This window comes from Carya illinoinensis, chromosome 1 (genome assembly GCF_018687715.1).
Source record: "Carya illinoinensis cultivar Pawnee chromosome 1, C.illinoinensisPawnee_v1, whole genome shotgun sequence".
Classification (NCBI taxonomy): Eukaryota; Viridiplantae; Streptophyta; class Magnoliopsida; order Fagales; family Juglandaceae; genus Carya; species Carya illinoinensis.
Window position 1 is genome coordinate 16,191,730 of NC_056752.1, and position 72,089 is coordinate 16,263,818.

At 35.4% G+C, this 72,089-nt stretch overlaps 3 protein-coding genes and 1 long non-coding RNA gene across 8 annotated transcripts; 3 read left to right on the top strand and 1 right to left on the bottom strand.

The window, feature by feature from the left end:
* The first annotated feature begins 6,253 nt into the window (after nt 1-6,253).
* LOC122311913 (RNA-binding protein 24-like) lies at nt 6,254-9,670 on the top strand. 3 transcript variants are annotated; one of them, XM_043126704.1, is made up of 7 exons: nt 6,254-6,676; nt 7,283-7,475; nt 7,591-7,723; nt 8,130-8,238; nt 8,393-8,429; nt 8,521-8,767; nt 8,892-9,670. In XM_043126704.1, exons 2-7 carry the CDS (start codon nt 7,293-7,295, stop codon nt 8,981-8,983), a joined length of 801 nt encoding a protein of 266 aa, XP_042982638.1. In that variant the 5' UTR covers nt 6,254-6,676; nt 7,283-7,292; the 3' UTR covers nt 8,984-9,670. The 3 variants fall into 3 exon arrangements, with proteins under 3 accessions (XP_042982638.1, XP_042982631.1, XP_042982622.1); XM_043126697.1 differs by having other exon boundaries at nt 6,255-6,676; nt 7,293-7,475; XM_043126688.1 differs by lacking the exon at nt 6,254-6,676 and having other exon boundaries at nt 6,725-7,475.
* A 2,846-nt stretch (nt 9,671-12,516) lies between these two features.
* Nucleotides 12,517-16,683, top strand: LOC122302013. Its single transcript, XR_006240268.1, has 5 exons — nt 12,517-12,709; nt 12,927-13,009; nt 13,094-13,166; nt 13,259-13,335; nt 16,460-16,683. It is a non-coding gene; the product is annotated as an uncharacterized LOC122302013 (long non-coding RNA).
* Nucleotides 16,684-29,410: 12,727 nt separating this feature from the next.
* Nucleotides 29,411-30,549, top strand: LOC122311447. The gene is made up of 3 exons (XM_043126035.1): nt 29,411-29,842; nt 29,983-30,158; nt 30,312-30,549. The coding sequence occupies exons 1-3, from the start codon at nt 29,411-29,413 to the stop codon at nt 30,547-30,549; spliced, it is 846 nt and encodes a 281-aa protein (XP_042981969.1).
* Nucleotides 30,550-34,853: 4,304 nt separating this feature from the next.
* Nucleotides 34,854-44,385, bottom strand: LOC122311931 (granule-bound starch synthase 1, chloroplastic/amyloplastic-like). 3 transcript variants are annotated; one of them, XR_006242912.1, is made up of 15 exons: nt 44,042-44,385; nt 43,025-43,393; nt 42,822-42,902; nt 42,602-42,700; nt 42,436-42,525; nt 41,847-41,910; nt 41,654-41,754; nt 41,449-41,558; nt 41,130-41,373; nt 40,863-41,039; nt 40,555-40,746; nt 40,335-40,421; nt 39,930-40,058; nt 39,652-39,822; nt 34,854-35,155 (listed from the first exon to the last, which is right to left on the bottom strand). XR_006242912.1 is itself a non-coding variant. In XM_043126719.1 (14 exons), the coding sequence occupies exons 2-14, from the start codon at nt 43,376-43,378 to the stop codon at nt 39,706-39,708; spliced, it is 1,845 nt and encodes a 614-aa protein (XP_042982653.1). In that variant the 5' UTR covers nt 43,379-43,393; nt 44,042-44,384; the 3' UTR covers nt 39,488-39,705. The 3 variants fall into 3 exon arrangements, 1 of the variants encoding a protein (XP_042982653.1); XR_006242911.1 differs by having other exon boundaries at nt 34,854-35,146; nt 44,042-44,384; XM_043126719.1 differs by lacking the exon at nt 34,854-35,155 and having other exon boundaries at nt 39,488-39,822; nt 44,042-44,384.
* Nucleotides 44,386-72,089: the final 27,704 nt, after the last annotated feature.

The following is a 72,089-nucleotide window of genomic DNA, read 5'->3' on the forward strand; positions in this document are numbered from 1 at the left end:
GGGAATAGTGACTTCAACAATAGCGCTAAATGAGTGTTTTCAAAATCACAATACGGAATATCCAAATTATGTTAGAAAAATTTCATTTGGACACTTGGCAAGATGTTAGTCACACTTGGTAAATAGTATTGGGCACTTGGTACCAAGAGGAATTATGAGATGGAAATGTGAAAGAAATTAAGGTGTGAGATCATACCATATAAGCAAAATACTATTTTATCCAATCATCCATTTTGTAACAAATCAAAGAGGTTTCAACTCTAGTAAAACCCTAAATACTTATAATCAAATTGAAACCCCGAAAAGCTTGGAGGAAATTGAAACCCTAAACGGTTATTCCAAACCCCAAACTTGATTTCAAAACCTTAATAGATTCTATCTTTAGCATTGTGTTTAATCACTTGATTAAATCACTTCCATATGATATTAATCCCTCTAATTTATGTTATGACATCATTATTCAACCCTTTAAACCTTGAAAATTTGATTAGGTTAAGAAAATTTAGATTTAGACTTAATAGCATCAATCTAAAGTTGTTTTAACCATGGAAAGGACTATCTGGATGATAAACTGGATAGTATGTTGTATTTTGAAATTTTGACCAGACAAACCTATCTTTGTGAGCTGATGAGCTACATTATTCCCCATTGTATGTATATGCTAAAGTGTCCACCCACTTCTAAACTACATAGCTTTTTTGAAACTTGATAGTATGTTGTATCTTGGTGTTTTGACTAGACAGACCTATCTTTACGAGTTGATGAGCTACATTATTTCCCACTCTATGTGTATGCTGAATTGTCCACCCACTTCTACACTGCATAGCTTTTTGGACATCTTCAACCAATTGTCCATACCAAGTCTAGCAATCCTCAACCTTGCTTATTATCTTAGTGACCTCTAGAACATCTCCTTCAAAAGTATTAGTAGAAAAATTGAGTTCTACGCATAACTTCAGAGCTCTCCATAACGCCAAAGTTTCTACTATCATTGGGTGTGCTACACCTTGTTTATTCATGCACATAGACACTGGAATCTCTCCTTGAGCATCCCTTATTACAATCCTTGTACCCATTCTCTTGGTTTTCAAATCGTATGCAACATCCCAATTCACCTTAACTCTATTGCCTTTTAGAGGCTTTCATCTCACCCACCTTCTTTCTGTAGATGCATCGGTTTTAAGCCCCATTAAGCTGCTTTGTGCTTGCTGAAATTGCTCAAGACTATCCCTTGCTTGTTTCACCACCACTTGCGAGCTATAGAAAGTCTTTTCAAAGATAAATTTGTTTCTTCTAATCCATAACCCCTTCATAATGGGTGTCACAATTTCTGATTCGTCTTGCTGTAAGTTCTGAGATAGTTTCTCCCAACTCTTCAAAAAATCACCTTCTAAACTGGCCCATTTTTAAACAGGATTCATGGAGTTAGCCCAAACATCAGATGTAGAAGCACAACTCCACAAGGTATGGCATATTGAATCCTCCTCTCTTTCACAAATAGGGCACAAGGGGTTCTCAATAACTCTCCTATTAGTCAAGTTCACTCTCATGGGTAAACAACCATTGATAGCTTTCCACTTAAAAGTCTTCACCACAATTGGGGAATTCATACTCCATATTACTCTCCAGCAAGTGTCCCTTACTAGGCAACTAGAAACTTCACCCTTCCCTTTTCTTCTTCAACCCATTTCTAAGTGTTATGCACTTTTTACATTAAACTATCCATTCTTTGTGTACCCCCATATTAGCATGTCCCTTTGCCCATACAAACTAAAGGCTATACTACATACTAACTCAACTTGTGCTTCCCCCTACGTGTCTTTGATAACTTCAGCTTTCCAACATCCCATCTCAGCATCTATAAGCTTCTGATCAACTCTAGAGTTACTCTCAAAATTCTTCAGAGGTGGTTGCAAGCAAAAATTAAATAGCTTTGGGATTCATTTATCGACTGTGTGAGTTTATGATCACTTGATTACCATTGGCAAGCATTTTCAAAAGCATATCTATTAAAAATTTTACGTGCAATGATGATAAAATTATAGACATCCTATTTTTCTATTTCGTTTTATCTTAGTTTAGATACCAAAACCACATCATCTCATTATTATAATTTTCCTAAATTCTCACATAAAATACAATAAATAATTCAAAATTTTCAAATTTCAAAACAATAATAATATTAAAAAAAGTATTCTAAAAATATTTTATTCAACTCTCAACTTCTATTTAAAATCATCTCACTATCCAAACTCTACCTAAGACATCCTATGTTTCTATTGAAACGAGTTAAAAATGTTTCGCCTAATGATTCTACCTGTACAGATGAACAACATATTTATCTATCATGGGTTAATAAACAGGGAGGAATCGAGGCGTGAAGGGAGAACTTGCTTTCCGCACGTGAATAAGCATGCAAAGTAAGATTTACTTTTAAGTTCGATGATTTAGTCCAACGTTAATTCATCAACTTGTCTCCCTCTCCTCAAGGACTTTAGTGGAAGGAAACATCATAATCGATTTAAGAAATCATCAATACAGCCTTAAGTACTGATCAACCTAAGATTCCCAAAACACCAAAACGTAAAACATAAGATTGGCTTTTGACACTCTTCCAGCATCTTAATTTTTCTAGCTTAATTATAATTAGGATGTGTGTTCTTGTAACTTTGTATGAATGTATAGAACTATGCCCAATTTTAAAATAAAAAAATAAATAAATATAGAAGAAGAACTATGCCCAATTCTAGCCCATAGTTGGCACGTTACGACCCAAGTAGGTCTAATTTCAGGCCTACTACTTCTACAGGCCCATTCTCTTGTCTATATGTGAACCTCTTCGATTTGGTCTATTGTTCAAAGGGCCAACCCATCTTTAGGACCATAGTTTTGTCTATTTTCTCAGTTTGACCTATCGTTAGAAGGTCAAACTAACCTTTGATTGGTTCATACAAGGATCGATTAGTTATATGGTATATACATTAAGGGAAGAGACCTACTTTATCAAGTTTGAAATGGCCATCCATCATTTTCTTTTCTAATGGGGTACCTTTAGGACTTTGGGAATGGTCTTTTTTAAGTGGTAAGGACAAACCGACAAAGAATGATTATTTTTCATTATTTTTTTTTTTTTGAGTTGGAAAAGAAATACACTAGTTAAAATAAATTTATAAATTAACGTGATTTGATGTGATATATTATATTATAAATTTATTTTTATTATAAAATAGATCTAACAAATTACATAAAATTAATTCAATTTATAAATCTATTTTTATATAATTTTTTTATAATAGTAGAACTTCTCTTATTAAAATATGCTGGTTACATTTCTAAGAAAATATAGGCATGATTTCAAACAAAAGAGGAAAGAGGGTTACAAAGTGTCCATAAATGTGAGAATCATAAATAAATAAATAAAATAAAAAATGGACAAAATCAAATAATATAGGGGTATGGTAAGGTTCCTCATAGATAAGATTCGAGATCAGCTGTCATTATCAGCTCTTTTAGAAAAGGTCAAAGTGAGGCCACATTTTCACACAACCATCCACCACCCAAGCACAGCTCTGTGCTAGTGTTTGTAGCATTGGCAATAGCAGACAAAAATAGAAAAAATAAAATAAATTTTATACATCACACTTTGGTTCTATTTACCTTTCATTCTACGTATCTTATTAGTAAAATATAATAAAAAGTATTTAATAAATAATTATTTAATAGTAATAAATATGTTACATTTTACTTTTAATGTGATGATGGTATAATATATAGAATTTTTTTTAAAAAGAATAATGTTACATACAGTCGTAGAGTATGTAGATACCGTGTAATCGTTTTAAAAAATAGTGAAGTCAACGATTAAAAAATTAATAATTTTTTATGTTGATGTCTTTTTAATTTATTTTTTTTTAAGAAATTATACGATATTTATACAATCATGAATGTAAATATTATTTCTTTTTAAAAAAAATAATAACTAAAAAAGTATTACAGATTTTCTATCCTTTTATAATAATAATAATATGAAGAAGAAGAAGTAGAGAAGAAGAAGAACAAGAAGGAAAGGAAATATAACGATGATTCAAAATAAAAGAAGTTTGACCGATCTCTTCCGTTGTGTGGTGGTGACAGTCATGATTCCGTTAGTGTTTTAATATATTTATTCTCTCTCTCCTCTTCTTTCCTTTTGAGTTTGACCCTCATAGATGCTGATTGCCATGCTTTCCGCTTGTTTTTATTTATTTATTTGCAGTTGGATCAACAAATATTGCACTGATTTCGAACTTATAATAATCAGAAAACATGGTATCAGATGCGAGTTCTAAGATTTATAATAAAATAGAAAAAATTAATTAATTCATGTTACAATTTATTAACTATTGATATTATCCAGAAATAATAGATATTCTAAGATTTATTTTACATGTCTACTTTTTTTTAGACAAACATTCTAATTAATTGTAATCTTGTAAATGATTTTTGTCATTAAGATCTTTCAAAAATAAGATTATGAGACTGTTTGGATAGTGAGATAAAATGAGATTGTTTTATATAAAAGTTGAATAAATTATTATTAAAATATTATTTTTTAATATTATTATTATTTTAGAATTTGAAAAAAAAATGAATTATTTATAATATTTTGTGTAAAAATTTATAAAAATCGTGATAATGAAATGAGATGAGATGAGATGATTTCTAAATCTAAACAATCCCTATATGTGGCTTGTACAGGAAAGTAGATTTTTAGGATAAATGGATCTGATTAGCAGTTCATTTACAGTCCTAGATACGTTGTATGCTTTTATTCAAATGTTCATCGTCTTAAAAAAGACCCATGATGATCAATATACTATATTTGTTTATGAATTATGCTTTTAAGTTCGAGTAATAATATTCATAAAAAATTTGCTTAATTTAGTTACTTTTTTAAGAGACAAAAAATAAATAATCGTTTATATTAATCACTTAAATAATCTTTATTTAAAATATGCAAAGATAATAGGTTTGAGTATTCTCATTGGATTGATTAAATACATCTTCAAAATTTAGTCATTTTCAAATGTCATTTGATGCTAATAACAAAAAATATTTGATTAAATACATCTAAATTTCTAAATTAGTAACCAAATAGTATTTTTGCTTGGAGTGAGAAATTAATATTTTAATATTTAATGAACCAACAGTGATCTTCTATCTTTGGCTAAGTACTGTAGTTGAAATCTAAATTATTTTAAATATGCCCAACTCAATGTGGGGTCTTTTTGGTATAGATTATTCAAATTTTGGGCATCCTTCTTAGAACAACCACGTTGGTTTTATCAAAACTATCTTCAAATTTTGATAAAAAGTACATATTTTTTATAAATCCAAAACCTCTATATCTATTACTCTATATTAAATTAGAAATTAGATTCATCAAAATAATAATATAATATTATTTTTTTAATAATAATAATTTTAATATTTTATTATTGAGAGAGGGAAATGAAAACTTATCACTCATGCATACCCGGGCTCGCAACAATGCTTGCATCCTCTAACTGTTAGGGGAATAAATGAGAATAAAAAACACATTTAATTAGTGAGTAGTAACATTGCAAATTTAAAGAAATCTATAAATTTATTGTAACTTAAAACTTTCATCTCATTTTATTAACTAATTCAATGCAGTTATATTTTGATAAAATTTATCATATTTTACATTTAATTAAATTTTGCCAAATCAATAAAGATGTCAGAGATTATTGAATATAAAATCTAAAAAATATAAATCAAAATATAAAAACTCTTAAATTATATTAAAAAAAAAAAAAAAAAAAAAGACACCTCTACTGAGATGTATTGGCCCCATCAACTTGGTTTTTAATCCATAATAAATACAAGGTCAGACGTTGATGACCTATACCATGCTAGTGTAGTGCCTGGAAAGTAACGTCGGGGGTAAGATTATTAAAAGAGATTCCAAACAATGCATTGACTGTTTTGACAAAAATCTTGAAAGCCAGAAGAATCGAATCGATGATGTACTACAGTGCAGTGAATGTCCTATCCACGTTGGCGTTGAAGGGCAGTACAGTACTCGTAGAAGCAGTGATGGGTAACACTTTGAACAAAAAGGGCAATTTCGGGTATTCAGAAGGAAGCCCTAAATCGGAGGTTGACCTTTGGCTTCATTATCAAAACCAGGGGTGCTCCCAGAATTGCTCTCCTCCAGCCTCCTCCTCCATTATTTTACTCCCTATTTCTTTTATTTTATTTTTTCGAGGTTCGTGCCAGAAAGTTTTAAGGGAATTGTTGAAGCCGTAGAGAGGCCGTGAAAGAAAACCCAAACACAGATAAAAGATACAGAGATAGAAAGAGACTCGCTTCGCTGAAACGGTTTGGTTTTTGAGAGAGAGAGAGAGAGAGAGAGAGAGAGAGAGAGAACGCGCGCGAGTGTGTATGAAAGGGTATGATAATCTCAGAAAGCCCCACCAAATGCCATAACCAGAAGGGGCAGGCAATATCAATTATCATTTATAACAAAAAAGTGGGGTAGGAGAAAGTAAAAAATAGAAGGTTGAATACAGAGAAGCAGAGGTTCCATGGATGCAGCAGACCCACCTTCCACAATATATTATTAACATGAATAATTTACTCAGGGAGAGAAAGTGGTGATACAGCAAAAAAGGTTAGCCTTTTGGTCTTTAATACAGATATCTCATTGGACAACCTCTCCATGTCTACCATTGTCGTGGGCGCCCACTAGCATCTCTTTTGTCTCTCCTTTTCCTCTCTCCCCCTCTCTCTCTCTCTCTCTCTCTCTCTCTCTACAATATTAATCCTTCCTTTGTGTATTAATATTTTCTCAGGAAGTTTTTATTTATTTTTTCTTTCTCATCCTCCCTTTCCATCCTCATCAATAATGATTTTCTCGTTAGAGGTATCGTTTTTGAGGAATCTGAGGAGTTGTTGACGCTTTGGAAAAAGTGGCTGCTTAGCCCCTAAAAAACATGACGTTAAAAGAAGAAGAAAAACAACAAGCTGAATCACAAGTGCACGAGTGTCTGTGATTATGTTGATGTGATCTCTGAAAAATAAATCAGCTCTTTTCTGGCCTTTATTTCCAAAATCTCCATTTTTTTCCCTCTCTCTATCTTTGGGTTGTGGGGGTTATTTGGGATTCATGTTCTTGGGAGTTTCCGTCTAATTCCTTTTTCTTGATTTTATTTGGAGGTTTTGCACTTTTGCTTTCCTTCGAATCTCCCTTTGTGATATTTCTCATGTCTCAACAAAGGCAATTTCAGATGGTGGGTGGTAACAATCCCGGGCAGTACAATGACACAACTTTTACCAAAATCTTCGTTGGAGGGTTGGCTTGGGAGACTCAAAGGGATACAATGAGGAGATATTTTGAGCAATTCGGAGAGATCCTCGAGGCTGTTGTTATCACAGATAAAAACACTGGGAGATCCAAGGGCTACGGTTTTGTAAGCCCATTTCTTTTTCTTTCAATCCTTTAGCTTTCGAATGTTAGTTTTCTATGCTTCCTTTCATTTATTTATATGATTTGGAAAAAGCAAGTCTATTCCCTTGTTTTCTTAGGTTACGTTTAAGGATCCAGAGTCAGCCGCAAGAGCGTGTCAAAATCCATCTCCTGTCATTGATGGAAGAAGAGCAAACTGCAATCTGGCATCTCTTGGTGCACAGAAGACTCGTCCACCAACTCCTCAACAAGGTCTCCGTCTTCTTCATTTCTTTTTCCCTTTTTTGTTATGTCTCAAGATTTTGGTATATAGACAGTTAGGCGTTTCAATATGTACTTGCTTTACAAAGGTTAATGATCCTCAAGTATTCTTCTGATATGGAATCATGAAACAATGTGATACGAGCATGGTTTGGATTACAGGGTATTCAACCCTCAACATGCTTTTTCCATTTTCACAATGGGATTTCTTTCCATCCAGCTCTCTATTTTTCATTCTGCCATCCATTTCAAACTGGGAAAGTTTTCTATTTTATTATTTATCTAGCTTTAAGAAAATAATTTCACTGAATATTTATTTGATGCTAAAATGAAATATATGGGGATCTGAAGGCCCTAGTCTACAGAAATTAATTTTGTTTTGAACCTAAATTTTCAGGTTCAGGGCGGTTTGGACGAGCAGCTGGCGTAGTTACCCCACCTGCTTATCAGGGCACATATTACCATCAACCTACGGGTCAATACACTTATCCTTATTCGGCTTATGGGTAAGCAAGAAAGATCAAAGAGGAAAATCTGTCTAATGTTTTGTTCTCGGTTTTGTTTTGTTTTCGGTTTTGTTTTGTTTTGTCTTTTGTTTTTTTTTTTTTTTTTTATAATTTTATTTAAAAAAAAAAAAAAACCTTTTTGGTCAACTCTCAGGTACACTGGATATTCCCATGATGCGATGTATCCCACGGTTAGTACATAATGTGTATTCATATCTTACAAATGGTAGATACCAATTTCATTTCATTGCTTGATTTTGAGTTTTGATGGAACTATCCCAGAACTATTATAGTGTTTATGGAGGTCAACAATCCTCTCCTTACTATGCCACAACAAGGGCAGCAGGGCCACCTGGGATGTTCCATAATTTGTACCCATTCTATGCGCAATATGCACAAAGTAGCCAGCCTCATGGTTTTGGAGTCCAATATCCCCAAATGGTACAGTACCCATATTTGCCTCATCACTATAGCTCCACTGGGATACTCTCTCTTCCTTCTTCAATGGCAATGCAATCTACAGTCACAGGTAGTACATTTAAGCGATTCTCCAATTTCATTTAAAGTGAATGATAATCATTTTTGATTGATTGGTTGATCGGAACACATTGGCGTCGAAAATAACTTGAGAAATCAAATTCAAAATGCAACAGGTGCAGCAGCAGGAACATCAGGGGTGACTGGAGCAGGTGCAAGTGCTTCGCAGGCCTCTGGAACAGCTTCTGAACAGAATTCATCTACCTAGTCTCAACTGGGGAATAACAATTTCTTGAAAGACTGACAGCTTGGATAGATGGGTGAAACACGTTGCAGACGAAAACAGGGAAAAAGTGAATAGAAAAAAAATAAAGTTACTAATTCAAAAGGATGGCTGATCAATTAGCCTAACAAGGAAAAGGCATCCAAGAATCAAGCGTGGAATCATTCATTCATGGAACGGCACAGAGATATGTTCAAGCTTGTTCCACTAACAGTCTTTGCTTCGTTATCAGCTCATGTTCATCTTCATCATCATTCTTGTTTGTTTAGGACAATATGGGGCCCTTTAATTGTTTGAATAGCCGTTAGCATTAGGATAAGAACCACCTCATTCATTTATGCATTGGGAGGTAGAAACTAAATATTGGCTTTGGATTCTACCTTTTAGACTAATTGCTAGATGGTAACGTCTTGGAGCAGAGAGCATCCAATGACATGAACCTGTTTATATTGGCATTAACGGGCGCAAAAGATTGATTTTATGTCTTTTGAACCCCGATTGGTTGGTCAAGTTGAAAAGGCGAGCTCGGATAGCTCAGCCATTTTGACTTGTAATTTTTCTTTGTTTGTTCATTCTTCCATGATTGGTACTTCATTTTCTTTTATGTTTTAAGAAGATGGGATTAGTTGAGAAAAAGAGGATTGTCTCTTGGCTTGTCTTTCTTACTGATAATCAGCTTATTTTATCTTCCATCTTTCACTTTCACTCATATTGTGGTCTTTCTTTTGCATTGTCACATCTTTTGGCACTATAAGAATGTGTTTAGAATCCAAGGGGATCTCAGTCAATGGGAGTTGGTTCTTTTTCTCTTTAAAAGTTGTGCATGCAGGTAGTGCAGCATGTGCATGCCTGTGATTCTATAAGTATATGTATTATATATATACTCCTAATTACTGATCAAAGGACACTTTTCAAAAAAATGTTGGATGAAAGGGGAAGATCATGAGTTCTAGATATTCAACTTTTACCTTCGTCAAAATCTTCTTTCCTTATTCTCTTTCATAATGATTTTACCCCACTAATCCCATTTCCCTCCTACCACTTTGGTCAGAAAAAAATAAGTTGCTGATATGTTTTTTTTTTTTTCGTTTAATTAAAATGGATGAGAGTTTCGAATTCAAATTTTTCATTTGGAGAACCGATCATCTGCAACTAAGCTCTTGGTTAAGTTGCGCTTATATATTAATTTTTTTATAATAGTTAATGCAAATAACAAAACCCAATTTGTAGACTTTAGATTTGGATTATGAGATGATAGTTTTTTTTTTTTTTTTAGATAAAGGTTGAAAGTTGAATAAAATATTATTTTATTATTATTTTTATTATTTTATGATTTGAAAAAATTAAATTGTTTATTATATTTTATGTTAAAATTTAAAAAAATTATAATAATTAAATGAGATAGAAATTTTATATTTCATCTTAGCTATCAAACCTACCAATCTAAAAAAGTAAAGAAATAAATATTAAAATATTCCTTTTGTTTTTATGTATTTTTCCAAGATGCTCTTTATGTTTTCAATTTTATTAATTTCAATATTGGGTCTGAAAATTTATTAATTAGATCATTTAATTTATATCCGTCAAATACACCAACAACTTTGCCACGTGCCCCTTAAGCCATATAACACTTAATTAGAGCGTGTTGCATATAAAGTATTCGACAAATTAGCACTTAAACATAAAATTAGAGATTTTGCCACCGCAACATGATAAAGGCACAAAAACCTCCTGGAGTGAACTCGAGAGGCCGCAACCTTGCAGGATTGTTAGTGTACCACAAAGTGTGGCTCCCTAGCAACCCATATGATACCTAAAATAAAAGCGATGACGTTTCATTTAAGCATAGCTTTCAATTTTTTTTAGAAAAATGAGAAATATTTTGTTCATAAAGAAATTTGTAAATTAACTAAAAGGATTAATATGACTTGAAAAATACTTGATAAAAGGATTTATTTTTCTGGCAAAATAAATAAAAGAAAAAACAACACATCACATCTAGGGCTGTTCACCAATTCGACCCGACCCGATAGCAAGATATTCCGACCCGACCCGATTATAGGTGCATTCCGTTTACCTGTACTCGATACTCGACTCGATAGCAGTTTTGGAATAGTGTTCCGACTCGGAAACCTTAGGGCCTAGGCTTCTCCTTTTTCTCCTTGAATAGAGCCAGGAGGGAGTCACCAGAAACCTTCACAACTTTGAACCTAACACCGAGAATATCACCGACAGCATGACCCTTTCGACCAAATCTGGCAATCAAAAAGTCGTCCCTGATTTCTGAGATCTCAGCCGAGCCCTCTCTCTTGTGCTAAAGACCCACCAACAGCCACCACTGATTTCGGATCAACCACCCCAAGATTCACCCCAAACTCTCACAGTCCAGATTTTAGCTCGACCACCTAAGCAACGCCAGTAAGATCTCTCTCTCTCTCTTAGATTGTGCTCTCTCTCCCTCTCTTTCGATTTTTCTTTGTTGCGGTTTGGGGCTGTGATCTGTTGCCCCTTCTCTGACCCGAAGAAAAGCATTTTATGACCCCCTTCCTAGAAAACCCAAAGAAAACATCCACACATACCGCATACACGCACAAAAATCATATATTCACAATAACACAGAGAGAGAGAGAGAGAGAGAGAGAGAGAGAGAGAGAGAGAGAGAGAGAGAGAGAGAGAGAGAGAGAGAGATGAGGGAGACCTTCTGAACAACAGATCAACGCCGACGGAGAGAATCCCAACTGTGGAAATTGCGAACAGACTTAACACCGAGGGAGTGCGAGCTGCACATTTTGTGTGGAAACGGGTTACGGGTATTACCCGATAAAATTAAAAATGGTTACGGTATAACCCGTTTTCGATTTTGCAAGTAAACGGGTCGATATTTTGAGTCGGGTCGGGTCGAAAAAAACGTACGCCTCGGGTTTACGGTTAATTTGTACAGTCCTAATCACATCTTGCTATATTAATTTATAAATTTTATTTTTGTGAGATGTATTTATAAATCTAGCATTTTTTAAAAAAAAATGTTAATATTTATAGTCTCCATTTTATCATCAAGCATCACAATTTGGGCCTTCCAGGCCTTGATTCATTTGATGGTTGGAGTTGAGGCCAGGATTCTGCTTTTATCTTGTCAAGGGCCAAGGCTACTTTAGGATTTTAAAATTGAAGGATGAAGGCCTCACGACTTCGATGAAGATATTTTGGATAACCACTCATTCCGATAGGAATGTCTTCCACGAGAAAATTTCTACCTTTTATTTTCCTCAGCAATTTTGCATTGAATTAAAAGAGAGAATACAACTGGAGAGGGCTAATAAAATTAAAACGGACGATAGGACTAATAAATAAGACCTGATCCCTTGTTCCTTGGCTTGCCAAGGAAGAACTATTGCAATAGCAATTTTAAAAGCCAATAGATGGATTTCTCGAATGCGGTTATAACTCACCAGAAGCACAACCACTACCTAGTGTCTTTCTTCCCCATCAATCTGCCCAACTCCCTGTATTAGCTACAATCTGGCAATCGCAGTGATATCAAATGGTAAGTTGGCACATTTTTCCTTTCATTGTTAATACAATTGTCTGTATCAAGTGATTTCAGTTTTATACTTTGTATTATATACATTGGCAAGTGTGTAAGGAAAATGTAATACGCCCAAGCCTGCAGAAAAGCCCAACCAGGCCGCCTGAAGGAACGACGGCATTTTGGTAAGTATATTGCCATTTCTTTTCCCCCTAGTTCTTCCCTTCTGCCCCCTGGGCCCTGAAGGTTTTTCTTTTCCTCCAAATCTTCTCTCCTCCCTGTCAGTCTCTCCTCCATTCCCCCTCATGCCATTTCAGTTTCACTCACAATCTCCCTCTCTTTGTGCCCCACTCCTCGTATTCTCTCTCTCTCTCTCTCTCTCTCTCTCTCTCTCTCTTTAAGATTGCTATTCGGTGCTGCTTGGCCCCACCTCCTCGTTGGTTTCTAGTCACCGGTATCCCCTGCACTTGAAATCTTCAATATCGGTAAGCATCATCTCCCTCTCCCTCTCTTTCTGTCTTGTTTCTTTGGTTTCAATCAAGTTTAATTTCCCTTGGATTGTGCCATAGCAAGTCCCTTGGGTTCTCTCGCTCATCTCCATTCGGTTTCAGCCATCGTGCACCGCCACGCATGACCAAGTTGGTAAGCTGCTCATCTTATCTGTGTGTGTGTGTGTGTGTGTTTATCTCTCTTCCTCTGTCTCGAGATTTACTTGTTCTTTGTTATATACCCAGTACGTTGAGGCCTTTGTGTGTAGGTTTTGTTGCCAGAGCCTTCGTCTTTATTCCGCATTGCTGTTGTTACCCCATCGGTAAGCCCCATACATCTCTCTGTTACATGCTCTCTCTCTCCCTCTCTCTCTAACCTCTCGAGGTCTCACTCCCCCAAACACACCCCTTTCATTTTATTTTGAACCACGATGGAAAAAGGCCACTAGAGACAACCTCTCACCACCAACGTAATTTCTCTTTTTTTCTTGTTCAATTTGAGCATGTTCCATCACGTGATATCTCCAAATCCAACACAGGGAATTTTACATTAGTTTAAACACTCCAACATAAACAAATGAGTTCCACTTAGGGTTGTGATAGACGTAAACAAACTTGACATGACCTGAAAGACTATTCCTGAGATACACAAACTATACTCGAGACAAACGTGATATAAAATTAAAGGATAAAACTCCTGATATAACGTAACGTGATATGAACATAAGATGAAAGACCTGACGTATTATGAGATTAAAAATATTTCATAACATGACATAACATGTAACAAACGACATTTAGTAACATGACATAACATGTAACATATAACAATTCATAACATGACATAACATGTAATAGAAAATATTAGATAACATGATATATGTGTAAAAAATAGCATTACGTGATAGTATAAATTATGTAATAGATAAGTATTTCATGACTAATTAGAAAAAAATAAAAAAGTATTTCATGATTGAATATTATGTGTCATAGATAATCATGAAGTGACATGGAACAGTATAGCATTTATGATAACATGCATGCATAAACTGTAGTTCCCTTACGTATCACACATATACAGTAATTTGATAGTTAAGAGCTAACTTACGGTGATTATCGTGTTTTACGAAGTAAAACACGAAACACGAGAAACTGTAAGTAAGAGTTTTAAATGTTAGAAACTTCAACACTATCAATTATAAATATGAAAAATCCTAACTTAGAGTAAAATAACCATTTTATCTTCTACATATGGAAAAATAACAATTTTATTCATAACTTAAAAATTTCATATTCTAACTCCAAAAATCACTAAAAGCTATATTCCATATATAAATTTTATCTTAAACTCAAATATCAACATAGAAAAAATTAAAACCAAATACAACTATGAAAAAGATCATAGGGCCTAAACTTCCAAAGGCCATATCTCTTGTTTTTGTTACAATTTCTTTCAACTTCAAAACACATGATCAAAAGGAAATATTGCAACAAAGATCCTTCTATCTTAAGCTTAAAAAAATGCTTAAAACATCCAACAAAAATATACTTCTCATAAACACAAAACTTTTTAATAAAAAGATCCAAAAGTTTTAACTAAAATATAAGCCCTTGAATCTCAAGGTTTGACCTACTTAAAAACATCTCTAAGAACTCTAGAAATCCAAAAATTTCTTCTAACATGTTCTTAAGAACTAATATGCTTTGAATAAATACATAAAAATCACCAAAAATTACAAAATCTCACTTGAAGTACTCGGCTACAGCACTTAGTCAAAAACAAATTTTTTTTTTCTAAACTTTGCTTTGATCAAACACTTGTTCCAAGGCATACCATGATGAGATATTCACACCAAAACATCATATGGTTTAAAAATGTGTCCTAAAGAAGATTCACGCATTAAAATTAAAATCACATGGCTAAAAATAAACCAAAACAAGGATCTAATTGAAATCATCAAACTTTTGACCCCGCCGAGTATTCTCTTGCATAAAAATTCATATCTTTGAAACTAACACAAAATAAATTTCAAAATAACATTCTAACATATAGATAAAATGGTTAGTATCATCATATAAATTTATCAAAACCATTGGAGTAAAAATAGACCACAAAAAATCCAAAACTTCATAAAATAGAAACTATTTTTCTTCTTCCAGTTTCTAAGTTTCTAGATCTGAGAAACTCTTTCATCAAAAATTTTAATCATGTAACTAATCTCCAACAAACATTCATATAAACATGTTGAAAACACCCCATAAAAATTTTGGACCAAGATTTGTACATTAGCTTGGTCAAAAACTCTAAACTACAACACACTATCTAAATTATCATCCAGATTGACCTTTCCATATTTGAAACAACTTTTGACCAATCAAATGACTATGAAATCAAATAGAAAAATGTACCCACGGAAAATACTTACAATGGTTCCAAAAATGAAATGCAAAAAGGCTAAAAAAATTGCCTGAGAGAGCTTCTAAGTGTTCTCTCCAAGAACAAAAATGAAAATGGGTGAAATGAGAGAAACGATGCCTTGCATGTCTAATACACTGCTGAAAAGTGAAGTATGGCTTGAGTGACACCTTGATAGGTGGTGATTAGGTGAAAAAAGGTGCAAATAGTGACTTGAAGGGGTTGTTGCTACTACCGTGTAGAAGGGAGGTGGGAGGTGGATTTTTCTCTCACATCAAGTGACTAATTGGGGCTATTAAGGATAGAGGTTGGTGTGCCATGGTTGGGGGAAAATTCCTCAGGAAGTTTTGCTAAGATGGCCAGAATTCATGGGCCATAAACAAGTGGGTTTCATTGGGGTTTAAAGAGGGTTGGGTTAGGGTTTGAGATACTATCAAATTCAAATACAATTTTTCTTGGCCCAATTAAATTTCTAAGGTTTAAAGGATTGGATAACATGAATTTGAGGAATTAATAGCATGTGAAAGTGATTTAATTAAGTGATTAAACACAATGTTAGAATTTAAATCAAATATGGTTTGGAGGCCAACCTTTTAGGGTTTCATTAGGGTTGAACCATCTTTGATTTGGAACAATTTGGATGGTTAAATGGAATAGGGTTTTGCTTAGGTGACATAATCTCACACTTTGACATCCTTTACAAATTTCATCCCATCGTTCCTCTTGGTCCATAAAACTATGAAATGGAAACATATACTTTATTGATATCCAAACAATGATGTACAAAATCTAGTACAGCTAATCTCATACATAAGTGAACCACAAAATATCAGCTGAGATGAGACCAAAACAAAACAAGATTGGATTAGGTGCCAAATAACTGGGGGTACTTGGTTCGCATATCAATTTCCTTCTCCCATGTCGCCTATTGAACATTATGATTTTGTCATAGTACTTTGACCAATGGAATTTTGCGATTTCATAACTCTTTCTTCTTCTAGTCAATGATTAGTACCAGCTTCTCTTCGTAGGTCAAGTTGGACTATAAAGGTATACTATCAAGATCCATCATTGCTGGTGCCTGATTCTCAAAACTTTTCTTCAATGATGGCACGTGGAATAGATTGTGGACTCTATGGAACTCAGTTGGCAACTTTACAAGGTACGTAACTGCTCCCACTTTATCCATTATCTTATAGGGTCCCACATATCTTAGACTTAATTTGCCTTACACTCCGAAACAACTTACTTCTCTCATAGGAGATACCTTCACATAAACCAAATCTCCAACTTCAAATTATATACTCCTCCTTCAGTTATCAACTTAACTCTTTTGTCGACTCTATGTTGTTCTTGTCCTTTCTCTGATTGTGTGGACTTCGTCTATTATCTCTTGCAAGATTTCTGGTCCAAACACTTTACTACCTCCTACTTCATCCCAATTCAATGAGGATCTACATTTCTAACCATACAAGGCTTCATATGGTACCATCTGAATGGTGGTCTAGAAACTGTTGTTGTAAGCAAACTCTACTAGAGGTAATTGCTTCTCCCAATTCTCTTCATATTCCAATACACATGCTCTCACATCTTCCAAAGTCTGAATTGTCCTTTATGTTTGCCCATATGTTTGTAGATGGTTTTCACTACTGAACTTCAAACTAGTGTCCATTGAATTCTACAAACTTTGCCAGAATTGTGAAGTGAAACAAGGGTATCTATCTGATACAATTGTCTTAGGCACTCCATGCAATCTAAAAATATCTGCTATATAAATTGTCATCAATCTCTCCAGAGAATCTGTATTCTTGATGGGTATGAAATGTGCACTATTCGTTAGACGATCAACTATCACGTAAATAGTATTATTCCCGACTAAGGTCCTTGAGAAACTACTACAAAATCCATCGAAATATCTTCTCACTTCCATTTTGGGATTGACAGTGACTACAATTCACCCACAAGCTTCTGGTGTTCTGCTTTACTAATCTGTAGATAGAACACTTATTCACAAATTCTACAATGTCTTTCTTCATTCCTTCACACCAGAAATGCTGCTTCAAATCGTGGTACATCTTTGTACTACCGTGATGAGTAGTGTAAGGTGTGTTATGAGCTTCCTTCATCACCTTTTCCTTTAACTCTTGGTCTAGTGGGATGACTCTTTGGTTCTTGTAATACAAATTCCCATCTTTTCTGATATTGAAGTCCTTCGGTCCTTATGACTTATCAATTTTTTCGATGACTTCAGTAAGTTTGCTATCTTTCTTTTGATGATCTTTCAGTTCTTCCTAATCCAATGGAATGAACTCTTGAATTGTGGTCAAAACTACGTCTTGACTATGGTTCCCAACTAACAGTTTTCTCATATTGCATAAGAGGGAACTTACTTCTGACGATGGAGCAGACGAATCTCCTCCTTTGTTCTTGCAACTCAAAGCATCAACTACCACATTGGCCTTTCTGTGGTGGTACTTGATGTCATACTGATAGTTGCTAATCAATTCCAACCATCTTCTCCTCCTCATATTAAGGTTCTTCTGCTCAAATAGATACTTGAGGCTTTTGTGATCCATACAAGTAATATCTCCAAATCTTAAGAGCAAAAACCACTACAGCTAACTCTAAGTCATGAGTAGGATAATTCTACTCATGGTCCTTTAGTTGACATGAAGCGTAAGCAACTACTTTCTCTTCTTACATCAGCACACATCTGAGTCTTGTTTTAGATGTGTCGCTATACACCACAAAAGGCTTAAGAGGCTTTGGCAGTGTAAGTATCGGTGCAAGCATAAGTCTTTTCTTTAACTTGAGAAAACTTGCTTCACACTTATCACTCCTAACGAACTTCACATTCTTCTTAGTCAAGGCGGTGAGTGGTCCAGAAAATTGGAGAATCCTTCCACAAACCTCCTATAATAACCAACTAGTCCTAAGAAACTTCGAATCTCATGCACACTGGTCGGTCTCTGCCAGTTCGGTACGACTTCAATCTTACTCGGGTCCACTACTACTCCTCCACTAGAGATCACGTGACCTAAAAACTTCACTTCATCAAGCCAGAACTCGCACAGACTGAGCTTGATATATAGCTTTTGGTCCTTAAGTATAGTCAAAGCCATACTTAGATGATTTCTGTGCTCCTTGCTCTTTGAGTATGTTAAGATGTCATCAATGAATACGACAACAAAACTATCCAAATAGGGTCTGAATATCCTATTCATCATATATCCATGAATGTGGTTGAAGAATTAGTTAACCCAAAAGGCATCACCAAAAACTCGTAGTGGTCGTACCTTGTCCTAAAGTCAGTTTTTAACACATTCTATTTCTTGACCTTCAACTGATGATATATGAATCGCAGGTCGATCTTGGAAAACATTACTGCTCCTGGTAGTTGATCTAGCAAATATTCGATCCTGGGTAATGGATACTTGTTCTTGATCGTTACTTTGTTTAGCTCTCTATAATCTATGCACATCCTCATAGACCCATCTTTCTTCTTCATGAATAACACAGGTGCTCCCCACAATGAAGAACTGGGGTGGATAAAACCCTTCTCTAATAGTTCCTCCAACTACACCTAGAGCTCATTCAATTCAGCAGGGGCCATATGATACAACTTCTTGTAAGTCAGAGCTATCGAAGGTTCCAACTCTTTCTCGACCTTTGTTTCTCTATTCGGTGGTAAACTAGGTAACTTGTTACCCAGATGACTAACACAAGAGAGGGGGTGAATTGAGTTGTATTTAAAAAAAATAACAATTATAAATCAAATATACAATATCAAATATAAACAAAATACGAAATAGTAATAAATATAAAGAGTAAGGGTAAGAGAGAAGCAAACTCAGTATGTTAACGAAGTTCAGCCCCACTGCCTACGTTCTCGCCTCAAGCTACCCCTTGAGGATCCCCAAATTCATTATTCAACCTCCTTTAGGTGGAGATAGAAACCTATTACACTTTTGAACAATACTGCTACAAAGGATCCTTGTAGAACACCCTCTACACTTGCAATCACCTTACACGTGGTGATTCAACCATTCCCTATGTAGAATACTTTTTACAAGCACAAGGGTTATACACACTCTTTTATTGATCCAAGAGCTGATAGTGGATAGGTTATCAGAAAACACTCCTCAATGAATGAAATAAGTACAATACAGCTCAAATTATATTTCTCTCAAAATGAACAAGGATTAACGCTCAATGCTTAGAGAAGAAAGAATGAAAGTTTTGAATGAATATTGTATGCTCTGGATGTTGTGAATGTGAAACTCTCAAATGATCTATTTATAGGCATATGAGATTGCATATTCAAATTTAAAAAGATTTACATGTCAAAGACAATATTATTTATTTTTTCAAAAAATTCAAATAAAAGGTTCTTTTTTTTCAATTGTCAAAGACAACATCATTCATTTTTCAAAAATTTCAAATATAATCTTTTACTTTTGGCATATGACAAAAGGAGCACACTTTACTTTTCAAAAAAATTCAAACCTAATCTTTTACCTTTTACATATGACAAAAGGAGCACACTTTACTTTTCAAAATTTTCAAACAAAATCATTTACCTTTTGCATAAGTTAAAAAAAGTATCAATCACTTTTGAAAATATTCAAATAAAACATGCACATGTGAAAGATGATAATCAATTATCTTTAATATTTTCAAAGTTCAACCCTTTAATCAAGGTATGCATATGTGAAAGATGACAATCAATCATCTTTCAAAATTTTTAAATTTAATTTTCAAAATATTCATGCATATGTGGAAAATGTATTTTAATACTTTATAATAAAATATTAATTTTGAGCCTTAATCATAATTTCAAATTTTTAAGAGATTTACAATATTATTCTATGACTTTAATGTGAACTTATTCTCTTCTTGCTCATGCTTGTTTCCTTGATGTGCTTGACTCCATTGTGTAGACAACTTGAACTTGAGACTCATTTATTCTTTGAATTCATTTGTTATCATCAAAATCCATGTGTAGATATATAATTATACAAAACTTGAAATCTTGGGTTCAACAATCTCCCTATTTTTTATGATGACAAATATTTAATAGAACTAAAGCCTGTATTAATATTTAATCTCCCCTTGAGAATGTACGTTAGTTTTTCAAGCAAAAGTATGAATATAATTTCAAACATATATAACAAGTTTAGCAATTAAAACAATGTTAATGTTTTAGTCTAACATTTCTCCCCCTTTTGACATCATTAAAAAGGATCCACAACAAGTAAATGGACTGAAGAAAACGGTGCATTAGTAAAAACTGTAGATAGTTGAAAAAATGGATCTTCGTGACCCGACAAGTGTGGCTGGAGATTTGAAAAAAATCGACTGATGTTGTTGACAAACGAGTATGAAGGCTCTGAGTTTCAAAAATAATATCATTTTCACCGATCGATAAAAAGAATCACATTGCTCTTTGACTTGGATGATAGCTCACCTTGTTCTTTATGATATCTCTATAAAAGCAGTCTTAAAGTTCATCCAATCCGCATCAAGTTTTCTTCTCATCTCTATAACTCATTTGCATTCCTTCAAAATTCTCGTTTTAAGCTTTCAATTCTTTTCTCAATGGCTCATTCTTCTAACATTTCTCTGGATCCATCCATGAGGCATTCTGCACCTTAAACTCCTGTCCTTTTTGCAGCTACCATTGGTGCCATGTTGCAGCAAGAAAATAATAATTTGGCTAATAAGTCAGATTCTGATGCTATCTACGACTTTGTAAGTCTTAGGACTTGCTACTCCTCATTTATTGTTGCTTTTTCTCAGTGACTACAAGTCAGAAATTATGAAGTTGAAAAGTTTAAAGAACAAATTGTTGTACTTCAACGAATTGTTCAAGAGTCTCACACAAGGGAATGAATCATTCAGCATAAGAATAAACAGTTGAAATCTTTATTAGATTCATTATTTCGCTTGCCGGTTCCCATGGATAAGAATGACATGATATTGTATGAAAAGAATAAGCGTCTCAAACATGAGGTTAAGAATCTCAAGTTTATGTAAAAGTATTTAAAAAATCTCTCTTTATTTTTATTAACTCTGGTCTATCTATTAAGAGATATTCATAGCATACATCATACCTATTTCTTTTCTGATCATACATAATCTATATTCTGGTAAAGATTTTGTGAAAATATCTGCTAATTGATCGTATGTGTTTGTGAACTCTAGTACTATATCGCATTTCTGCACATGATCTTGAAGAAAATGATATCTTATTTCAATATGCTTAGTTTTAGAATGTTGCATTGGGTTCTTTGAAAGATTTATAACACTTGTATTATCACATTTGATTGGAATGTGATTATACATGAGTTTAAAATCTTCGAGTTGTTGTTTCATGTAGAGAACTTGAGCACAACAATTACCCGTAGCAACATATTATGTCTCAATAGTAGATAATGCAACAAAATTTTATTTCTTACTAAACCAGGAAACTAGTGCATGACCTAAGAAATGACATGCTCCACTAGTGCTTTTTCGATCTATTTTATAGCCAGCATAATCTGCATCTGTGTAACTGATTAGATCGAAAGATGTGTGCTTAGGGTACGATAACCCTAGGTTAATTATACCATTAAGATATCTAAGAATGTGCTTAACTGTAATTAAATGTGATTCTTTTAGAGATGATTGAAAGCGTGCACATAAGCACACACTAAACATAATATCTAGTCTACTGGCTGTTAAATATAATAAACTACCAATCATACCTCGATATATCTTCGAGTCAACTGGTTTACCGGATTCATCTTTATTAAGTTTAGTTGATGGGCTAATTAGTGTTCCAATTTCCTTAGCACCTTCCATCCCAAACTTTTTCAGTAATTCCTTAATATATTTTGATTGATTGATGAATGTCTCACTTCTTGCTTGCTTAATTTGCAATCCGAGAAAGAATGTAAGTTCTCCCATCATATTTATCTCAAATTCTTCCTGCATAGTCTTAGCAAAAACTTGACACATGTTTTCATTAGTAGCACCGAATATTATATCATCAACATAAATATGAATCAAAAGAATATCATCATTTTCATATTTAATGAAAAGAGTTGTGTCAATTTTTCCTTTTAAAAAACCATTTTCAATCAAGAAACCACTGAATCTCTCGTACCAAGCTCTAGGAGCTTGTTTGAGTCCATATAGTGTTTTGGTGAGTTTGAAAATATGATTTGGAGAAATATGATTTTCAAAACCTGGAGGTTACTCAACATATACTTCTTCATTTATAAAACCATTTAAAAAAGCACTTTTAACATCCATTTAAAAAAGTTTGAAATCTTTATAACAAGCATGTGCAAGTAGCATTCGAATAGATTCTAATCTTACGACTGGTGCATATGTCTCATCATAATCGATTCCTTCTTCTTGATTAAAACCTTAGGCTACAAGTCGAGCCTTATTTCTAGTAATGATTCCGGACTCATCTTTCTTATTTTTAAAAACCTATTTTGTTTCAATAATAGTATGATTTTTGGGTCTAGGTATAAGTGTCCAAACATCATTTCTTTCAAATTGATTCAACTCTTCTTGTATAGTTAGAATCCAAGATTCATTAAAAAGTGCTTCATCAATATTTTTGGGTTCAATCTGAGATAGAAAAGCAGTATGATTGCAAATATTTCTAAGAGATGATCGGGTACTTACACCTCGTGAAGTTTCTATCAAAATTTGTTCCACTGGATGATCTTTCATAAATTTTCACTGTTTGGTTGCATTTTGTATTAAATTTTGATGATCTTTCCTGATGACTCAATGTTGAACTTCCTCTATTGTGTTCTCTTTGTTGAAATTGAGACTTTCCGTGTTATTTATACCTCATATTTTTTCATCAATAGATTTCTTGGAGAGTGGAGAATTAGATTCATCAAATACTACATGCATAGATTCTTATACAGTCAAAGTCTTTTTATTGAATACTCTATAAGCTTTACTATTAGTAGAATACCTAAGAAAGATACATTCATCAGATTTTACATCAAACTTACCTAAATTATCCCTATCATTCAAAATAAAACATTTGCATCCAAATACATGAAAGTAACCAATATTAGGCTTTTTCTCATTCCAAAACTCATAAGGGGTTTTATCTAACTTAGACCTTAGCATAACTCTTTTTATAATATAACATGTAGTACTTACCGCTTCGGCCCAAAAATAACTAGGCAAGTTATTCTCATTGAGCATTGTTTTTGCCATCTCTTGAAGAGATCTATTTTTCCTCTCTACTACCCCATTTTGTTGAGGAATTCGAGGAGCAGAAAAATTATGCACAAAATCATTTTCATCACAAAATGTTTCAATATTTTTATTAACAAACTTTTTTTCTCTATCACTTCGGATACTTAAAATAGTATAACCCTTTTCATTTTGAATTCTTTTACATAACTTGGTAAAGGCATTATGTGCCTCATTTTTATGAGTAAGAAAGTTGACCCAAGTATATTTAGAGAAATCATCAGTAATAACAAATGCATAATATTTTCCTCCTAAACTTGCAACTCTATTTGGTCCAAAAAGATCCATGTATATCAGTTGCAATGGTCTAGTAGTGGAAATATATTTTTTGGTTTTAAAAGAAGTTTTTGTTTGTTTACCAAATTGGCATGCATCACAAATTTTATCTTTAAGAAAATTTATTTTTGGTAAACCTCTTACAAGATTATTTTTTGAAAGTTTGAAAATAAGTTCAATGTTAGCATGACCTAATTTTCTATGCCATAGCCAACTAGTTTTGTTTTGAGCTGAAAAACAAATAGCATCTTGTGAGGTAATTTCTTCAAAATCGATTGTATAAACTTTATTGCTTCTAAAAGTAATAAAACAAATATTACAATCATGATCATTTAAAATAATGCACTTATCCATTTTGAAAGTAACTGTAAATCTTTTATCACATAATGACTTATGCTCAAAAGATTATGTTTTAGACATTCAACAAGTAGAACATCTTCAATTATAAGAGAAGATTTATTATCAATTTTACCTATTCACACGATCTTCCCTTTCGAGTTGTCTCCAAATGTCACGTATCCTTCTTCTTTAGATTTAAGATAAAAAACTTAGTCTTGTCTCCCATCATATGTCTTGAACATCCACTATCTAAAAACCATTTATTTTTACTTATAGAGGACTTCATGCATACCTATAACAACAATTAAAATGATTTTTCTTAGTACCCAAGTTTTTTGGGTCCTTTATTTATTAGTATTAGAAGAAACAAGATTTTTAGATATCCATATGACCCTAATAGTCATTGTATGATTTCTTCTAATAGGACAAGCATGATAATTATGACTATTTCTATTACAGAAATTGTAAATAGCATGTGACATATATGAATAACTTAAATTATTATAATAGTATTTTTTTTGACAAAATTATTTTTATGAAAAAATTTTTGAATATTAGTCTTTGATGTAGAAGGATTATCAAAATTTTTTTTATAAGGTTTGTATTTTTATTTTGGCATATATCTTAAGCCTGCCTTGTCAAAAATACATTTTTGATTACCAAGAAGTTTTTCAAAATTTCTTTTTCCATTTGTAAAGTTTTCAACAATATTTTCTAAATCAGTTTTTTTCTTATTCAATTCAAGATTTTTATATTTCAAAATGATACTTTTTTTCCTTAAAATATCAATTTCATTTGTTAAAGAAGAATTTTTTTTTTCAAAGCTGTATACTTGATACCCAATTTTTCAAATTCTTCATATACCTCTTCTAAAACATTTTGCAATTCATATGAATGATTTTCAATATTATCAAGATTTATTACCTCAATGTCATTTTTAGCCATAAGACAAAAATTTGCTGATTCTCCATTACTTGCTTCACTATCTAAGCTACTTGAATCATCATCCCATGTAACTTTCATTGTTTTCTTGCCCTTGTTTCGATCTTTCTTCAGCAGAGGACAATCTGACTTGATATGACCAGACTTATTGTATTTATAACAAATTAAAGTGTCATTTTTACCTAAATCTTTTTTGGAAAACTTTTTTAAGGATTTCCTCAGAGGAGTTTTATTTTTCTTTAAGAACTTTTGAATTCTTCTTGTTATCATCGCAACTTTTTCATCTTTGTCGTCATTTTCCTCATATTCATCACTTTCACTTTCATGAGGACCAACTTTAAGTGCCAAGCTCTTCTTTGGCTTTCCTTCTTCTTCTTCTCTTTTCAATGTGTACTCATAGGTGATAAGTGACCCAATGAGTTCATCCACTTTGAGCTTCTTGAGGTTTCTAGTTTCAAGAATCGCTGTCACTTTTGATTCCCAGCATTTTGGTAGAGACTTGAGAATTTTTCTTACTATCTCCACCTTAGATAAACTTTGCCAAGAGCTGTCAAGCTGTTTATGATGTTAGTAAAATGAGTGTGCATACTAGAAATAGATTCATCATCATTCATCTTAAACATTTCATATTCATGAGTAAGAATATAAATTTTTGTTTCCTTGACTTGCGAAGTTCCTTCATAAGTAACTTCCAAGTTATCCCAAATTTCTTTTGTCGTAGCACAAGTCATTATTCTATTAAACTCATTTCCATTGAGAGTATTAAATAATAAATTCATAGCAATTAAATTCAAAGTATAAAGTCTAACGTCTTCGCGATCAAACTCTTCTTCTTCCTTTTTGACCTTTACTCCATCAACTATTTTTGTTGGAATATAAGGTCCATTTACAATGCATTTTCAGATTTCTCGATCTTGAGCCTGAAGTAATATTCTCATTTTAACTTTCCAGAATGAGTTATTGTCTCCACAAAAGAGTGGAGGCTGACTGCTAGATTGACCTTCACCAAATAAAGCTGTAATGTTAGTCATAAGATCTTAACTCAAAAGATAGTTAATCTTATAATAGAGCTCTTAGCTCTGATACCAATTTTTGCCCAAATGACTAACACAAGAGGGGGGCAAATTGAGTTGTATTAAAAAAAAATAACAATTATAGATCAAATATATAATAGAAAATACAAACAAAATACGAAATCGTAATAAATATAAAGAGTAAGGATATGAGAGAAGCAAACTCAGTATGTTAATGAGGTTCGGCCCCACTGCCTACATCCTTGCCTCAAGCTACCCCTTGAGGATCCCCAAATTCACTATTCAACCTCTTTCAAGTGGAGATAGAAACCTATTACACCTTTGAACAATACCGCTACAAAGGATCCGTGTAGAACACCCTCTACGCTTGCAATCACCTTACATGTGGTAATTCAATTATTCCCTGTGTATAACACTTTCTTCAAGCACAAGGGTTATACATACCCTTTTACTGATACAGGAGCTGATAGTGGGTAGGTTATCAGAAAAAACTCCTCAATGAGTGAAATAAGTACAATACAGCGTAAACTATATTTCTCTCAAAATGAACAAGGATTAAGGCTCAATGCTTAGAGAAGAGAGAATGAAAGTTTTGAATGAATGTTGTATGCTCTGGATGTTGTGAATGTGAAACTCTCAAATGATATATTTATAGGCATATGAGACTTCATATTCAAATTTAAAAAGATTCACATGTAAAAGACAATATCATTTATTTTTTCAAAAAATTCAAATAAAAGATTCTTCTTTTTCAATTGTCAAAGACAACATCATTCATTTTTCAAAAATTTCAAACCTAATCTTTTACTTTTGGCATATGACAAAAGGAGCACACTTTACTTTTCAAAAAAATTCAAATCTAGTTATTTATTTTTTGCATATGACAAAATAAACACACTTTACTTTTTAAATTTTTCAAACAAAATCATCTACCTTTTGCATAAGTCAAAAAAAGTATCAATCACTTTTAAAAATATTTAAATAAAACATGCACATGTGAAAGATGACAATCAATCATCTTTAATATTTTTAAAATTCAACCATTTAATTAAGGTATGCACATGTGAAAGATGACAATCAATCATCTTTCAAAATTTTTAAATTTAATTTTCAAAATATTCATGCATATGTGGAAAATGTATTTTAATGCTTTATGATAAAATATTAATTTTGAACCTTAATCTTAATTTCAAATTTTTAAGAGATTTACAGTATTATTCTATGACTTTAATGTGAACTTGTTCCCTTCTTGCTCATGCTTGTTTCCTTGATGTGCTTGACTCCATTATGTAGACAACTTGAGTTTGAGACTCCTTTATTCTTTGAATTCATTTGTTATCATCAAAATCCATGTGTAGATATATAATTACACAAAACTTGAAACCTTGGGTTCAACATAACTCATCGGCAAAAAATTTGGGAAAGTCTTCAACTATGGGTATCCCACAGATTTCTTCACTTCTTGGCTAGCAAAGCCGAAATCACTGGAAGGGTGGCCTTAACTGACGCTCATGCATAACTCATCCTCTCATCACTTGGGGGTTCAAATACGACTTCTGGCTTCCAACAGTGTATATTAGCATAGTGTTCAAATAGCCAATCCATCCCCAAGATTAGGTCAAACTCCATCTGACTGAATACTAGTGAGTTAGCCTTCATTGTCCTTCCTTCCAACTCTACAAGACCATCCTTAACTAAACAAGTACAAGCTAATGTATTCCCATTAGGAATTAACACTACAACCCATCAATAGGGGGGGTTGATTGAAATGACCTCGAAGGGGAATATGTTTTCCTGGTGTAATGGCCAATATGGTCTTGCTTGCTCTTGGGCAAGGTTGGATCGTGCTCTGACGAATGCCTCTTTTCTCTCGGCATTTTCTAATGCTATATGTTCTTATTTGCCTCGTTCTACTTCGGATCATGCCCCTATGATGATAGAGTTGAAGAAAGACCCTTGTTCGTATGGTCCTTCCCCTTTTCATTTTCAACAAATGTGGGTTGATCATCCTAATTTTCTGGATTGTGTTCGGCAAGCTTGGTCCGTTCGTGTTGATGGAACGACTATTCAGAAGTTGGTTATCAAGTTGAAACAGACTAAAGTGGCTTTGCAGGCTTGGAATAGACGGGTGTTTGGTTACACTTTGGAACGGATTTCTACCATTGAAAATCAAATTGAGGAGCTTGAACTTCAGTCTCAATTAAATTGGGATGCTAATCTTGATAATGAGTTACAGATGGCCAATGCTGATTTGGCAATGTGGCATCGTTGAGAAGAAATTCGTTTAAGAAAAATGGCAAAAATAAAATGGGTAATAGAGGGTGACCAGAATACCAGGTTCTTTCATGCTTGTCTTGCCTTAAAGAGAAGTAAGCGGATTCTTGGTATGCGGTCAAATGATGCAGTGTTTGAGTCTCCAGAGAGCATCCATCAAGGTGCAGTTGATTATTTCTCTTCTTTTTTACAAGGTGAGCCGACTTCTGAACACCCTAATTTTGATGGTCTTATTGATCCGGTTATTTCTGATGAGGATAATGTCTCTTTGCTTTGTGCTCCTTCATTGGAGGAAGTTTCTACTGCCTTGTTATCTATTCCAGTTAACAGTGCTTTGGGTCGTGATGGTTTTGGGTCTGATTTTTATAAAAGTTGCTGGGAGGTGGTTAAAAATGATTTGTGAAAAGCAGCGTTGGAATTCTTTGACTCAAAATCCATTCCAAAGTTTTTACTGCTTCTTTTTTGGTGCTAGTCCCCAAAGTGGACTCTCCAACAGGTTTTGATAAGTTCCGTCCCATCAGTCTTTGTTCGATTTTTTATAAACTTTGCTCCAAAATTATTGTCAACCGGTTAACTGGCCTTCTACCTCATTTGGTCTCAATGGAACAAGGAGCCTTTATTCCAGGTATAAGTATCTTTGAGAACATTAGTCTCACTCAAGAAATGGTCCAGTCTATTAATAAGAGGAACCATGGTGGCAATATTATGTTAAAAGTAGATATGGCAAAAGCTTATGATCGTGTGAATTGAAATTTCTTGATAAAGATCATGTTGCGGTTTGGTTTTTCTCCTCAGTTTTGTGACTTGATATATTTTTGCATATCTAGTTCCTAGTATTCAGTTATGATGAATGGGACAACTAAAGGTTTCTTTCCAGGAGGCCGTGGCATAAGACAAGGTAATCCATTATCTCCTTATATGTTTATTATTCAACAAGAGATCCTCACTCGGATGATTCATTGTAGCGTGGCTGAGCATAGATTTGGGCAATTTCAGCAGGGTAGAGGTACGTCTATTATTTATCATTTGATGTATGCTGATGATGTGGTTATTTTTTCTAATGGGAGCCAAAGATCGGTTCGGGAGCTTCTAAGTATTCTAGGACAATATGAAAGATGGTCGGGACAAGCCATCAATAAACATAAGTCTGCTATGTTTTGCTCCAATAAAATTTTCCATTCACGGAAGAGACGTCTTCTTCGCACCACTAGTTTTGTAGAGGGTCATTTTGCTCTCAAATATCTTGGAGTGCCCATTATATTGGGTCGTCTTAAGCAAGTACATTTTGAAGATATGCTGAATAAAATAAGGAAGAAACTAAGTGGCTGGAAAATGAGACTTCTTTCTTCTGGAGGAAACTGATTTTATTACGTCATGTTATTTCTAGCATGGCTCTTCATCTTTTTACTATTTTGCAGATTCCTCAAGTTGTCATAAATAAGATTCATCAAATGATGAGTTCGTTCTTTTGGGGCGAGTTGAATGGGAAGGATAAGAAGAAATGGGTAGCCTGGAAACATATGGGTATGCCTGTGGCAGAAGGCGGTATTGGGGTGAGGCTTCTTCATGAGGTTCAGACAGTCTTGCACATGAGGTTTGCCTGGAATCTTCTACGAGGTAATTCTCTATGGGCCAATTTCTTCAAAGCTAAATATGTTGGATCGAAACCTTGGTTATTAATAGATGATGCTAAAGGTTCAAGATTCTAGAGAATGACTGCTCGCTGTATTCCTTTGGTTTTGAATAGTTATAAATGGAGAGTTAAAGAAGGAGATATTTATTTTTGGTATGATAAATGGTGGGATAATGGTCCTTTAATAAATGAATTGCCTCTTGTGGGTCAACCTTTGATGAAAATCAAAGAATGCCGTTTGTCTGATGGATGGGATGTGAACTTGCTTGAAAATTTAGTGGGATTAGAGAATGTTGATGATATCCTTGTCTCCTTATCTGGTCCTAATTCGGGTAAGGATGTTCTTGTCTAGACCCAATCAGAGGAAGGGTTGTTTTCAGTTCAGTCTGCATGGCAGTGTATTAGAGTTAGAGGCACTTCTTTTGAATGGCATTCTTGGATTTGGCATAATAGTATTCCTTTGAAAATGTCTATCCTTTTCTGGAAGGCTTGGCATAGGGCTTTGAGTGTGGATGATAGGCTGCGTCGAGTTGGTATTCCTATTGTCTCCAAATGTGATTGTTGTTGTGTTGGTCACTATGAAGACATAAATCATCTTTGAGGGCGATTTTCCAAGAAAAATTTGGTTAACATTCTCTAATCTATTTGGGTTACCAATGGGTAGAAATTGGGAACAACATGTTTCCTCTTGGTTCCGGCGTGCTAAGTCATCTTCTCAGGTGGGAGTTATTGTGGGCCTCATGCCTGTCATTATTATCTGGAGACTTTAGAAGCGAAGATGTCTAGCATGAATGGAGGGTTCTTTAGAATCCTATGATACGGTTATCAAGTCAATATCTTTTTGGGTTCGATCGCTTGGTCTTAAGGGTGATAAGTATCATACTTTATCTCGTTTTGATGGCATGATCCTGGAGGCTTTACACATTAGAGCAATTCCTTTAAAAGAAAGGATTTGTAAAGTGGTGCAGTGGCATAAACCTCCATCAGGATGGTTTAAATTGAACACAGATGGAAGTAGTCTTGGGAACCCGGGCTCTTGTGGTACGGGTGGTGTCATTCGCAATGATACTGGACAGCTAGTGAAAGCCTTTGCCTCTCCTAGTGGTATGGGTTCTAATAATAAAGCAGAACTCCTTGCTCTTTTATATGGCCTGTGGGTGTGCATTTCTCTCCATCTTTCTAATGTAATTGTAGAGGTTGACTCAATGGTGATTATTTCGTGGTGGCATAGAGGTCGTTGTGGGGTTTGGTATTTGGAGGATTATTGGGATGAGATTGTTGTTTTAGCCCATTTCATTAATTGTAAATTCCAGCATGTCCTATGGGAAGGTAACAAAGTAGTGGACTGGTTGGCTAAAGCTGGCGCTGCTGGTGTTTCTTCATATTATTCTAATACTTCTTCCATGCCTCGGGTTCTCAGAGGCTTGATTCGGTTAGATTTATTAGGGATTCCTTCTATACGTTGTTGTTAAGGTTTGTAGTTTTTTTTTTTTTTTTTAGTGTTTCTTTCTTGTTTTGTTTGGAAGTATTTTTTTGTTACCACGGTTTTCCTCCACCATAAGTGAGGGTTTTATTAATAAATTTGGGCGGGCATCACTATTGGACAGATGATTGCTCACTCTTCTTAAAAACAAAAAAAAAAAAACCCCATCAAGGTAATAGCTCAGTTTGCAAACTACAAATCTATGCAAACGCTGCAAACACAAAGAGCTGCGACGCGCTCGAATCAAATAGCGCACAAATTGTGAACCTTAATAGCTTGACGTTTCCTAATAAAAATCTAACGCGATACTGTTAATAATACTATTTCTACCACTCATGCTATCAACAAAAGCACAAACACTATAAGGAAAATACCAATGATGGCGCCATCTTCCTCAAGCTCTGATGAGTCAGCATCAATATCACCTGGAGTTTCAGCATACACGCATGCTGGAATGTGGGGCCTTGGCTTGTTATCACCAACTCCACTACCTTGTGCAATGTTGGGACAATCTTTGATCAAATGTCCAGGCTTTCCACATTGGAAATAGACTCCATATTCGTATTGACATTCTCTGGGATGACACTTTCCACACTTTGGTCACGATGGGTGGAAAGAAAGCATCTGCCCTCCTGTCACTATTCCCTTACCTTTAGTCGGGTTGGGAAAATATCTTTTTTCTCGGCACTACCTCTTGCAGCAACTGGCATGGTCCTCTTGTGCTTGGAATTAATTTGGATCGCCAGATCTCTTTGCTCAACTTCCGTTATCGTGGCCACATTTACCAACTCTTGGTTAGTCTCTATTCTATGGCAAACTATTTGATTACGGATCCTAGGTTGAATCCCTGCTTGAAAATTCTATGTCTGCATCCTCTGAGTAGAGATCAAGTGTGGTGCGAACCTTTCCAAAGCCATAAACTTAGCCTCATCCTTTGAGTAGAGATCAGGTGTCGAACTACCCTAAGTTAAAGATGCAAACTCCAGCGTCTTCAACTGTTTGACAGAATCCAAGAAGAATCTGCTGTCAAACTCTTCAGTAGACCTCTCCCATATCAGTTTTCGCGCACTCTAAATACCCTTTTATTAGATTAGAATGCTAAAATGTAAATAGAATTAATAGAAATTAATATGTATTATTGAATTGAATTTCTATTTACGTTGAAATACTCCTAAACAGTTTTTTTTTTTTTTTTTATGTTTAATTTCAGAGTTTATAAAAGAGCAAGTCAAAGTCCAGTCAAATTCAAAAGAAGATTTTCATGGGGTTTGAGAGCAATTTAGATCAAGAAAAAGAAAAAGAAAAAAATCACAAAAGGAAACTGCAAGAAGTCCAAATCCGAAATTAGCTAGGAGATAGCCTGGACATACTTTAGTATTTTGACTATAACTTTCTACTCACATATAAGCTTGATGTGATTCTTGATGAATTAGAAAGCTATCGTAAGGGGCTATAAATTTATCTTTAATAAGAATTTCCAAATTCAAACTCCTGAAGCGCTTAAGTGGTGCCAAGATTAGTTCTAAAATTTAGGCGATTTTTTTTATACAGGAATTATGAAGATATTAGGGTTTCTTTCCTACCCTATATAAGCATATCATTAGCACGAAATAGAGAAGGGGTAAGAGCCACAAGAGGCAGATTTGAAGAGATGAGTGATTAGAAAATCACTTCCATGACTGCCGTTCGCTTAATTTTACTCTGGAGATTTTTGTTGTCCATTTTATTTATGGATAACTAAATTCTCAAGTAAGACTAGGATGAACTTACACATTAGATTATATTTTTAATTTATTTTTAATTCATATATTTGATTTTCAATTACTAAAAATCTTTTGTTTTATCATTCTCAATTCATTGTTGATGTTTTCTTTTCTGAATAATTATAGAATTTATTCTGTTTATAAATTCAGTCATACTTTTTTTTTATTCAATGAATTAGTTATTTAATTATGTTTGGATCAATTATTTATCTATATTGATTTAGTTTTTTGCTGCAATATCGCTTTTTGAATATATTATCGTCGTTGGATTTTCTCAACGAAAATAATAATTTACGTATTTTAAAAGTGGTGAATGATTTTTCAAAGGGTTACATTTGCTTTAATTTTGGTTCATAAAATCTATACCTTCCGATTGTGAATTTTGAGAATTGAGTTCCCAATGGAGTTATTCAATAAATTAAGAATAACTAGAATAACAGATTTGTACAAGGGATTCCCGACACTCTACTATTCGTCAAATTTGAGTACTTCTTCCGTTAGTAACTTTGTTTCACTTTAATTTGCATTTAAAATTAATTTTTGTTCTATATTAATCATTTAATATTTTTTTTAGTTTCTTTGTTCCTTCTGCTATTCTTTTAATTTGTCTCCCTGTGGAATCGACACTCTAAAACTGTGCTACAACTATCACGTTATTCTTTGAGCGTAATCATCAGTGCAACAAGACTTCCTAGTTCCCTAACTAGAAGCTGCCTTCGTGATCCCACCATATTTTTGCTTCTCCTTACAACAGATACCCAATATACAGTACCTTCTGGTCTTTAGTGCATCCAAAAATTTGGTATGTCTTTTCAAGATCAATAATACACTTCTTGGCTTTTAGTGGTCCTTCATTACCAAAAAAATTTAGGTAACAGTGGATCAAGAACTTCTCATACGGATAACCCCTAACTTCCGATTTGGGTACATGCACTTGTTGTCGTTATTGATTTCTAAGCATATCAGTCAATAGACGTATAGTTTCATCTAATCCTCCATGTATCGAGGGATTCTAATTCTCTTGATTGATATCTACATTAGGGTTTTGAGATATCCTACCACGAGTCATGTGTCACTTTCTAAAACACACAAGTATAGGTACCACAACCATGTACTATCTCTTATACTTCAAGAAATTCAAGCCCAATGTAGATTAAATTTTTAAACCTAATATTTGATGCATTTCCTAAGGACATGTGGGTTTATAACCTAGAGACGTATTGCTCATATATCACATTGTAACGTCCCAAGATTCCGCTTGAGATCAGACGCACATTTGAAGTGTTGGGATATGCAACATAAGGTTATCTACACTCGTTTGTTCATGACAGATTAAAATACAATGTTCCTAACATATATATGGTATTATGCAATATTTTTAGTAGATAATTTTTTTTAGCAATACTATGCACCAAACTAAAGATATCACAAATACTTCAAACATGATCCATACATACTAAAAAAATATCTATAACTATAGTACAGGTCTCAGAAGACTGTAATCTCTAAAGCATGGGAGAACGAGCTCCATAATTACATTACCAAAATACAATTACTGGGCTAATTCGCTGAGTAACTCGTGTAACTCGACCAATGATGCCTAATTTTGTCAAAAAATCTAAGGAAGCCATAAGCTCTGCGTCACATCAGCGCCTCCTAATCAACCTCCTCTAATCTGCTAGGCTCCACTCATTCTCTTGGTCCTGACACATCTTAACAAGTTAACAGAGAATTTTCACATAAGTTAATGATGCATGCATGGCAGTAAAGACATGAATGCTACTGCTATGCATACATAATCAAAGTCACAAGTAAGCATAAAATAACTAAATGTGTAACATGACATAAATTGACATGACTTGAACTGAAATATGATCTGTACTTGAAACTTAACATGACATGAACTTGATCTGAATAACATGAACTTGAATTGAAACATGGACAAAATGCAAACTTGAAACATGACTAAACATGAACTTGAAACATGACTAAACGTGAAATTGAACATATAGCATGAACGTAAACATGAAATACATGAACTTAAAACCTTGTTCAATAAACATCATAAATAAAAGTGACCATATGAGTGCTACACGGATCTCTTTGAGCTTGTGTCCCTGTATATTACCGTATCACAATACAAGTATCTGCACCAGTTGTGAATGCGTTAATATACATGCAAGTTCATAAGTATTTGCACTTGCTGTGAACACATGTATTGTACGTGCCAATTCACATGTATCTACACCTGATGTGAATACACGTACTGTATGTATTCTGTGTCAAGTATTTGCACCCACACAAGTACGTATAACATGAAATTGAAATGTGGGCGACACAATCGACGTTAGTGTCTACTGCACTTTGGTGACCAGTTAATTAGGTCTCATTCACACATAGTTGATCTCTACCCTGTCAACTGAAGAAAGTTTACACTATTTTAAACACTCCAACGTGAACAAAGGAGTTCTATTAGGATATTACCTCATCCTAATACTTAGAGTCATGATAGATATAAACAGACTTGACATGACTTGAAAGGCTATTCTTGAGATACACAAACTATACTAGAGAAAAAATATAACATGAAATGAAAGGACAAAAGCTTTAACATAACACGGCATGACATGAACGTGAGAAGAAAGACATGACGTACTATGAGATAGAAAATATTTCATAAATGACATAACATGTAACAGACGACATTTCATAATATGGCATATTATTTAATACAAAATATTACATGACATGACATATATTTAACAGATAGTATTACATGACAGTCTAGATTGTATAATAGATAAGTATTTCATGACAGAGTATTATGTGTAACAGATAATCATAAAGTGATATGGCATAATATGACATATATGATAACATACATACATAAACTATATTTCCCTTATCCATCACACATACATAGTAATTTGATAGTATGTTAAGAGTTAACTTACAGTGATCGTCAGATTTTACGAGGCAAAGTACAAAATGTGAGAAATTGTAAGTAGGAGTTCTAAATGTTAGAAACTTTATTGCTAGCAGTTATAAATATAAAAAATGCTAACTTAAAAAAAAATTAACTCCAAAAATACCAAAATTTACATTCATGATATAAAATTTGTCCTAAACTCAAATATCAATTTAGAAAAAATTAAAACCAAACACAACTACAAAAAACATCATAGGGCCAAAACTTCAAAGGCCATATCTATTGATTTTTGTTATAATTTCTTCCAACTTCAAAACTTATGTTCAAACGAAAATATTGCAATAAAGATCCTCCTATCTTAAGCTTAAAAAATTGCTTAAAACATCCAACAAAAATATACTTTTCAAAAGACAAAACTTTTTAATAAAAAGATCCAAACTTTTTAACTAAATTACAAACCTTTGAATCTCATGGTTTGACTTATTTCAAAACATCTCTAAGAACTCCAAAACTCCAAAAAGTTCCTTTAACATATTCATAAGAACTAACATGCTTTGAATCAATACATAAAAGTCATCAAAAATCACAAAATCTAACTTGAAGTACTCGGCTCCAACACTTAATCAAAAACATATTTTTTTTCTCAACCTTACTTTGATTAAACACTTGATTTGAGACATACCATGATGAGATATTCAAACCAAAATATTATATGGTTTAAAAATGTATCCTAAATTATATCCAAATATTAAACTTAAAATCACATAGCTAAAAATAAACCAAAACATGGATCTAGCTAAAATCATCAAACTTTTGACCCAATCGAGTATTCTCTTACATAAAAATTCATATCTTTGAAACTAATACAAAAAATTTTCAAAATAACATCCTAACAAGTAGATAAATTGGGTAGTATTATCAAATAAATTTATCAAAGCCATTGGAGTAAGCATAGACCAAAAAAGATCCAAACTAACAGAATTTTTTTTTTTTTTCCTTCCAGCTCTAAGTTTCTAGATGTAGGAAAATATTTTATCAAAAACTTTAATCATAAAACTAATTTCCAAAAAATTCATATAAACATGTTGATAATACTCCATGAAACTTTTGGACCAAGATCTGTCTATTAGTTTGGTCAAAAACTCCAAAATATAATACACTATCCAGACTATCATCTAGATTGACCTTTCAATGGTTGAAACAAGTTGAAACAACTTTTGACTAATCCAATGACCATGGAAATTAGACTCAAATACGAACAACTTTCATGAAGGAATAATGATTATATAATACTTCCAAGAGTTTAAAAAATGGCTCACAAAATTGCCCGTGAGCTTCTAAGTATTCTCTCCAAGAATAGAAATAAAAATGGGTGAAGTGAGTGAAATGATGACTTGCACACCTAATGCATTTCTAAAAAGTGAAGTATGAGCTTGAGTGACACCTTGATGGGTAGTGATTAGGTTACAAAAAGGTACAATTAGTGAGTGGGAATGGGTTGCTGTTGTTGCCGTATAGAAAGGAGCTGGTGAGGTGGATTTTCCTCTCACATCAAGAGACTATTTGGTGAAATGGTTGCCATGGGTGGGGGGAGACTTTTTCAATAAGTTTTGTCAAAGTGGCCAAAATTCGTGGATTCTAAACAAGTGGGCTTCATTTGAGGTTTAAAGAGGGTTTGAGATGTTATCAAGCCGAAATCTAATTTTTCTTGACTTAATCAAACTTTCAATGTTTAAATGGTTGAATAACATTAATTTGAGGAATTAATATCATGTGAAAATGATTTAATCAAGTGATTAAATCCAATGCTAGAAAACAGATCAAATAGGGTATGGTGGCCAACTTTAGGGTTTGGGGAAACCGTTTAGGGTTTTGGTTTCTACCAAGTTTTTGAGATTCTAATTGGATTCTAACCATTTAGGGTTTCACTAGGGTTGAAACTTTTTTTGATTTGGCACAATTTGGATGATTGGATGGAATAGAGTTTTGCTTAGGTGGCATGATCTCATACCTTGATTTCTTTCACAAATTTCAACTCATCGTTCATCTTGGTGCCAAGTGTCCAATACTATTCACTAAGTATAACTAAGATTTTTCCAAGTGTTCAAATAAAATTTTTCTAACCTAATTTGGACATTCCACACTGTGATTTTGAAAACACTGCATTTGGAGCTACTATTGAGGTTACTATTCACTTAGAGAAAAGTTAAAATAAACTTTGCACTGTAAAATCTTAAACATATACACTAAACTAATTGCGCAATTTATTTATCGAAATTTAACCTCGAAGTGCCTTGAAATAAATAAAACATGTTTTTGAACAAAGTGTTGAGGTTTAGTACACTAGTCATGAGTTTCTTGTTGTTGTGATGTTTGTTGTATGGTGTCTTGGCCCTTGGAGGCCTGTTGCCTAAAACGCTTTGAAGTTGGTTGTTTGATTCTTGTTTAGCTCAATAATGGATTTCGCTGTATGAATGTGTTATAAAGCTAGGAAAGGCATATTGGGGGCCTGTAGAGTACGTTGCCAGTGAGTTGTACTTTTTTCATTACCCATCCTTCTTTGTGTATGCGTTGTGGAATTTTAATTTATGTTAAAGTCGTATGCTTCTCCGGCTCTTTCTGCCCAACCTTAGTCAACGGGAGCAGTAGTCTAGAGAGCAGGCTATTCTTCTTCCCGGTAGGTAAAATCGTTCTTTCTACTAATCTAACCCTCCGCTCGGAGTTGTTCTGGTTGGCGTTGATTTATCTGTTCTTCACAGCATCAATAGCCTCTGGTTTTAGGAGAATTATGATTTGATTTGTGGGTCGTTCGTGTAGTTTTTCTCATCATAAATACCGTATGCCCTGCAAATTTTAGCTGGCTTCGGTATTTATTGTGGGGATGAAACATAGTAACTCTATTTTTTTTTTTTATTGTCCCTTGCGCTCAGACTTCTGGATAAGGCAGTGTGATTAGATGAATGAAAACCATCTCTAACCAAATGTGAAGATATTAATAGGATGTCTGATTATAACAAGATATGTTTATTCTCGATGGACAGATAGTAGAGTGGAAAATGTATACTCTCCAGTTTACAGGGATTTGTTTTGGGCTTTCGCTATGAAATCCGTGAGATTATGCATAAGATTTGTTAGTTTCATATAGTTGGGTCAACGTTGCCTCCTACCATTACTTATTGTACTCAACAAAACAACTTTTGGTGAGAATAAAGAATAAATAAGACAGCTTCATTAGAAAAACCAATAGAAAGATCTTGTGTGAGCTTTTGGAATGCTTACTGCTGTGTAGTGGGGTTTTACTAGCAGAGACAATGTTGGGAAATTCGATTGCTCTCAAGGAGATGCAACGTTTTCCTTGGCAAGTGGAGCTATTTCCTCCCCTCCGACTCCTGGTTCACTTCCAGCCACCCCCAAACTCAGCAGCATCTCCTCCCACTTCTTTGCAGGTCCCTGCGCCAATCAATGCCAACGAAATTTACAAGATTAAGAAACTGTGTATATAAATCATGCTTGCAACTTGAATCAACAGTGAAGAAAGAAAGAAATTCTTGAGCCACCTTCCAAGAGAGTTCTTGAGCCATGCAATTCTTTATCATCTCTGCGAAAGCTGTAGTTCCATAGATTGCGAGGGCTCTTTTCACAGTTGTAGCCACTGCAGTCACATCAGCAGGATCCACTACCTCACACTAGAAGATCATGCCATCACAGATTAGAATTCTTGTTCAAGTCACTAGAATGTTGTTTTTCATTCTAAATTGTCATATTCAGTCACACTTGATATATGACGCATTTTAAGTGGCTGCCATTTAAGTGATTGACATATAAAATTACTTAAAATGTGACACATCGGTAAGTGTGACTGTGAATAATACGATTTAGAATGAAGTGGCACCCAACTGAACAGAAAATGTTAGAAGTTGCGGTTTAGAAGCCTGCTAATGGATTATATAACTAGTTCTTACTTCCACATTGAAGCTTCCCATCTGAAATCCTGTGAAACCTTCTTTAACAGTATCAACCAATCCACCAGTTGATGCGACAATAGATAACTGCAGAAGAAGAACGTGATTGCATAGCAGGGTGGAGGAATAAAATAAGAAATGCTAGACTGTGATGCAGAAACATATAGCAGCACTATGGTTGCAAACTGAAAGGAGGAGAAACTTTGGGTTGGCATGATACGGTTCCGTAACGCATGGCGTGCAATTGAATGAGACCACATGGCTCAAATCTGCTAGGAATCATCATAAAATCAGCACCGGCTATTATCATATGGGCCAGGGGAACATTGAATTTCGCCACTCCTCGGGCCTTTTCTGGGTATAGTATCTCCAGCTGTTCAAGCTGCTTCTCCATCGGTTTTTTGCCTGTTCCCTAAAAGGAATAAGAAAGGAAGCAGCTAGCAGTAAATTTGAGATTTTGACAGTATGGTCTACTTAGTACGGAAGAGATTCTCTTCACCTGGGGGATCTTGATCTATTTATACTTACAAGGACTATAATTTGAACATTCTCTTTGATGAACTGAGGAATTGCTGCCACAAGAATATCTGAACCTTTCTGCTCTTCAAGTCTTCCAATGAAGCCTATGACAGGGATGTTTCTATCCACTGGCAATCCAACTTCTGCTTGGAGGGCTTCCTTCAACAGTGGCTTTGCATTCAACACCTGTGAATGCCAAATTCCATTAAGTATTGGCAAATGAAGCAGGCAATGATGGATAAGAACATAGTAATTATTTAGTAAGAAGGTTCTTACAGTTGAAGCATCATATTTGACTCCAATATATTTGTCAGTTGATGGATTCCATTCCTGGACATCCATGCCATTCACAATTCCTGTTATGCCAGTTTTGCGAAGGATTTTATCCAATTCCACTCCTTTTTCTACACCAGAAACAAGTTCTTTGGCATAGTATGGGCTAACAGTTAAAACCCTGTCTGATTCTAAAATTCCAGCTTTCATCCAGTTAATTTTCCTTCCCTTTGTGGGTTTTTCGTATCTGCAAAAACCATTATCTGTCATATGGAAATTCATCATACAATTTTACGTTAGATGGAGCAGACCAAAATCATACCCATCAAAAAAATCAAATGAGCTTTTCAATTCATCTGGGAGATTGAGAAGTGAGAAATCATTGTAGGCAAATCTCCCTTGGTAGGCAATGTTGTGAATGCAAAAGACAACCTGGAAATGTCATAAAGCACAACTCCACATTTTGAGTAAATGGTGGGTTAACCAGAATTCTTACACAGACAATTTGAGAAGGACAAGGTATTTACTCTGGCACTCTTATATATGCCTTTGGGTTTGTATATAGTTTTCAGGTAGCAAGGGAGCAGGGCAGTGTGCCAGTCATTGGCAATAAACACAACATCTTCACCTGCATGAACGAGTGTCGGATGATAAAATCTCCCAAAATTTAAATAATGGCAGGAGTTCAGATACAAAGAATCACAAATTGACTGCCTGTACCATATGGTCCGGAGAAATATTTGCTGCTGTTAAGACTAAGAGCCCTCGGTGCTTCTAGAGCTGCCTAAAAGCCAAAAAGGTCATAAATTTGGGAACAATAACCAGAGAGTATACAGTTATTACGTTTGGATACAAATAAACATGACAAATCTAATAAAGGATAAGTAACCCATTTATTAAAGATTTTTTAAACTAAGAGAGGTACTCATTGCTTCATACATTAGAATTATAGGACATATCATTGTCCACAGTTCTATAAATACAATAATCTATTGGTGCAACCTCTGCTGCAGACAACCTCATTGTCCTCAGAACGACCAAATATTCTCAGAAAACAAGTAAGATATGACTATATTATCTTAAATATTCAATGTTGAGATTACAATATTTCTTCATTTTACCTTTTTACAACTCCAAAGAAGTTTTACTCTTAACTACTCTGGTTAATTGACATTCCCTGGGCATGATTAAACATTATGGTGGAAACTGATTGCACTACCAACCATGCTGTATCCAGCCATCATTTTCTGTGAAGCACTGCAAAGATCAGAATAGCATATGCAACTAGAAGGATGGGGAGATTATGAACCTGGCATAATAAGCTGAATCGAAGTTGGTTGTCCAGGTAATCCTCTCCAGCCATAGGCCCATAAATTTTGGATCGGGTTTTTCCCCATACCTTAAATTCCAGTCATCCGCCTATGTTAGGTTGACTCTCTACAAATCTGACACATCAAAAAATCTGATCTGCAAACCTTTTCAAGAAACGCTGGGTGATCCACGAAAATGCGATCAACTCCTCTTTTGTAGGAATGAAAGAAACGAACCGTTTCTTTCCCATCTCCTACTTGAAGCTACATTTCAAATGGTATTTAATCTTTTAGACATAGAAATTGCTCTTATTAGAGTGAATATCTTTGAATTAAGAAATGAAATCTAAAGTCTGCATGTAGACTGGAATATAAGAATAAATACCTCTACTGTCACCTCTGTGTCCCATGCATCTTTGTACTGGTCATAACGTGGAGACACAGTCATGACACGATGTCCATTGGCCTGGAAAAGGATTGTGTCTAATGAGTTACAACCTCATGGATGCATGACACTTAACAAATCATGCAATCCATTGATCCTACAAAGAAAGAATGAGCTAAAAAGAGAATGCCCAAAAAACTGACCGCCATTGCTGGTGGCAGACCTCCAAGAACATCTCCAAGTCCACCAGTTTTGCTCCAGGGACCTACTTCTGTTCCTACAAAGATCAAATTCATCCCACTACTACAAACGATTTCTGAAGTCCTCTCATTCCCAGTCTTGAATGTTTTACTCCTTGCTTGCCCGGTGGTTACTTTTGCCATGGTTCTGATTCGCAGCTCATCCACTCTGTTCAATGATCTTAACCCATTGTGAGTCACAGTATGCTTCATCAATCGAAATTTCATCAGTGGTGCTTTCAACTCTGATCCAGAAGTGACTCCACAGTTGACAAGTGAACTCGCTGATGCCATGTTTGAAGCAGCCACAGTTGCCATTGTTGATATTTTGTTCTGTTAACGAATGATATCAGAAAATGACAACAGTAATATATAACTAATTGATGCTCATAGATTTTAGACTCACTAGATGCATGTTATAACTACGAAAGAAGCTTGGAAAATTCACTTGCTGAAAAGCTGAAGCGTTTCTTCACCACACCTTGTCCATTAATACTCATAGATTAAGGGCAGGGATTATACTCAGCTCTCTGTGCATTGATGCTTCATCGAAATTATATTACGGAAGAAGCTTTTTTCGATCCATAACCGGGTATGATGATTGAAATCATTGAACCAACTTCAGCAAGTTACTTGTCCTAGACTGTAATCGGCTACTTTAATTTAGTTTGAAGGCTCAAAATCTCTCAATATTGTAAGATTTTAGTGAACACCAACAGTTTGCCATTGAAGAAGAATCACAGAAAGTTGGCCTGTCAGTTAAGATTCTGTTTTATGGCTTCTTAATTGTTGAAAATGTCAAAACTCAGGCGTTCGATTCTTTTCTAAACTTGGGTAACTGGTAATCAATTGGAAAACCAAGAAAATATTACAATATGAAATGGGAAGAAACAAAATGCTGAAGAACCTTGTTAGAGCAGGAAAAGACAGGAAGCCACATACCAACCAATCAACAAAGCAAACAGAGAAATTTCTACTTACGGTGACTTATTGGAGTTCAGCAGCTTCAATGAACGGGTACTGAGAATGAATCACGAAGATAACCAAGAGAGCTGCCATTTGTAGCCGTTGAAGCCAGTATTATTCATTCCACCTGGCCACAGCACAATGGCTGAGCCGTCTTGCGTCTCAGCCCCACCACAGTATCTGTTCACGGCTTAAAAGTCACAATAAGTGAGAGCCACGAAACCAGCTGTTGAAGAATACATAGAAATGCTCCAAGCATTAGATATTCTTTAGACTAGAGTCCCACAGAACTCATTTGCTTTTGTCCTGGTACTGAAAATGAATTTGCTACTGAAGATATTAATGCAAGTTTTACCGTATGGAATGAAAGAAGTATATGGTATTCGGAAGCCTTTTTTTTCATCATCTGTCTCATGAGTCATAATTCCATTCAGATTTTTAAAGATTTTTTCATTAGGTCTCTTGCATTGTGTCGTCGGATTTCCTGGCCTTGATCAGATTCACAGATATCTGAATTAAAAATAGCACGTGGATTTCTTGTGGTTGTCATGGCCGGAGAAATTGTAAAAATTCTTGTGGTTATCTTCATTTATCATATCTGTGATGGAACCCACCACCCACAGCACTGTCCTAGGATTTGATTCTCCCGTGGTTTTTTTTTTTATTTTTTTATTTTTATTTTATTTTATTTATTTATTTTAAAATAGGCTTCAATTCAATTCATGAATGAAAGAAATTACAGTTGTGACCAATAAATTCAGATATAAATCCTGATTACAAGTCAACTACTCATCCGTTATACGCTCCTCCGCACACAACTTTCATTGTGTCGGACATTGTCTAAAAACTTGAAAAGAACTATCTAATGACACAGCCCTTCTGAGATGCGAGACTCTATAAAAACAGAAATATCCATCTCGACTTGTCTACGAGAAAAAACAACTCATATCACCCTCACCCTCCAAAAGAGGAGGGGGATTTTTCACCCTCATCCTCTAAAAAATGATAGAGACTAAACTACCCTTATCCTTCAAGAGGAAAAGGAATTTCCTATTTCAAATTTTTTATTTTAACCCTAACAAACAAAGCAAAATGTAAAAACAACTTGATACACTCTAACAGGAAAAACTATGCTGTCCACGCCGATTGCCAAGCCCTTTTACAGACTAAATAAGCACTAGGAAAACATAAAAATTGAGACTAAACAAACCCAACGGAAGGCCTCACCGCTTCCTTAACCCTTAAAACAGACTAGACGAAAACCAAAAGGAAAGACTAAAAACCGGACAAGAGAACGAGACTAAACAGAAAAGACTAAAAACCGAGCCATCTGAAAAGACTAAACAGACTAAAAACTGTCTGTAAAAACAGATTATAACCTGACTATAAACAAAGAAACCACTGCCGCTGATCCCCTTCTCCGACCACCATCCATGAAGAAACCTCCATGAGCTACGGCCGGGCTCCACCCCAGAAAAGGCACCTTATCCCCCCATGCACATTGGCATGCAATTGAAACCTCCTCTGTTTTCCATGGATGAAACAGAGTCCTTAGAGCTCGCCAGAATGCATCCCAAACTTCTCACGCATATCTTCGCCTCCAAGAGCAAGCTACACTAACCTCGCTTCTGTTGTAGATCCTCCAAAACCTTCCCCTCAGCAGACCAATCTTTCAACAACTAACCCCAAACCATGCTCATCCCCACATGCACCTCTTAAGCATGCATGTCTTCATTTTATAAGTTTGGAAGCTAGCGCCTTCCCATCGTGTAAACCACCCAAAAACAACCGGTTAGGGACATTGGACTGGGTCATGGGTTCTCAAACCAACCATTGCCGTACGCACCTGATATCCTCCACCGCCGTCGTATAAGCTTCTCCCCGCCCAACTGCGTGATAAGTAGAGGTTAAGGACTCGGGAACTAGGCTTGGTAATGGCCATTCATCCCATTAGGGTCACGGCCACAACTTTTATTAACAAATTGAAAACACAAAAATCTTGAAAAAATCATCCTAGAACAACTGGAAAGGAGAGAGTGGAGGGAGGGAGGAGCTGAGGCTCCCTCTTCCCTCTAATGTTTTCATGAGCTTTTTTCCTAGAGAGAAGGGAGAGTTTCTCTCACTAAAGGAGTATTTTCCTACAAGCATGTTCTCTCCCATGTTTCTTTTGTTGTCATTTTTTTTTTCCCTAATCTTTGTCGTATATAATATGAAATGAGAAAATGCATATGCAAAAAGCACTTAAAAAATTGTGAAGCATGGACACAGTTTAATGACCTAGAAAATGTTTAGCTCCTTCAATGCTGATTATTGTGTTTCATGCATTTAGTTATTGATTTTGAGGTCCTAACAACCCCTTTTTTTCTTTCTTTTTTAGTCCTCTAATAGCAATTCAATATAAAGTAACTCATTTACAATGCATCACGGGCAACCCTATTTTATCAATTCTCAAGATACTAATCTCCTTTGAATAGTAGAAAATTCTTTTATTAGGCCTATAATTATACCCTACTTTGCCATGCTGCAGCTTGATTGACCTCTCTATTAGGGGTGTAAATTGGTCGGTTCAGTCCAGGTGATGGACTGAAATTGGTCCATCATTTTCTCCCGACTGGACTGGATCAGTCCGTTCAGTCTAGTCTAAATATTATTATTATTTTTTCAAATAAATTAATAAAAAAATTATTTAAAATAGTAAGTTAAAATTAAGTGAATTATTAATGTGGATTATATAACTAAATCATTAAAAATAAATTTTATATGTTCAATGATAATAAATTAAATGAAAATTACATCATTAACTTATATAATTAAGATAAAAAATAATATATTAAATTATTAAAAATATTTTAAAAATATATATAGGAGTTTGGTTCAGTCCGGTCTAAAATTTATAGACCCCAAGATCGAACTGAATGGTTTCAATCCACAATTTATGGGATCGAGACCGACTAGTCTAGAGTTAGTCTGATCGGTTTTTCCGGTCCGGACCGACCAAATTACACCCTTACTCTCTATAGTTTGTCTTATTGATAGGAAAAAAATTGTTGTGCCACTGAACAAATTTTGTTCCAATGTTCTCTTATAGGCCAGTCAACATCATCCAACCCCGCCACCAATTTACAATTGGTGAGTTTGTCCTGATTCCCACTTTCCTTAGATTAAGCTTTTCATAGATTGGCAACCTACACAAGAAAGTTTGTATCTCTGTCATGGTTGTAGTGTCCACCTCATACTACATGGAAATGACTAAAATTAGATTAATGTCTAGCAACTATATAGATATGTACAAGTTTACAAGTGTGTGTGTGTATATATATACATACACATACACATACTGTGTTGGTAGACCCCGTTATATATATGAACCCTTATGATCAATGAAATGCACGTGATGTTGAATGATTGCATATTGATGCCCATTCTTGAGGAGAGCTAGGTTCTTACCAACTAGTTCTGGGTAAAGCCAATACCGCAAGGATCGCTAACCCTAATACACGGGGGTTAATTGTGTGTGATAACCAATAAGGATATGAGGTTAAGGGATGCATGCTTTTTAAGATTCATTGTTATGCATTTTATTATGTTGATGATTGTGACTACTTGATGTTTGACTCAAGTTTTGAAAACCTAGATTGTTATTGAGTTTACTATATGATGTAGTTCTTACTAAGTATTTAACTCTTTATTTTCTTATCATACCTAACCCATATGATGATGATTATGAGGATGGTGAAGAACAATATACGGCCTAGGTGGAAGTGACCAAAGCTTGAGGATTATTAATTAGTTGCCTGTTTGCTTATTTTCAATATTGAGTCATTGCAACACATGATTTAGACATTTTCAATAAGTGCTATTGTGAATTTTGTGTGCATGTTCTTTTAATAAAATACCTTGGATTTACGATCATGCTAATGGATTTATACCAGGTGCTAAGTAAAATAATTTTAAGTTTAGTAGGATTTAGTTCCTCTAACTTTTATAATCCGAGGGGACAGTGTCCTAAGGGTTGGAGTGTTACACTAATGTTCCACGTATGTTTGGCAAAACATCATTTACTTTCACTCAACTGCGTGTCAATTGCAAGTCTAGAGAATGCTCAAACCATTTTTCATAGTACTTGTGCTCATTGGAGTTCATGATTCTTGCCATATAAACCAAGATTCTTAACTAAGTCTTTAGCATATTTTGATTGAGATATAAATATTCTATTATTTATTTTTTTAATCTGAAGTCCTAAAAGAAAGTTAGTTCTCCGACCATGCATGCTCATTTCAAATCCATTCTTCAGTTCCTTTGCAAAGTCATGATCTTGTAAGTTAATGGAAGATCAATACACAACATCATCAACATAGATATGGGTTGAAGTGATGTCATCCCCAACCTTTCCAATGAAAAGGTTCTATTGAATCCAGCTTGTGAAGAACTATGGACTAATAGGTGAGTAGCAAGCCTCTCATACTAAGCTCTAGGAGCTTGTTTCAAATCAAACATGACATTCTTTAACCTATTCACATGGTTAGGGTAAATAGGATCTACAAAATCCCTTAAGCTATCCTACATAGACTTCTTTGCCAAGAACTATATTGAAGAATACACCCTTAACATCCATTTAATATAATTTAAACCTTCACGATAAGCTATATCAAGTAAGATTTGAATGAGATTCTAGTATCAGAGCAAAAGTCTCATAAAAGTCTATACTCTTTGCTTGGGTATCACCTTCTTTTTTTTTTTTAAAGAAATCATTATCTTTATTCATAAGAATAACTCAAGTTAGAGTAGCAAAACAGCTTGGGACTTCCTCAAGTTCAATAATTACATCATCAATGTTAAAAGCCTTCTTAGCTAAACAATGAGCCACCTAATTAGTATACCTATTGGTCTGATTCACTGCCCAACTTTCAAAACTATTAAGACTCTTTTTCACATATGAAATTATCAAACCGACTTGACCCCAATGCTCATTTACTTCCTTAATCTCTTTAACAACATTAAGAGCATCACCCTCAAGGATAATCTTCCTCAAACCAATACCAATTCCCAGTAGAACAGAATGAAGAGCAGCATATGCTTCTGCAAGATGTGGATCAGGAAAGATAGGTTTGTTCATTCTTATAGTGCCCTTGACTTGCCCTTCCCAGTCTCGGATAACTATGCCAATGCCAACCCTGCACTTCTTCTTATCAACAGTAGCATCCTAATTTATCTTACAGTAACCATTTGGAGGGGTTTTCCACTGAGCAATAGGAACTGAATTAGCATGTGAAGAAGCTGAGGACTTGTTGTGCAGCAACCTGTGTGATGACCCGCTTTTACGTGTATTTTCACTGAAAGAGTTGTTTTTAATTTAATTAATATATTGATTTATTTATTTTAAATTATTGTATTTTAAATTGGTTTTAATTTATTTGATGTTGTGTCTAATTTATTTTAGTCGTTTTACAGTTTTTAAAATTGTTTTTGGCAGATCTGTTTTTGGTTTCCGGGAGTGAGGATTGGACCTCATTTCTTTTCTTTTCTCTTTTTCTTTTTCCCTTTTTCCTTTTCTTTTTCTTCTTTTCTTTCATTTCTTTCTTTTTCTTCTTCTTTTCTTCCCCGTTCTCTCTCTCCCCGTGCGCAGCAGCCCATTTCGCCTTCCCGTCGCGGTCCCTTTGACTGCCCAGACCGCCGCCGTGTAGTACACCACCCTCACCATTCTCTTCCCCTCCCACCAGAGATCATTCCCACCAATTTTCAAAGCCATCGGACTAGCCGTTAGCCACCACGCATGGCTAGAAGTCACCGCACTAGCCCTGTTTTTCCTCTCTATCACCGGTTGCTTTCGCAGCCCAGAACCGCCGCTCACCAGCGGCATGGCCTACACCACCCATCCAATTTTCTTCCCCTCTCACCGGTGAACATCCCCACCAAGTTTTACCTCCATCCGAGCCACCGTTAGCCACCATGAGCTCCTCCAAGCCACGCAAATTTTCACTGATTTCGGCGCCGTCGCACCACCTCCGGCCACCATCTCTTCACAGTTTCTTCCCCTACCTCTTGCCGACCTAACCCACCCATTTTCGGCCTTGATCCATTGCCGGAGTAGCTCCCACGAGCTCAACTCCGATTTGGGTTTTTTTCCGCTTCCTCCACCGTTTCCACCACCACCCACGGCCAAAACTCATTTCTATTAGTTTCATAAATATCTCTAGACCCTTCCCTATCAATTTTGTGCCTTGGTTTGTCCCCGTTCAAAAATGGATAATTTATTACCCACGGCCACAGTGTAAATTACATTGTTATGTTGCTTTTCCTCTGCCGTTTGCAACGCCGTGAGCTTTCAAAAAATATCGTATAGCGCTATAAGTATTTTTCAAACTGTACTTTTAGATTTAAATATATTATGTTCTTACAATAATTATTTGTTGTTGGTTGGTTGATTTCCAGACTGAATCCGAAAAGTTCGGGGGTCGGATGGATTGAGAAAGGAGTTGATTGGTTTGGCTATTTATAGTTGGTTGGTTGTTTTGTGCATTGATATTGCATTTACATGGTGCATGCACGTGCATTTTATTTTAATTGAGAAAATCGTGTTTTGTTGGCGTAAATGGATTTCAGGTGTGTGTGTGTCTCACGAGCCCAAACCGGGATAGGTTATTATTTCGGTGGAGCTCCTCTGGTCACTCGGGAGTGGATAATACTGAGTCACATCCCCTGGGTTGTCGCAGGGCGACGACTGGATCGCACGATATAGTAATGCTGTCGTGTTGACTCTGTGGTCCCTAGAGTGGCGGGGACTAGAGGATGGCCTGGCTAGGGACGAGCTGGGCGCGAGTCTGGGCATCGCTCGTTTAGGTATCATACGCGTAGTCGTTACCTGCGGTGTGGCACAGAGCCAGGGTGTGCGGATGATCCTTAGGGGAGATCATGGCTCATGCATAATTGGATCGTTTTTATGGTTTTCGGATGCGGGCCATTTTCTGGGAAAATTGCGAGGTTTGGTTTTGAGGCTTTTGATCCATTTTCTAGGAAAATGGTGGTTTGGGCCATTATCTGAGATAATGGCGAGACTTGGTTTTAAGCGATATGTTTTTGGGCCAAATGGGTTTTTAGAGTGCATGGAAAAATATGATTTTACGGGACATGTGCATTGGCTTTTCTTTCATGCATGTTGTTTGAGTTAATATATTTTTATCTAATGTTGTTTGGATTTTACTTACCTGCGGCACCATTTTTTGTTCCGTAGATTTTGATGCAGAGTTCGAGGAGGAGGAGGAGGTTGAGCCCGGGGATGCGGCTTCGTCAGAATTCTAATGTTGAAGTTAATATCTTGTTGTTGGTTTGAATAATAATATTTGTGTTTTGTAATATTTTAATATGTATGTTTAAACAGCTTTGTATTTAAATAAGAAAAATTCTGGTACTTAGTTATATGACTTTGATATCCGCTGAGTGTTTCTTCGTGCACATTTATTGCTTATACACACACTTGGCACTCGTCGATTGGGTAGTGACCTGTGTTTTCATCATCCGAACGTCTCGATTTTTCCGTGTCAGTGCGTGGGGATTTGGGGGCGTCACAACCTAAAATCTTGTAATTTTATATTAGTTTGCTTCAAAAGGGACGTGGGACTAGTAAACTCTTTCCAAAAAACCACCTCATTCCTTCTCTCCGATAATCTCCATGGCACCACAACCATCTCCATCAACACTTCTTCATTCAATTCCTCCAGTAAATTGAGCATTAGTTCTCTAAAAGTCTGTTGCTTGATGCTTCTCTTTTGCTGCTATATAGAACATTGGCCCTAAACATCTCTCACTTATTCACATTCCCAAATCGCATGTTCAATGCTTTCTTCATGTTGTAAGTAGATTGGATAGGTTGGCTCATTAACTATCTTATTTCTGAATAGGTTCTTCTTTGTTGGTAAACCATCATTGTAGGCCTTCCAAAGAAAAAGCTTCCCAGCATTTGGAACTGCTAACTTTCACAACTTTCCATATATTTCCTTCTTCTCAAAACAACTACATGATTGCCCCTTTGACCTCTATTGAATTTCCAGTTGCAAATTATAGGCACTTCTCACAGAGAAAAGCCCATTAGCTGTGCATCTCCATATAAGTTTATTTGGGCTATTGCAAAGGCTCAGTGGAATTTTTTGTATGGCTGCTACCTCTTCTTTAGAGAAAATCTCATTAATCAACTACAAATCCCAAGATTTTGTGTTTGGATCAATAAACTCTACCACCCTTGCTTCAGTATTGAGTCTTTGAACCCCACTTTGTACTTTAAAGAAAGAAGGTAGTGGTAGCCACTTGTCATGCTAGATTTTGGTAGTATTACCATTCCAAATTCGCCACAAAAGCCCTTCTTCAAGTAGAGGCGCCAAAAGCAATCATAAGTAAGATCAACCAGCTCATGAGCATTTTTTTCTAGGGCTCCTCAGAAGGAAAATAAAAAAGGAAATGGCTAGCATGGTCAGAATTGTGTAGGCCCACATCGGAGGGTGGGGTGGGACTTCGGAATATTAAGGAAATCCAAAGCTCTCTATTTATGAAGTTTGCTTGAAAATTAATGACAAAAAACTCAGTGTGGGTATAGTTCTTCAAAGCTAAGTACGTAAAAAACGAACACATCTCGTTGGTAGAGGAGAACAAAGGGTTGAACTTCTGGAAATGTATTAAGAGAAATATTTGATGGCTTGCAAAATTTCATATTGCAGATTTTACAAGTTCGCTCGAGCGGAGGCTTTTGGCCGCTCGAGCGAATTCAGGCAGATTCAAACGCTCGACTGCCGCTCGACAGGGAGCTCGAGCGGGTTGCTGAAAAACGAAGATCGCTCGAGCAGAGACATTGGCCGCTCGAGCGAAATCAGGCAGAGTCAAACGCTCGATGTGCGCTCGATAGGACGCTCGAGTGAAATCAGGCAGAGTCGAACGCTCGACGCGCGCTCGACACCCCGCTCGAGCGAACATCGTATTTTGACAGATTTTAGGTTTTCTGCCGTGGGACCATATAAAAGCCATTTTTTCACTCTAGAGCCGGGAGTTTTGACTGGAGAACACTCTTTGGGAGAGAAAAACATAGCTAGAGGGATTCAAATCATTTGTTTTGGAGACGGAATTCCAATTTATTGCACGTACGTTGGATTCATACACGAGCACGGACGGGAGAAAAGCGTTGAATCGTTCCCTTGAGCTTTTGACGACGAGTTGAGACTGCAAGGAGGATTTTTCAGTGTTTATTTTCTTCTTCCCATCTTCTCAGAACAATTATGGTGAATTCGTTTATGTTGAATTCCATTTCTAGCATGAGCTAAATTTTCTTTATTCTAGGAAAACGATATAACCTATTTCCGAACTATGCTTGTTTGTCCATGCTAATTTAATGCAATTCTCTCTTTGTTTATCTTATTTATTCTGAGTTTAATGCTTCTAATTAACTGGCCATTGATTAGATGATTATTAATCTTGTGATTTGCTATCGAAAGAGGGAATCATAGGGTAGATCTTGGATATTTCAGCATAGGTAAGTATAGAGATCGAAAGACTTGTATGAACCTGTGTAGTAATTAAATCATTGGTCTTATTGCGTTCTTGATTATTTAATTTGCATACTCTTGTGTGAATTGATAAACTAGAATCACTTCCAATTGACTATCGAAAGAGGCTTTTGGATGAATTAGAGATTTGCTAATAGACAAAAGAGGTTTAAGTTAAATTAGCTGGATGAGAAAAGCATAGTGAAGAATTATGGTGAAATCGATTTCCTAGAAGTTATCTTCCCTATTGAATTTGATCTTTGAAAGTCAGTTTTATTTTCTTTGAGTTGATCTAGTTTTATTTGCAACTACAAAAACCTTAGCGATTCCTCTAGATAAAATTGAGATTAGTATAATTTTGGTATTTGGCAAGAGTAAGGTACCAATCCCTGAGGACGATACTCTTCTTACCACTTTATTATAAAACTACGATACTGTGCACTTGCAGTTTTGCACTGGTCAATATTCCAAAGATATTTAAGAATACAAAATGGCAAATCTGGAAAGGGAACATCTCATTTTGGTGGGACCACTAGGTTAGAGAAGACCTGTTAGTGGAGAAGATGGCCATTACCAAAAGGCATGCACTTAAAGTGAAGGAATGTAGGATTGAAAATGGCTGGGATGTAAATTTGTTAAGGAGCCTCGTAGGAGAAGATAAGCTAGAAGAGATCCTAAACGACTTGGGTCAGCAAAAAGAAGGGGCCGACCTACTAATATGGACTACAAATGTGAATGGTGGTTTTTCAGTAAAAAGTGCATGGGAATGTATCAGAGTCAAAGCTCCAAAATCAGCCTGGTCAGACTGGATTTGGAATGCGGCCCTTCCAAAAAAATACTTGGTAACCATATGGAAGGCGATAAACGGCTGCCTTAGGGTGGATGATAAAGTTAGGAAGCTAGAAATTCCCATGGAATCAAAATACAAGTGTTGTGCAGAGGGGAGTGTGGAGAACCAAGACCATGTGCTAGTAATCAGAAACATTGCAAAAGAAATATGGTAAAGAGCTTCAGCTCAGATGGGCATGACTTATTACCCGCACAAAATATGGAAGGAAAAGGTTGAACTTTGGTTCAAACGAGTAGCCAGAGCAACTCAAAAAGGTTGTCTCATTGGTTTCATTATGTTGATCTTGTCGTGGGAACTATGGCTCTGGCGATGCAAAGCGCAAATGGAAGGGAAAGCGGTGTCAGTAAAGTCCCCCTAGCAGTCGATAAAGGTTGCAATCTCTTGGGTTGGAATTAGACTGAAAGATGGTAACAAAATGCAATCAGATAATGAGAAGATCTTATAGGCATTATCGATCCCATGTAAAGCCCCAAAACAGAAAAGAGAATTTATGGTGCAAATTAAACGTGGATGGAAGTTGCTTGGGGAACCAAGGTCGCAGGGGAACTGGAGCTGTTATTATGGATGATCAAGGGAAACTAAAGCTGGCCTTCTCAGTAGGCTTGGGGCACGGCACAAACAACCAGGTGGAATTGATGCTCTACTGCATGGACTGAGAATTTGCAAAGAAATTGGTCTAGTGCAGGTGGAGGTGGAACTAGATGCCTTGTTAGTGGTGTGCTGGATGGAGACAAACCACTGCAGAATCTGGTATCTGGTACCTGTGGAATCTACAAGGTATAATTTCAAGTATGCAGGTGGTGGTAAGACGTGTTCAGAGAGTGCAATGCAACTACATATTTCCTTGCCAGTCTGCAGACTAGTTTGGTTCCCAAAAAGTGGACGCAACTTGGTGACTTAGCCCATGTACTTAAAGACATCCTCAAAATAGATAGAATAGGCCTTCCTACTATGAGATGTTGAGTCCCTTTGTTTTGGTTTTTTACTTTTTGGTAGAACCTATAAATCAGTTGGACTAATTTCTTTTGTATACGGGCTCCCTCCCCTGTTTTGAGGGCTTAATACAACATCACCCTTGAAGGGTTTACCAAAAAAAAAAAAAATGTAGAGGCTTGGCTGCTATGATACTCCTCTAGATGAGAGAATGACTTTTACAATGGCTAGCTTTTAAGAAGTCACCATCTGGAAAGTACTTAGTGGAAAGAACTCTAGCCGCCAAAGAATGAGAATTCTAAATCAATCTCCAGCCTTGCTTTGTTAACATTGCAAGGTTAAAATGCTCTAGGTCTCAAAAACCAAGTCTACCAACAGCTTTAGCCTTTCCCATTTTGTCCCATGAACACTAATGGATCTTCCTTTCTTAATCTTTCTGACCCTACTAGAATTGCTACATGATTCTATTGAGTTCCCTCAAGATGTCTTTAGGAATCTTAAACACTTTCATGCAAGAAGTTAGGATAGCCTGAATCACAGCCTTGATAAGAATCTCTCTCCCAGCTTGGGATAAGAACTTCATTTTCCAATTACTGAATCTACCCCTCACTCTATCAAGAATGCTTTTGAATCCCTTTGATCTAGATCTGCCTATCAGGGCTGGCAAATCTAAATACTTTTCATAAGGCTATGTAGATTGAATTCCAACAACTTGAATAATGATATCCTTGAAATCTACATTGGTGTTTTGACTGAAAAAGATGGAGGTCTTTTCTTTGTTTAATCTTTGGCTTGAAGCATGCTCATAAATGTCCAGTAAATGAATTAATCTACTCCACTCCAGAGGGTTGGCCTTACATAACAAAATACTATCATTAGTAAAGAAGAGGTGGCTTATGTGTAGCTGGTTTCGAGCTAAAATAGTAACCTCAATCCATTTACGATCAAACCCCATCATTATCATAATAGCTTCTAGAAAAGCTCATTTAATTATGTCATATGCCTTACTCATATCAAGTTTCAAAGCCATGTATCCTTCCTTTCCTCTCAATTGACTTTGCATACAGTGCATTGCCTCAAAAGCCACAATGATGTTGTCTGTAATCAATCTTCCAGGGAAAAATGCAATCTGAGTTGGAGAAATAATATTAGGGAGGAGCTTCTTTAATCTGTTGGCCAAAACTTCATTAGGGATCTTGTAGATTACATTGCATAGGCTGATAGGTTTTAATTCAGTAACTTTAATTGGATTTTTGACCTTACGAATTACGGCAATATGGGTGGCATTAAAATCACTAGGCCAAAAGCTTGACTGGAAAGCTTCTTGAACTGCACAACGAACTTTAAAACCCACCACTACCCAGTGATTCTAATATAATACAGTTGGAAAGCCATCTTGACCTAGGGAGCCTAAGCCATTCATATGAAAAATAGCATTTTCTACTTCAGAGGCATCAATTATTTTGGTTAAAGGCATTCATATCACCAATAATTGAGGGTTTAATGTGCTTAATACAATCCTCAATCTTATCATGATTTGAAGAAGTAAAAAGGTTATGAAAAAAGCCTTGAAATAAGTGATTTACCTCCTCTGGTGTGGAGGCAAATCTTCCATTCTCATCACAAATTCTTTTTATGGAGTTGGTCTTTTTCCTCTAGTTTGCACACTTATGGTAGAAACTTGTATTCCTGTCACCATCTTTCAACCACTGTTATTTGGCCCTTTACTTCCATCTCAAATCCTCCTCTTTGAGCAAATTGTCCACCTCTCTCTTTAGATTGTTGTAGTTGCATTGTCATCCCCAACATTGGCCTCTTGAAGCAATTTCAACTGGTTGAGTTTTGTTGATATAAGGCCCTTTTGATTTTTGAAATTAGTCTTACTCCATACCAAAAGGTGATCTATGCTTTAGACCATTTGTAGCCTCTTGAACTTTGGACAGTTGATGAAGTGTGTTGCCCCAAGCTCTAGTAATCAACTCTTGGCATTCCTCTCTCTTGCTCTAGCTAGCTTCATATCTAAATGGTCGTGTCTTCTTCCTCCCCTTCTTATCAATACCGACATCCAGAAGAATTGAATAGTGGTCTAAACATTGAGTAGCTAGAGAAACAAAACTAGAGCCTGCAAACATGCTGAACCAAGCCTGATTTCCAAAAGCTCTATCCAATTTTTCTTTTTTAAAGCACCTCTCATCCCTTCTGTTACTCCATGTGAAGTTGTCTCCTTGAAAATGCACATCACTCGTGCCACAAGTCTCAATTGCTTCTCTAAAATTCTCCATCTGCCAATATGGTCTCTCAGCAGCCCCTCACTTTTCATGCTGGTGCAGAATCTCATTGAAGTCTCTCATGCATAACCAAGCTCTGGCATCCTGTGGCTTTAAAACTCTGAGGAGATTCCAATAGCCAATTCTTTTTGAAGCTTCAGGACTTCCATAAAAACTAGTAAGAAGAACCTTATTCCCTAAGTTTGGTAGAGTCACATTGAGGGAAATATGGCTTTTGGTGTAAGTAGATAATTCAACCTCCATATTATCTTTCCACAGAAAAGCAAGCCCACCACTGATCCCCTTGCTGTCCACTACAAAACTCAGTTGAAACCCAATCTTGTTCATTATATTCTCCACCTTGTTCCTGTTACACTTTGTTTCAATAAGAAAAACAAAGTTTGGGCCCTTAACACTTACCAAATAGGGAAGTTCATGAACTATATGAGGGTTCCCAAACCCCTGATAGTTCCAGCTTAGGCAAATCATGGTTGTAAGAGGGGCTGCAAAGCAACCTCCACCTTTGACTATGAAGTAGGAAATTCATGTTTCTTTTGTTTTTTAGTGCCATGGAGGAGTAAGGGTCCCCCCTGCTATTTACTAGCACATCTCTTCTTGGTCTCTCCTATCAAACCAACTAACTCAACAACACTATTAATAGATAACTCTCAAGCTCTCCTTTTCCAACTAGAGATCCTGGTAGACATTGCATGCTAAATTGGTAATTGCTGAGCTAGAGGACCAATAAGGCAACATAGTCCAATAGCTTGTGAGGGAGTCAGACAAACCCCACCGAAATCAAATACTACATTGAAATCCTAATATTCCATATCAATAACTAGGAACTTACCATCATGGACAAGCTTTGACAAAGGCAAGATTTGTTTAGCTGTATTAAGTGTTTCCTTTGGGGGAGAGGAAACATTTTTGGCATGTGACTCAATATGGGAAGTGTTACCTAATACACATCCTTGTTGACTTCCCTCATTCTGTTTTGAAATTTCAAAGTTACCATCATTGGGAGCTTGATCTTCAATATCTAAATTCACAATCCTCTCCTAAGATTGTGCCTCAAACACCTCCACAAAACCTGACTTTTCTTTTCTGTCCTCACTGCTGCCCCCGCAGTGCCTTGCAGTTGCTATCTCAATTCCGACTGGTCTAACTCTGGTCTACCACCATTTCCTAGTTTCATACCATGATTATTTGGCTGGGTTTGCCCTTAACCAAGGACCAAACTGTGCAGGCGAATCATCCTATTGATGAATAGTTGGTCTCTGGACATGACATCCTCTTCCTTTATGCTTAAGTATACCACACTTAAAAACAAAAGTTTTGCAACCTCTCATATTTGAAGGCAATCTAGATTTGTCTACTACCAACTTGCAACCATCTCCCTTGGGCCAATGGATTTGTGTTTTCAACTTCTACCCTGACTCTTAGGCATATACCCCAAGCCTTGCCTTCATGGTCCACCTCAACATTAAGGACCTTCTCTGTCCTAGAAGCAATCTGTGACCCATACTCCTTTGTCATACCCCCTAGAGGAATATTATGGACTTACACCCAAAAAGGTTTATGAAAAAAGATACTGCATTAGGAGAGACTATCATCAACATCTTGAATGGCTATCAATGATCTATCGAAGGACCAAGGCCTCCATGTAAAACTTTTTCTTTGTTTACACTCATTTGGAACTCCATAATAAACCTGCTATCACCCACTTTAGTAAACTTGATCCAGCCCTCTAACTTCCAAACCTGAGGCATTGTAGTATGAAAAGCCTCCTTATTAAAACCTCTATTACTTATGATCAATGCCATGAGATAGTTTTTGCCTCTGAGAGAGGCCTCCAGAATAGACTGATCTGATAGCTTCGCCACATCTTCTTCTTCTTCAATGAGTTTTAAACCTTCCCACAACATAGAAAGGTCTATGTCAGCCATGCATTTACTCCACAGACCAAGTCTGAGAGACAAAATTCTTTGTCAAGACAGAGAAACCAAACCTTACTCTTTAGAGAAGGACTGTCCAATTTAAATTAAATTTACTTGGGTATCACCTTGGGCGAGTAGCCTGACCTTATTTCAAAGAATGATACCACTCTCGTCAACTCTATTCATAAAAATCTATTTGGTATCTATAATATTGTAGTCCTCGAGCCTATGCACTATAGACCACACATCATTCCGAATGAATTGGTTTAACTCCTCATGCTTGGCATTTATCCAATTCAATCACAAAGGGCCTAGTCTACCTTTTCAAGTTCAATTTGAGAAATATAACTTGAGTGAGTTATTTGGTTGAGCACTCTATTTCTCAGTCTCATTCTCTCATTTAAGTCTCCTATGATGTTATCCTTGGTATGGTTAAACTTAACTTTAGATGAAGGCTCCTTAGAGGAACTAGGTGTTTGATTAGAAGAATATGTTGGTCTTCTAATTGCATCCCCAACACCTAATTATTCAACCTCCTCATGTATATCTCTAGGTCCTGGTCACTTTGTGACTCCTCAAATTTATCATTTGCCACCATATTAGCAGACTTCAAGATTGTTTGATTATGTAAATCATATAGCTTGTAACCCTATTATTTCTGAAGTATCCTAGAAAGGTTGTGAGATAACTCTTTGGATCGAACTTAGCTAAGTTATCTCTATCTCTAAAAATGTAGCATTTATTTCCAAAAACTAAAAAAAGAAACACTTAACAGTGGCTTATTACCTTTCCACAAATTATGGAGCCTAATTGGTTCTTGGCCTACAATAAAACTTGTTGACTATGTGAAAATAGTGTTTATAGCTTCTCCGTACAAGTTTGTAGATAGATTCTTAATGAGTCGATCTTTCCTCTTTTTACAACTTTGTTTTGTTGTGGAGTGATAGGTGACTCTCTTTAAAAAAATGTTTTAAGAGTTACTTACAATTATAAGAGTTATTAAATAGTAATAGGGAAGTCCCTAAGTCATTTCCTCATAAAACGATTAGTTTAGATTGTAAATTCATTCACTATCGAAAATAAAATAAAATTATTAACTAAGGCTATCTACAATGATATTCACAATGAGAATTAATTTTTTTTAGAAATTATAAAAAATACCTTGTTTTCTTTTGTATAAGATGGTGAGTGAATGCTAAAGGATATACAAGAAAAGTAAAGAAAATAATGTGTCGAATAAGAGTGGGGAAAATGAAATATCTAGCTCGCATATAAGAATTTGTGCTCTAATGCACCTTGAACCTACTTCAATCACTTTCGATTCATGAACGTGCTTTAAATAAATTATGGTTATCCTTACTTACGAAGCTAAACCACATTCATCAATTTCATCTAATCCAAAGTTCATAAGAAATAAACGGAATATTGCAAAACTTACGTTCTAAGGAGCATTTTATCAAACACCATGTGTGCACTTTCAAAACCCAATATTTTCCATTCTCAAGAGTTCCATTTAACCCAAAAAACAATTTACACTACTTAGACTCATCAACACCAATGAATATAATCCAAAGCATAAATCCAAACGACCCAAAATAATCCAACGTAAACCAAATAATCCCAATGCATGAAAATAAACCAAAAGCTATTGAAGGGGCAAACGAAAACCACCGAAAATAAATATAGCACAAGTGACCACTAAATTCTATTGGAAGAAATATTTAAAGTCACCTAAAAGATGTCCAAACACAAGAAACTACCAGAAATACTAACATTGAATTGAAACTAAACTGAAATGAGGAATAATTTAAATGTGACAGCAATGAAAATAAGATATGAATCCAATGGCAAGGCTGGAATTTGTGAAGGAAAATTGTTGTGATCGAAAGTGAGGCACGACAGAACTTGGAGGAGGTGATGAAGGGGCCCGCATGAGGAATGTGAAAAGGAAATTTCATTCAAGTATCCGTGCGGGGTCCACTTCAGCAAGAAGAAATCTACTGACTTTGAAATTGCAAAGTTTTCATCCACGTGAGTGCCTCCATTGAAAGGAAGCGGAAAATCCACTGTTGTGCTACGTTTGAGTTTTCGTTTGCATGAGTGAATTTGCTGTCCATGAAAGCAAGGAAACCAACGAATAAATTGGTGCATCCATTTAAATCAAAAATAAGGAATATAGAATATAAAAAATGTATTGTGCATGTGAAGAAATATTACTCAATTAAATCACAGTTTATAAAATTAAGCATAAATCATGATATTAACCAATTTAAATCACAACTCGAATTTATACCATTTAACCATTTTTTCATCTAAAACAAATAATAAAATATCAATGAAGTAATTAAAATCTATTGGTTCTAGATATAAAATATGAAATAATTCAGCTCAATCAATAGATACAAATAATTGTTGATAAATTTCCTCTCCATTACGAAAGTTCTCAAAATTAGAATTCTCAATATATTGTGAAATCTGTTGTGTGAGTATCATTACTCTCTTTTTTTTTTTTTTAGAAAAATGATAAACATCATTTTTTACAACACTTTATACAACAATGTTTTAAAATGTGGGACATTTTTGTAAAATCTTTATAAAACTAACATAATTTTATAAAAATACCCTTATTTTACAATATGTGTTTTGAAATATGTTGTGAAATGTGTTGTGTGGGTATCATTACTCTTTCAGTAAATTGGGCCAACTATTCACTAATGAGTTTGGTTTCTTAAGTTAAGACCATGAATTATTTTCTAGACACCATTGATTCTTTCTAGGAAAGAAGTTCTCAATGTTTGTGGTGTGGTTTACCACCACCACAAAACTAACATGTAGGAACAAATTTTTATTAGAATTGTTTCCTGGAAGTTGAAATCAAGTTGGCTAGAAACATAGACTTTTGTCTTTGAAGCTATGAAATGTCTTGACTTCTTCAATTATCCCTTTCGGAGAAGAACCTATATACATTGTCTTCCCCTTAGTAACACTAGACACCTAAGAGGTAGAAGGAGCATGAGATCTCCCATCTCAGCATAATCCAATCTACTCTTGTCACTAGATGAGTTGCTTAGACTTAGAAATCCGTCTAGTTTTTGACATTCTATAGAGAAATTATGAAACTTAGCATTAGACTCTACAAGATCACTCTCTAGGGTTATGATCCATTCCTCAAGAGACACAGTTCTAACTCGGATTGGGTCTATTAGTCTTATTAATTTTTGTGATTTTACATGAAGGTCATCTCTTTCTATAGCACATAAAGTCAACTTCTTCAAATTTGATTTATTGACCTTTTCTATTTTGAAACATTCTCTAAAGATTCTATCTTATGCTAATCAAAGATCATTATCATTTTAGATTATTCTCAACCAAATCCTTACGTTTTAACAAATTCTTACAACTGGAATCATTGTTATTTACCTCCAACAAAAGTGGTAAAAGCCATATAATTGGCATTTCCTTCAGATGATGAATTCTCACTTAACCCACTTGATTCATTTTCGCTATCACTCAAAGACGCATTTATTACATTTTTTTTACTCTCATAAAATTAGGGCATTCAGAATGAATATTGCAGCACCCATGCCTAGCCCCAAGCCTAAGTTAACTGCATGCTCTATAAGTTTTTCTGTTGGATTAATAGATATGAAAAGTCCACTTGGTATGCAACAAATAATTTTGGGGTAAGTTGTAGGCCTAAAATATTATTGTGGCAGAGTATGAATTTTTATTAAGGTTGATAATTAGGTTAAAATGATTTGATTAAGGGGAAATTTTTTTTAGTTATGGGATGAGTTTGGTTATTTTAGAATTTGAGGCAAGGCCCATTATTATTATTTTATTTAACACTTGACTCAGAAAATTTTGAACAACCAAAGAGATTTTTGGACTATTCCAACTAGCCCATTTTATTAACTCTATACAATATCGAAGACATGGGCCAAATACTTTGAAATGAGCCTAAAAAGCCCAAGCCTGTGAGAACTTAGGGTTTTCTCTAGCACAAGCCCATGCACTTCTCTTCCTCTCATTTTTCTCTAGGGTTTCCCATCAACACACACACATATATATATACACACACACATGTATTTCTCTCCTACATATAGAAACTTCCGAAGCCTTGTTACTGCCTCTAGCCACTGCCCAACTTTCAAGCCCTACCTTGTTCAGCTCCACAAACCACCACTCCCATGTTGTCGTTGACCCAAAATCCTCTGCCACTACACCTGGACAAACTGAGAGAAAAGAAACCAACCCACAGCTTAGTTTCCCGTCCAATGGAGCCATAGCGACATCGTTCCCCACCTCCACCATGCACCACCCATGATTAGCAGAGGATGATCACCACCACGGGTAGCACTGTGTGAGATGCCGAACACACGGGTCGCACGGCAAGAAACCAATCGCCAAGAGCCATTTCTCGCTTGCCTAGCAAGCCATACCTCCTCCTATGTTACTCTCCATAACCACCCGTCGCTTAAACCTCTTCCCTACACCTTTGTGCCTAGCCACTGGAAACTTCCAACAGGAGTGCTCTATTTGCACCAAACCAAGTTAGTGGAATCATTTTCCCATCGTGAGCCACAAACCAACCACCCCATGTTGCCAACCTCCCTTCACGATGTCGCCACCTACACTGAAAGTGCTATCGGGCACCTCATGCCACCGCTCTCTCTCTCTCTCTCTCTTTTTTCCCTCATTTCGTGCTCTCTCTCCATTCTCTCTCTCCCTGTCTCTCTCATCACTTTCTCTCAATGATGTGCCACTACGTTGATCACTGTCTACCTCTGCCTAGCACTACTCTTTGTGTCTCTCATTTCCTCTTAATGAGTGTGGCTTATTCTTTATTACACGGTTTGGGTTGGGCATCTTAGGAGTCATACCTTTTAGATCCCAGTTTCCCTAAAGAACCCATATATAATTTTGGCCAATCCCTGAAATACCCTTGTAAGTAGCTGGTTATACATTCGACCTTTTTATTTATTTATTTATTTATTTTGTGAAGGCTTTGTTTTATAGAAGATAGTTAGGGATTTAAATTATATTAATTAGTATCAAAATTTTTTATAGTTGAATTTTAGTAGTAAGTAGTAAGCAATTAATTTTATTTTGAGTGCTTTAAAGTTGATTAAGTCTATTTTATTAAATGAAAATTTGTTTTTTACTCTAATAGATTTTGTTATAATTATGTTATGTAAATATTAAGTGGAAATGTATTTTTCGTGGGCTTAGTTTTATTCGAGTAAATTCGTGGGCTGTACACTTTATTTTATAGAAATAATTTAGAGTTGAAGTATTAGTTGGAAAAGTTAGGTGGATATCAATGAACTTGTGAAGTGATGGTATTTTAAGAGTTACGAGAATTTTATATTGTTATGAAAAATAGGTTATTTTAGTATTTTAGGCTTAAATATCAAATATGCATTTAACTAGAGATTTAAGTAAGTTACGTGTCTATTTTATAGGTAATGATTAATATTTGTTTGGCACTATCATGGAAAAATTTAGAAAAGTTAAGAAGTCCAGGTAAACAGGATTCTTCTACTAGACTTTGCATAAAATAAATTAAACAAGGTCGATTTTGAAAAATATGCATGTTTTGTTATGAAAATAAATTTAAAACAACCTCAGTTATTTGTTCTGCTTTACTCATGAAATTTGTATGAAAGAGAAAATTATTTTTATTATGATTGGTGTAGACATGAGCAATTTTGACATTTTGTTTTTGAACTATGTAAGAAGAGCGAATATGAAATTTGAAAATTTGTGCATATGATGCGAAAATATTTTGAATCTGTTTTTGAATATGTGAAATGATTTGAATCTATTCAGTACTTTGTTTTGATATATGTATCTAATTCTTTCTGTTCTTAATCTGTTCTATTAAGATCCAGCCATGGATAATAATAGTGGCATAAGACCCAACCAGGGGTGATAATAGTGGTATACAACCCAACCACGGATGATAATAATAGTATACGACACCGCTACATGTATAATTGTGGTTTATAACCTTACCACGGGGTTTAAACATGGCATTGAATTAGAGTTAGGATGTTGCTATCACATTTAGTTTGAATCTTTCTCTTACTTATATATTTTTAGGAATTTCCTCACCTAGATTGAAGTTAGGATGGAAAATCTCATTTCATTTTACATAAAGTTCATCAAATGTCTCATCATCTAGCATTTAATTTCCTCAAACATAGTGGTTATCACTTGAAGTTTAGAACTTTTCTCTGATTGGGTTTACTCATAAGCAACTTGTAAAATGTTGCATGTATCTTTTCATGTTTTACATATTGATGTCGCTTTGAAATCATTACAAGAAATGATCAAGAAGAAATGACCACACATTCAAGCATTTACTATCCCAATTGCAATAATCCAACTCATCTTTAAACAATTTGTTGAGATCTTTAGGAGTTTCTACATCCTTAATACCGAAGACGTATTTTTTTCCATCTTTTTCATGCTCATCCAAATCCTTTCATCTATAGATTTCAAGAACTAGCATACATTATCAATACCATCAAATAGGGTGATGATGCTAGACATTGAGTTCTTTGCATCTTTAAGTGTTTAGTGTTGGATTATATTAATAATATTAATCCAGAACGAAGTGAACTTTGATATGATACCAATTGAAAAGTATGGATGGTATGGATCCTAATTACACCTAAAGGGATAAATAAGTATTTTACCTCACATAGTGGAACTTAGAAAATAAATTAGAAAGAATTATTATTGAGCAATCACTAATGCGAAAATTTCAAAATAAGTAAAAGAGTAAATAAACACAAGATGTTGTTGATGAAGTAGAAACATATGAAGAAATTCCTTAAAATCTAAAACTGCTTTGATTGCTTAGCCACCACCTATAAATCTACTTTAGAAGTAAATTATCACAATTAATTTTAGGCACTCACAAGACCTTTGTTGACTCTATAACTTTATACTTGACTTATAATTCCACAAATGACCACTCAATTTTTGCATCAACGACAGTTTTGAAACTCCAACCTTTTCTATAATAGCACCTACAAATCTCGTTCGATTTAATAGAACTTCAGCATGCTAATGAACTCATTAACAATTTAAGAACAAAAAACTCTAAGAGTATAGTGGCAATTCGTATTTGTGTTGTGTCAAGTCATGATCATTCGACTATATGAGTGTGAGGATCCTATCTAACACGAAATGGGATAGCCCATTCATGGAGTTGAAGGAGACAAAGACAAGAAATGCCCCAATGGTCTTAGGAACCAGCATTAGAATACATTGAGTGCAGCTAGTCCAACATTTGGGCGAGTAAGCACCTCGTGGGAATTTGGCTGATATGTCCCAAAGCAAGGTAGGGATGAGGAACTCAACCATAGCAAATGAGCTAGAAAAGTCATCTCTCATGAGGACAAGAACAAGAAACTAAAGGGATTGATGAGCTTGAGTGAGTTACAAGCTATCCAACCAAGGCGAGAAAGGATCACTTGTCAATGAGGATTTACAAACAACTACTAACAAAACCAGACATGGGAACTTTTCAGGATAAGACGGAAGAGTTCGAAAAAGTGTCAGCAACGTACATAGAAGCCCACACTTCATCTGAGAGGTCAAATCTGGAGTGACTTTGCAATTAAAGGTGAAGGCACGACAAGTCTTGTAGTCAGGACCCAGAAGTATTACCTGATGCCGCGTGGAGGACCTTCGTTCAAAGAATAACTGAGGCATTAGCAGATCGTAGGGTGTGCGGACCATGCCCTGGTCACTTGTCTCTATCAATCTCTATCATCTAACATTCCCACTATATTTACAAGACTTAACGTGGGACAAGATCTCACTTTTGAGACCTTACTTACTAAAAAACTCAAGAAGGTGACTACTGTAGAAAACTATGAGCAGAGAGGCAACAAGCGACTTCCAATGTATGAATGTATGTTAGCTTCTAAGATAGTGCTATGTAATGTGGGATGAATGTTGTGTGTGAGAGGCATTGCATTACTTCTATAATCTTTGCCTCCATTTCTACAAGTATAAATAAATATTTCCAGCACTAGGTTTCTAACTATATTTACTCGCTGATTTATAATGTTTTCAATATTTTCGATACTTTTAACTGTTTTTTGCAACTAATGACGAGACTTTATGCAAGAGCCTTGGATACTAATGTGTGTGAGTGTGTGCATGTGTGTGTCTATGAAGTCAGCGAGAGTCTATATTCATGGTATGGGACGAAAAATTCTTTGGGTCCATTTTGCCAAACACATCATATGAGAAGAAGAATGCCTCGTGGGGAGTGGGGTGAAATGATGTCGTACTTGGTCTCACCTGATAGGCGGGATGTGGGATCTCTCGACATATCACGTGCTGATATCTTCGAGTTGGATGCAGTCGGGTAGAGCAACATCTTCGGGAAACAAGTTTTAGCGTGTGCTTATGAGCAAATGTATATGTGTGCCTATGAGCAAATGTGTATGTGTGAATGATACTTGGCCCAATACTAGTTTTTACAGGTTTTCTATTATATGGAGATGGGCAATTCATCACCATAATAGTACTTTGAGTTTTTATCTATTTTGCGTAAAGAGAGCTACATCTTAAGAGAGTAATTCCTCACCATGCATCTATATATATATTCACTGAGAGGGTGATTCCTTGTCAGGTTTTGAGGTTACAAGTAGCTGCAGGAGAGAGGGTGATACCTCCCCATGCACACGTGTGTTTTTCCTGCATTTACTTGAAATGTTTTCATTACATCTTCGATAACATTATCTTTCATTAACAATCTTGTCATAGTTGCCTAATCTACTTATAGTTTCATTTTTAGGGCCATAGAATTTGATGCAAGTTCAAACCTTAGCATGACCCTTGAGGGAGATGAGTTAATCCAACCTGAGTCTTGACTAAGGAGATTAGGACCCATCTTAGCACCAGTACCTGTCGTAACTACCTTGTGTCTTTCCTAGGGTGTACTTTACTGAGTCGAGTGCTATTTTGTAATTTAGTCAGCTGCCTATGGAAACTAACTCTATGTCTCTTGGATAATATAATGTTTTGAGGTTATGAAGGGTGAGAAGCCCGTTTTGTATGAAGTCTAATTTCTAGTACATACATGTTTACGATGTTACTACAATGTGTTCCATTTAAATTTTTGCTATGTTTTCATAAACCAAATTTCATTCACGTTTACTTCCCTCGAGATTACTATTGTGACGCCCTCAACTCTAATGTATGGACACACGAAAATCGAGGCGTCGGAATAATGACAACACAGGTCACACATCCCATTGCCAAGTGCCAAGTCTGTGTATATACAACATGTGTACATCAAAATAACGTAGCGGAATATTAAAGTCAGTCAACTAAGTACCAGAATTTGTTTAAATACAAACTCGCTTAAAAACAAGTGTACTAAAAATATTACGAATAACCAGTAAAAATATAATACAAACCAAAAGTAATAATCAAAAGCTGGGAATAAATCTCAACTCACAAGTTTCCAAAAAATCCACATTTTTTCACGCACGCCAAAATCCCATTTTGGCCCCAACATTTCCTTTAAAACATTTCCTCACCATTATCTTAGATAATAGCTCAAAACTCCAATCTCACCATTTTTCCAGAAAGTGGCCCATTAAACAAACCATCAGAGCACTATAGGAGGAATTACAGGCGGGACTCTACCATCATCCATGCTTACCACCATCCTTAAGCGTGCATTGTAGACGAGAATCACAGGCGGGACTCTACCACTGTTCCTGCTCACCAGCATCCCTAGAAGTCCAACTATAGGCGGGAATCGCAGGTGGGACTCTACCACCATCCCTGCTTGCTACTATCCCTACATCGCGTGCATCATAGATGGGAATCACAGGCGGGACTCTACCACCATCCCTGCTTACCACCATCCCTACAGTACCTCTGACTCAAACCAATCAATCCAATTGTTCAAATATACCCAAAAATATTTCTCGCTTGAAAATCCAGTTTTCAAGTTTCAACACATGTACATGGATGCATCATGCAATGCAAATGACAAGACACAAATATCCAATATCATCCAAACTAACAAACAACTCCATCCTCAAATCCATTCGACCTCCAACTCTTCGGACTCAGTCTGGTATAACTAATCAATCACAAATTATTGTTAAAGTAAAAATACATTTAAATCTTAAAAGAAGTTTAGAAAATACTTATAGTGCTATATAATATTTTTCGAAATATCAAGGGGTTGCAAAAGGTGGCGAAAAAGCAATGCAACAATGTAAAATACATTGTAGCTGTGAGTTGTAAAATACCCACTTTTTAATGGGGATTAACTAAGGCTTGGAATTGATAGGAAATGATTTAGAGGTGTTTATGAAGTTAATAGAAGTGAAGTTTGGCCGTGGGTGGCGGCAAAAACAGCGGTGGAAGTGAAAAAGGCCAAAACGGAGTTGAGCTCGTGGGGATTGCTCTGACGACGGATCAGACCTGGAAATTGGTGGTTTAGGTCAATAAGAGGTCGGTGATGAAGTGGTGGCCAGAGGTAGAATGATGGCAGCACTGGAGCACTTGAACGCCTCGACTTGGAGGGGCACGTGCGGCTTAACAGAGGCTCGGATGGGGTTGAGATTTGGTGGAGAGGTTCACTGACTAGAGGGGAGTTGAACGATGGGGGCGATGCAGTGCACAGCAGCACGGTGGCGATTCTAGGGCCAAACGAAGGAAACTGGCAGGAGGGGAAGAGAGATGGGGTGTCGTGCGGGGAGAGAGAGTTTGGGGAGAAAAAAGGAAGAAGAAAAAAAAAAGAGAAAAGAAAAAGAAGAGAAAAAAGAAAAAGTGAAAAAGAAAAAGAGAATGAAAGAAGTGAGATCCAGCCTTCACATCTAGGGTCTAGAAACTGATCCCACAAAAACTATTTTAAAAGTAATAAATTGAATAAAATAATTTAAACACTTTATTTAGCTAAAATAAAATAAATAACTAGTAAAAACTAACAAAAAAATTTGAAATCCAAAAATATACTAAATTAAATTAAAGAGCAATTTAAACACAAAATAATAATTAATATTAAGAAAACATCTCAAAATAAATTTCACAACTAAATAAATCCAATTAAAATTTGATAAATTTAAAATAAAAGAATTGATATTTTATTAAATTAAAATACTCATTCAATAAAAATATGCATAAAAACGGGGTATCACATCATCCCCTTAAAATAAATTTCGTCCTCGAAATTTGTGAAATCAAACATTAGCGCCAAGCAGGGTACAAGATACGACTCAGAACACTTGAGAAAACATACAGTCAACTATTTCCATACAAGCATGAGTAATGTCCTCCCAAATTTACTCCTATGGGCGATTCCATCATATTCGCATTAGTCTCTCAGTGACCATCACCTCTAATACTCCTAGGGCGACCATGTAATCTGAAACCTCTACTTCCACAAGAACCTTAATACAACACATAGTAAATTTCAATAATTATTACTTTCCTAGAATATATTGTATTAACCTCAATTGACTCATATGTTATATCCTAAAAACCTTCGTCGTATACTACACCATGGTAACCTAATAGCCACTCTAAAGTAAACTATCAATAAGCATAAATTGCACAACCAAATGATTAATCTCCTACTAAAAATTTGAATCACTACTAATTCTTCAAAATCAGGACAAATTTTGAATACCTAATTATATCCAAAATCGTGCTTTCACACGCACTCTGATAACTCGCTAAAATGCAAAAAGACTATGGCCTCATAAATTAACACCTACCAAACCACTTCTTCCAAGCCAAAACAATACAAGGACTTGTACTCTCCAAATCCATGCACTCACAACTATTACATGTCCTTAGTCAAAGCCAATACTTTTCCAACTTACAAGTAATTCATTCCTATCATATTCATCATCTAGATCTATATCATTGAAATTAACAAGAATCATCTCCGAAATTCGCATCATTTATTATCCTCAAACTTGGTATGGATCAATCCTAAAACTTGCCACTATAACCTCGAGCTATAACAATTATTTTTCAAAATATATCGATATTTTCAATCCTTAGAAAAACACACGAACTAGATCAACATCTTCAATCCTAAAAAAAATACACAAATTAGATCATTACCTTTAATTCTCAAAGAAATATTCTCCTTGAAAATTTATATATCCATCATTCGACTATGATCAACCACATTTTAAAGGTTACAGCCTAATCAGTCTCCAAATTAATTCAAACTAGTACACCAAGCCTACAAAACTAAAAACTCCAATCTCATTATAAATCAGTCCTTTAAATGCGCAATCCCAAAACCTTAAATTATGCAAAATTCATTTTCCAAAATCCGTTAGGTCGATTAACTTATATCCAATAACAAAACAATCGACTCCCAAAAGTTTCAAAAATCTAAAACCTTAAATAATAACCAATCATTTCCTAAAAGCATCCTCATCTGGGTCTGCATCTTTTCTCTATCCCATAATTTAGGAAAATAATTAGGACTTTTCACAAAAACCCCTTCCCATCCGGTTCCCTATTTTGCGGTAAGGGTAT

Bases quoted from the DNA above. Each gene is read 5' to 3' on its own strand.
- LOC122311447 (XM_043126035.1), top strand. From the start codon at position 29,411: ATGAATGGGACAACTAAAGGTTTCTTTCCAGGAGGCCGTGGCATAAGA. The intron at 29,843-29,982 runs GTACATTTTGAA...ACTATTTTGCAG, and splicing joins TATTGGGTCGTCTTAAGCAA to ATTCCTCAAGTTGTCATAAA. The intron at 30,159-30,311 runs GTTTGCCTGGAA...GGTTTTGAATAG, and splicing joins CAGACAGTCTTGCACATGAG to TTATAAATGGAGAGTTAAAG.
- LOC122311931 (XM_043126719.1), bottom strand. From the start codon at position 43,378: ATGGCAACTGTGGCTGCTTCAAACATGGCATCAGCGAGTTCACTTGTC. The intron at 42,903-43,024 runs GTCAGTTTTTTG...ATCCTTTTCCAG, and splicing joins GTCTGCCACCAGCAATGGCG to GCCAATGGACATCGTGTCAT. The intron at 41,040-41,129 runs GTAAGAACCTTC...TGGCATTCACAG, and splicing joins TCAAATATGATGCTTCAACT to GTGTTGAATGCAAAGCCACT.
- LOC122311913 (XM_043126688.1), top strand. From the start codon at position 7,269: ATGTCTCAACAAAGGCAATTTCAGATGGTGGGTGGTAACAATCCCGGG. The intron at 7,476-7,590 runs GTAAGCCCATTT...TTGTTTTCTTAG, and splicing joins GATCCAAGGGCTACGGTTTT to GTTACGTTTAAGGATCCAGA. The intron at 8,768-8,891 runs GTAGTACATTTA...AAAATGCAACAG, and splicing joins AATGCAATCTACAGTCACAG to GTGCAGCAGCAGGAACATCA.